General features: G+C 35.0%; 4 protein-coding genes across 5 annotated transcripts; 1 reads left to right on the top strand and 3 right to left on the bottom strand.

The window, feature by feature from the left end:
- Positions 1 to 43: 43 nt before the first annotated feature.
- LOC135839404 (endothelin-converting enzyme homolog) lies at positions 44 to 10544 on the bottom strand. The gene is made up of 19 exons (XM_065355417.1): positions 10400 to 10544; positions 10139 to 10247; positions 9060 to 9143; positions 8359 to 8517; positions 8175 to 8258; positions 7812 to 8070; positions 7462 to 7651; positions 4445 to 4564; positions 4200 to 4359; positions 4031 to 4127; positions 3757 to 3859; positions 3256 to 3432; positions 2696 to 2802; positions 2559 to 2617; positions 2404 to 2452; positions 2254 to 2321; positions 2019 to 2155; positions 1775 to 1939; positions 44 to 1672 (listed from the first exon to the last, which is right to left on the bottom strand). Exons 2-19 carry the CDS (start codon positions 10215 to 10217, stop codon positions 1496 to 1498), a joined length of 2274 nt encoding a protein of 757 aa, XP_065211489.1. The 5' UTR covers positions 10218 to 10247; positions 10400 to 10544; the 3' UTR covers positions 44 to 1495.
- Positions 10545 to 15489: 4945 nt separating this feature from the next.
- On the bottom strand, positions 15490 to 18838 carry LOC135839405 (uncharacterized). The gene is made up of 2 exons (XM_065355418.1): positions 16647 to 18838; positions 15490 to 16493 (listed from the first exon to the last, which is right to left on the bottom strand). The coding sequence occupies exons 1-2, from the start codon at positions 18623 to 18625 to the stop codon at positions 16451 to 16453; spliced, it is 2022 nt and encodes a 673-aa protein (XP_065211490.1). The 5' UTR covers positions 18626 to 18838; the 3' UTR covers positions 15490 to 16450.
- A 12095-nt stretch (positions 18839 to 30933) lies between these two features.
- LOC135839419 (neprilysin-2-like) lies at positions 30934 to 43878 on the bottom strand. Its single transcript, XM_065355433.1, has 19 exons — positions 43677 to 43878; positions 43482 to 43551; positions 42066 to 42143; positions 37482 to 37640; positions 37277 to 37360; positions 36919 to 37177; positions 36671 to 36854; positions 36442 to 36558; positions 36192 to 36351; positions 35982 to 36087; positions 35768 to 35864; positions 32410 to 32586; positions 32231 to 32337; positions 32089 to 32147; positions 31972 to 32020; positions 31805 to 31872; positions 31601 to 31737; positions 31346 to 31510; positions 30934 to 31227 (listed from the first exon to the last, which is right to left on the bottom strand). Exons 2-19 carry the CDS (start codon positions 43516 to 43518, stop codon positions 31051 to 31053), a joined length of 2220 nt encoding a protein of 739 aa, XP_065211505.1. The 5' UTR covers positions 43519 to 43551; positions 43677 to 43878; the 3' UTR covers positions 30934 to 31050.
- Positions 43879 to 45244: 1366 nt separating this feature from the next.
- Positions 45245 to 52896, top strand: LOC135839424 (uncharacterized). Of its 2 annotated transcripts, none has more exons than XM_065355440.1 (2): positions 45245 to 45513; positions 50322 to 52896. In XM_065355440.1, the coding sequence occupies exon 2, from the start codon at positions 50357 to 50359 to the stop codon at positions 52190 to 52192; it is 1836 nt and encodes a 611-aa protein (XP_065211512.1). In that variant the 5' UTR covers positions 45245 to 45513; positions 50322 to 50356; the 3' UTR covers positions 52193 to 52896. The 2 variants fall into 2 exon arrangements, with proteins under 2 accessions (XP_065211512.1, XP_065211513.1); XM_065355441.1 differs by lacking the exon at positions 45245 to 45513 and adding an exon at positions 47999 to 48689.
- The last annotated feature ends 8324 nt before the right edge of the window (positions 52897 to 61220 follow it).

A 61220-nucleotide genomic window follows, 5' to 3' on the forward strand; every position in this document is an offset into this window, starting at 1 on the left:
CTGTCTTCCTTAAGAGACTAAATTTTAAAAAAACATTCGAAGAAACATTTATATAAACATTTACTTTCTATTACTGATAGGTAGTCTATGAGTGAACAAAAATAGGTGAGTAGGTACCCTAAGTACATACACAAGTATGAACCGAATATTGTGAAAATTGTGACGTAACGTAGTCGCTCCGGTAATCGGATACTGCAAAAAGTGTACCCAATGATCGGCATACTTCTAATTTGGAAAATAAAATTTGTTGCATCAGCCACAGCATTGTGAGGAATATTGTAACTGAATCTACAACCTTTTTTTCATCAAATAAAACAAGCATGGATGATCCAGGATATGGGCAAGTCTTTCAAAATTACACTTTTTAATGGCTAGTGATGAAATATGATTTTGCTATGTGATTTCATGAGATTAGAAAATTTGATGCCCGCGCATTTTGAAGTTTTTAATTGGAAGTAAATTCATTTTCTAGCTGGAACTATGTTTTTACCTAATTATCATACCTTTCTCGACATATTTTACACTTGACGTATCATCATTAACACTTCATTTATTATTAATAATCGAAAAATGAAAAGCCGATTACTAGTACTTGAAACGAAATGCTTGGCCCAATGATCGGAATACTGCCGATTATTGGAGCATTGTTTTCATAATAGAAATTCATTTAATCGGAGTTAATTAAATGTTTTTCCAATGCTGTAAATTTAAAATGATTTGTATTTATGAGATGAAATAGTATACCAGTGATCGGCACAAATTTACTCAACACTTACAATAATAAAGTTGATTAAATTTTTGCCGATGACTGGTACGCCGATTACTGGAACAGTAGTTTACATTGAAATTTGAAAAAAATGAAAAAAAAACTGCCTTCACAAGCCACTTCCAAAGAGTGGATTTTGTACAATAAAAAAAAAGAAGAATCAAAATTTTAAAAGCTCAAGAAATTGAAAACAATAACAGGACAGAATTGAGGCTAAAAAAAAAACACGGAAATAAAAAAAAAGATTAAAAAAAAAGGTGCTAATAAGCTGGAAGCAAAGAAGAAAAAATTAGAGGAAAACCTCAAATCGAAAGAAAATGTTGAACAAACAAAAAAAGCTAAAAAGGACACTCAGCTAATATCCCCCAGAAGTCTCAAAAGTTGCTCAAAAACTTCTTGAACATAAAATTCCCATGTCCGATTACTGGAGCAATTTTGCCGATCATAGGAACATTTTTGTCGATTATAGGTACAAGCACAATTTTTAGAAATGGAAAATAAAAATTCAATTATTCAATAGTTATTATCACAAAAACGTATTGGAATTTTTTTTTAGGAAACAGAAATGGTTACTCTACACAAAAAAAAATTCAAATTGTTAAAATATATTGTTCATTCTACATAATCTGCTGCCAAAGTCTGATTTTTACATTTCAAAGATTGCACTATGCCGATTATTGGGGCGACTACGTTATTACTGCTGCCTTTATTCTCGATCAATTCGGAAAATCACCAAAGAGAACATTTTTCGGCTGTTGGGTTCATTCTACTACCGTTTGAGCATTTCCAAATCTCGGCGAACTCTTTGGAATTTTTTAGAACTCCGTTTACGCGAACTCCTTTAGGGCTATGTTCATTCAATAGACTCAACTTCGCAGACGATTCCGTTGGATTTTCACACCACAACTGTTGAATAAGTTCACAAAGTTTAGTGCATTAATTAAGTAAGTACATATTAGACGCACAGGGTATTATGAATTTTTAAAAACTATGGTCATTATTACGTACATTGGCGAATGAAAGTGTGAAGAGTTGTTCGTGACTAAAACTTTCAAACTGAGGAAGCTTCAATTCTTCTCCAAATTCAGATACAGTTTTTCTGTAAGCGAAGAGTGATTGTTTGAATCCGCCACTATCCGAGATATCTTCTCCTACTGTTACTTTACTGTCACCCTGGTGAAAATTTATATTAAATTAGTTGGATACGTACTTTCATTACCTAATGTAAGAATTTTTTAATCCGGCTTCTTACCCGCTGTACAATTCTTTCAAAGTCCATACTGTAATTGGCATAAGCATTTACGAAGCATTCAGCTTTCTTTTCAAATGAATTCAATGTGTCGGCTTGCCACCAGTCTTCTAGATTTCCTATCTCGTTGAAACGTCTTCCTGAAGTTATCAAATGTTATAGTTATTACGTATGGATTTAGAAATAAAGTATTGGTACGATTTGCATTTTTCAAAAAGAAATTTCGTCTTGATCTAACCTTTATTGTCAAACGCATGAGTCAATTCGTGACCTACAATTGTACCTATTCCTCCATAATCCAAGGCTCTAGATAAAATTCACAAAAATTATTGTACAACCGTGATTTCGAAAGGTTCTCTCGCCTATTCGCATAATTGTTTTTACTCACCGTAAACTCTGAGTGTAAATTGACGATCCTAGTATACCAGCTGGGATAGCTGAGGAACAAATTGATCGTATATTATTTTTAATTTTTTAATATGAGACATTGTATGTACCTTACCTAATTTTATAGCTACTTTGTGCATTCGCATAGGTACTTACTAATGGCGTTGTCTTGAGGATTGTATGCAGCGTTAACAATGGTGGGTTTCATAATCCAACTATAAAAATTTGAAATTGTCGAATCAATATTTTTAGTTGACAAAAATGCTAGATGTGTGATAAAATTTCGTATTTACTCGTCTTCGTTTATGTCATTAATTCGATTCAATTTGCTCAACGTTTTGTTGACTTGGGCTTGAATTTTTCCAATCATCGTATCGTAGAAATTTTCGGATATGTTCACCTAGAATTTAATGTAAAATTGTACGATTTTCTGCTTATCACGTGCTGGGAAAAAAGAAGGTTTCGTTCGATGAGGAGATCAAATGCGATTTTACGACTTGATTCGTGATTTAAAACTCGTAGAAAATATTTAAGACAAAATCAACTGAAGGCTTATATTTTTTTGGAATCTGATGAAATCCAGTAGGGAAGATCTTCATTCAATTATTAGATTTTTACTAGGATTAATATTCACGAATGATAAGATACGAGTATCTACTACAATCTGTTTCCTTTGGGAGGAAAAGTGAGCCCTTAGACCTCGAGAATGAGGAGCCGATAGGTCTTCAAATGATGGAACCTCAGCTCATTTGTTTCTAGGTGTTATGCCCCAGATTACGATTCAGTTGTAAAATCGCTTCAACTTCCTGATCAGGCAAAAAGTTTTCTATTATGAGACTGTATTTATACCTACATTTTTGTATAAATCATCCAGTTTGTTTTTTCCCTTGATTTCACTAGGATATACAATATAAGACTTCATCGACTGTAATTTCTTCAATGCCTTTTGCCTTGTTGTTTCATCCAACCAAGATGCTTCCTGTATAATTTGTTGTAAACTGTCTCGAATATGATTGTGCATTCGGAGAATCTGTAAACATCGAAATACATTCAATTTCAGCATTTTTAGACGTCCCAAAAAGGTTTGGAATCGAATAGTGTGGCGACTGTGTTTGAAAATTCAGTTTTGATTTTTTTCAAAATCTTCTCGTCAGCTTTCTTTGCTTAAGCGTTCAAAATTTCAATTCCATCTCTTTTCGATGCTGAAAAATTTTTTGAAAATGGGTTTACATTTGCCAAATTTGAAAGAAGTGCGGATTTGATCATAACTTGGCATTATTAGAGACTCTTTTATGAAACTGTACCTACATTTTAAATGTTTTGAAATATGTACATAGGTATGTCAAGTTCTTACGTTTGTCTTGGCTTTAGTGTATCTTTCGTTTGTGGCATATGCGTAACTAACAGCCATACCAAATGACAACCGGGTTATCTCAGCACAACGTTTTTCGATGTTTCTAAAGAATAAAATGCAAATGTCAATATAGATATTAGTTACGTAGATACGTATCTAATTAGGTTAATATACTGTCAATTATTTCGTTATCGAGTTGAGAAAGTTTACCTCTAAAAGGTGAATACTGAATACCTAAAGGTTTTGTTTTCGACCAAAAAATCCAATTACTTACCCTTCTTCAAGATGATGTAATCGAACTTTTTTATCAAAAATATTGTAGTCAACATAGGGTAAAAGGTTGTAGACAACTTCCCACCAGATTCCAAGCTCTGTAAAATTTTTTTTTAAAGAAAATGACGTAACTGCGCGTAATTCTTAATCACTATAGCTTTTGAACATACCAAGTAATTTCAAATTTTTAGTTTCGTGTATAAATCTTATTATTTCTTTGATGGAATCGAAACTGGCGATGGCAATTTGAACTCTGGTCGGGTCACTGAGATCCAATGTTACGTTATCTAAGCCAGTATAAGTTTCCTCTATGTATCTTGTCCAATTTAACTGCAATGGTGAAAATATTTTTCTCGAGGTCAGGTTCGCAGTTTTTTTTGTTGTTGATTGTCAATAAATATGGCGATCGAATTACCTTATTGGGAATCGTTGTACGCACTTCAGTTGCAATGCTGTCAGTTAGGTCCTGCAGTTGTTTCAAGGAGTATATGACTATCGGCGTGGAATTTTGTGCAGGAGTCGGTTTCTTGGTGATCTGAAAATTTTAATCGTTTTTCAAAGGTCAATAAAAATGTCTGTTTAAAAATTCCTCTTTGTAAAAAACAGTTTTCGTTCTTGAAAAAATTAAAAATCATTTAAAAACGACTAGGTGTAAATGTAAAATCGTATCAACTTTTTTCAAAAATTGTCCGAAAGTCTTGTTTGTTTGCCAAAAATGCTACCTCTTTTGCAATTGAAAGTCTTACTTTTTAACCTTAGGTTGCCAAAAATTGCGAAGAAAACATCTCAGTTTTCGAAAAAAAATGTGAAAAAATGAAATTGTAAAGTTGAAATTTTTTTTCAAATTATCCAAAAGTCTCGCTTGGGTAAGTATTTGCCCAAAATTTCCAAAAAGTCATTTGATGAAATTGTGAAATTGCTTTTTGGTAAAAAATTGTGAAAACTTCTTGTTTTTGAACACAATTTCCAATAGTAAGTACTTACAAGGGAACCTCTTGAGGTGTCACACTCCGATTTGAACGGAACCGCGATTTTTGGAAAGAGCACAGTCTAAAACCCCTAAAATCAAATTTTCAGCTGCCCAAGTTCGTTTTTAGATTTTTGGCGAATTTTGAAAAATTCAAAATTGACCATGTTTTTGGCGATTTATGTGTGAGGTAGCATATGCCTTGCAACACCTTAGGCGTTGCCACATATCATATATCTGTCCGCGTCTATGTGTATAATTACTCCCTACTCGTAAGCCCTACTCATGATGGGAGTGACTCGATCATCCGAGCTTAGCATCAAGCATCGGAGATCGAGCAGCTCTCATCACTTCTTAGGGAATCGTAGGTGCCGAAACACCTACCTCTATTTAGTCACTCTCGTTAAGGTGCAATTCAGCGCATATACTGTATTGCCGACCAAACTTAGCTAATTCGCGGAAAGCCTCAACGATTCTGATATTCTTGTGCGTATTATTTAGAATTTGATCAGTAATTCCTTCATAAAGGGAATTATGCAGTATTTCTATTTATCGGTTTAATTAAAATAATACAACCCACGGGCTTTACAATAAAGATTCGTCGCGAACGCGTCAACTTTATCATCATTGTGTCGTAAGTACAATTACCAATTATTGTTAACTTACGAATAATATGTACAGTCTCGTATTTATACTTTAAGGTACGATTAATTAAATGTATCGTTAATTGTGCGTAAATGTAAGGTGTGTGTTTTAATTATATCAAAATACACGGAGTCTAGTCATAGGTGTTGTTGTCGTCTTAATTTATTTATTCATCTCCGAGCGCCATAAATAAGTTAATTCTGGTATCTGCGTCTATAGCTAGCTTTGGTACCCATTTGGCCCTTATGGTCAAATGGGCCTAATTCTGTAAGTGTTATAGGTAATTAATAGTCCGAAAGCTATCCAGGTATAACAGGAGAGGTTGGATTAAAGCCCCAATCTTACAATAGGTCTATTCTTTTACATTGGCACCTTCAAGTCGAATTTATTCCCTTAAGGTGTTGATGTATTTTATTTATACCTATACCTATTTATTACGATATAACCCTTTACATATGCTTTTTTTTATAAAAAAGTACGTACTTGGTCAATAAAAATGGTCAAAATAAGTCACAAAACTAATAGGTAATTATTAATTACCCTAATACAAATTTCACCATTTCTGCAGCCTCCAGCGCAATTTTTCAATTTCTCCAGAATTTTGGGTTTGCTCCAGAACGGCAGGAAATTGTGAAATTTTGATTTGGGAGAGTTAATTACGGACAAAATACAGCGATTCGCGCAAATTTCAAAAATTTCCTCACAAACGGTTATCTTTTGATTTTTTGGATTTTTTAAATTTGAAAAAAGCTGGTCAAAAATCCACCTTGAGGTGTCACTCTGAAAATCGTCTCAAATGTAAATGAACTCGTTAAACAGGTCGAGTATTATACAAAACTCGATTTTTAGCTGTCCAACTGCATATTCACGCCTTCTGGAGCAAATTCAAAATTCTGGAGAAATTGAAAAATCGCGCTGGAGGCTCCAGAATGGCTGGAAATTGTGAAATTTGGAATTAGGGGGTTAGTTTTGGACAAAATACAGCGATTCGCGTGAATTTCAAAAATTTCCACACAAACGGGAAACTTTTGATTTTTTAATTTTGAAGAAAGCTGGTCAAAAAGCCACTTTTGAGGTGTCACTCCGAAAATCGGCTCAAATGTAGATAAACTCGTTGAACATGTCGAGTATACAACTCGATTTTTAGCTGCCTAACTGCATATTCACGCTGTCAAGAGCAAATTCAAAATTCTGGAGAAATTGAAAAATAGCGCTGGATGCTCCAGAATGGCTGGAAATGGTGAAATTTGGATTTGGGTAATTAATATTAGTTTTGGGACTTATTTTGACCATTTTTATTGATCAAGTACGTACTTTTTAAAAAAGCATAAATCGCCAAAAACAGTCAATTTTGAATTTTTCAAAATTCGCCAAAAATCTAAAAATGAACTTGGGCAGCTGAAAATTTGGTTTTAGGGGTTTTAGACTATTCTCTTTCCAAAAATTGCGGCCCCGTTCAAATCGGAGTGTGACACCTCAAGAGGTTCCCTTGTTAGGTTTTTTTTTTGCAAAAAATTCCAAAATCTTCCCTTTTTATCAAAAATTATCCTGAAGTCTCGCTCGCTTGCCAGAAAACCATTCCTTTTTTTTTTGGTCTTAAATTGTTAAAATCCTTACTTTGTTGCCAAAAGTTGTCAAACATTTTCAAAATACTTTTAAACCTCTACTTTTTCATGTTTAAAACCGAAACATGCAATTGGATACTTCTTCAGGCTTTTTTGACTTCTGAAGTTCCTTATTTTGGGAAACATTGAATACAAGCCTCGACGACATCTTCATACTTATTATTGAATTTTTATTATTCAGTTTAAATTAGGTACCTGATAGATTCCATTTATTTGCGTTAGCATATTTTCAATCGTTTTATTCCTTTCATTTTCCTTTGTAACTGAAGTCCATTCATTGCAAGAAGTTGAATTGATGCCTTCGCACATTCTACCTATCACTTCAATCATGAATTGGCGTTGATCTGATTGTGCTGAAACTTCTCGTTTCGATCTACCTGATGTTCTGGAATTAATAAGTGAACTCGTTATCATAATTATGTTGATGCTTCGTTTCGAATACCGAGACTTATTACGTATAAGATCAGATATCTAATCTACTAGATATATATGTACATATTATTTGCTTGGATACTTATGAGCTATAGCTAATAATACAAACTTACCTTATCAGAGGCATCATAGTAGGATCAAGTTCCGCTGTCTGTGCTTTTTTCCTCAATGCAATCATATTCAGTGATCGATTATAAGGATTTAGGTCTGTTGTAAGGTCAAAATACACTTTGATTCCGGCCAATTTGGATGCTCTGGCTAATGCTGTCGCGTAATAAAAGTTTTTATTCTCATTAACCGGGGAAGGAAGTAAGGGTAACCCAATCTTCTGTAGAATTGCTCTGATTGGCTCTAGACTTTTACTGTAAGCATCTAGAAATAACACGGCGAATTTTGTTATTATTTACTATCTTATTTACCTATTCAGCGATGTGATACCTATCTATTTTAATGATCTTTGCTATTCAAATACATACTTGGGTTTAAACATAAGGCATACAACTCCCTTGCTTTGTGAACGGCTTCAGGTTCGTCTTCAGTATTATTCTTTTTGAGAAAATCTAGAAATCACGTTTCAAAACACGATGAAAAAGCATATTACTGAAAAATTCTCTTTTAAAACACGTTTAATAAAGATATGGCCTGAATGGTGATACATACCGTGAAGTTCTGCTTCATTTTCAGTCATTCGCAACGTGAAGGTACTTCCGGGGTTATCGTCTGAATTATTATGATTTTTTGGCCAGTTTCCGCAAGCGTATTGGTAGAAATCATCGCAAGGATTTGCTTCGAAGTCGATCGATTTCATCAAATTCTGTGCTGTAGTTATGTAAAAAAAAAATTGTTAGGTACTTTTTATAGGTAAGCAAGGTAAAAATCAATGCTTTTTGGGCGTTTTGGCAAAAGAGTACAAATTTAGCCATTTCGGTGAAAATTACGGTCATTTGACGTTTTATCAAAAAACTACTGCTTTGGAATTTTGACGAAAATACATTACAACTTTTCGTCAATTCGACAAAAACTGACACTCTGATAATTTTCTCAAAAAAAAAAAAAAAAACTAGAATTTTTTGATAATTCTCCCAAAAATGGACATTTCTGACAACGGTGGCAAAAATAGACAATTCTTGATTATTTGGCTAAAAATTAGCGCTTTTTAACCTCTCTCTCCCCAAAAAATTAACACTCTTTGACTTGGGAAAATTCAGCAACAAAAAAATGATATCCTTATTTGCAAATTTTTGCAAAAACAATCTCTAAAATTGAAGGAGCTATCAGAATGAGAGTATGGTGTAGGTCCTCTGAGAAGAAGAAAAACGAAAAATGATGCAACAAAGTAAATACTCGTAAAAGATTATTACCAGCGGATAAACATTCCTTCGTTTCGCAAATTTTTTTGACGGCATTCTGAGGTTGAGATCGTGCTATCAAGTACCAGCATAAAACTGAAATAAAGAGTACGTACATATGTAAAATTATAATTCTCGTAATTATTGCTGTCTCCTCATTTATAGTCCGGCATATCATATGGCGTGGGGCATATCTGCACTAGCACATCTCCCCTTTGATCTTTTGGGCCACTTGTGTGGAGAATAATGGAGAACATTTTAAAGCAAACTCTCCAAAAATAGTTGTCCTTACCAATAGAATGGCGGCCATTTTGATCAATAGGTCAGCCGAAATCATAGATTTTACTTTTCAACATGGGACTCCCACAAACATTTTAGAAGCAAATAAAGCTTAATCAAAAGAGCATGTGAAAATGTATCACTAGCCAAAATTTAGATGCTAAAGTAGATACATTTTTATATTTTTGATGAATTTTTAAAAATCACATTTGGGTCAAAAATGAGGAAAAAGTCAAAATTTCGCCAAATTGACCTATAAAGCTGAAATTTGAGGTAATCCCAATTTTCGACCTGTCAAATCGATTGGAAAGGGTTTGAAACTTGACACTTTCACAAAATTTCACCAAATGATGTTGAAAAGCTAGAAATCAATCTGCCCTCTAATTTTAACAAACAAGCTATATCAAGTCGATTGCTAGTGGTTTCAAAATGTTATCGATTTTCTGACATTCAGAAGGGAGGGGAGCGATCAGTGCATTATTATAAAATTTATAACTATGTAGTTCTCGTATGTACCTATCGAACTTTCAAAAATGACTTTCTGATATTATGTTGCCAGATTTTTTCAGATTTGGAATTTTAAACATCAAGTCAACTTGAACAAAAAACTTATTCGTGATTGAAAACTTTCCTTGTAGAGGAGACTTTACTCGCATTTTTTTCTCATTTTTGGCTAAAAATTTGATTTTTTAAAATTCACGAAAAATTTAAAAAATGCAGATATTTCCCTTGTCAAAATTATACCTTGCCGGACTAATAAAGATACTTAAGTAGGTAGCAATTATCTAGGTACTATGTTTAGGTTCACTTACGGGAAACAGATATGATTACAAAAAATATAATTGCCCAGCAAAAGGCGCGTCGGAAACGAGTTGAAGATAATCTGTCCATATTTTGATGAAAATCAATTAGTAGGTAATCCTATATGAATGAATACATCAACATTTTAATATTTTCATTAGATGAGTAGGTAGGTAGTAGGTACTATCATGTTTTTAAAAAATGCCTATCCTGTCAGTCTGTCTAATTATGTATAGTTTTAACATGCGTAAAAGATATTATTAAGTACTTACTAAAGAATGAAAAAAATTGAGAAATTATTACTGAATTCACTAAAACATCACTTTTAATGTTACGTTGAATATCAATACTATTTAGATAAACACGAATACCTACTATTGCGGCGTTGAAGAAAGTAATACTTTTAATTTCATTCACATGTATGAATCCTATATTTATAGCGAGGTTTTATCAATTTCTCTGTGAAAAAATTGTGAGTAATAAGATAACAATTATCGAAGTACATACGTAATACGTATACTTACATTATACAATATACATTAGTAAAATCGATGACGATGAACGATGTTTCCGGGTAAAATAGGTAAAATGCCCATGTCCTCGGGATTTTTTAAATTCTGATGAAACATTGTTGGGTATCTTTGAAAAAAATATTAGAGCAAAAAAAATTTCCCATACGTCATTCCACTTGCTCACAACGGCGAAAAAACTTTTTTTTTCAGGAAAAAATCACACTTTAAAGAGTTTTTATGAAAAATTTTGAATTCTCTCAAAATATATGGAGGAGATATGAGTCTGTAGCAAGTGAATTTCCAACTTTTTTGGCCCCTCGAGAGAGGGGGGTGAGGGGGAGATATTAACAAAAAAAAATTGAGTCGCCAAACCTCCGAACCTAATTTAAGAATACAATATTTTTTTCTTTCAAAAATTTATCTGCATGAGACTGAGTACTGTAATTGGTACTTTTTAAACGTTTTTCCTCTCTTCAAAAACTCAAAAAACACTCAAAATTGTGTTTTTTGTGTCACGGCACCTTCTCCAAAAAAAAGCGATGCTACCAGTGATACCTATAACTGTAATTTTGCATTCGGACCTCCAAAAACAATAAAAAACCAGCCAACTTCTTGAAACCACAATTTTTGGTGCCATAGGCACCCCCTCCCCCAATTTTGGGACGAAAGAAGATTGACAATATGGGTATCGTTATCATTTGAATCGAACTCGCTGAACACGAATATGAAGTTAGATTTGCAGTTGGGCCCTCCTAATGATTACATTAGGGGAGGGGGTTTCCCAAAAATGAAGATTTTTCGTGAAAAACGCTTCATTGTAGCCCTATTTACGCCATGTAACTTTTTTATTACGGTTTTTTTTTGAATTACTCTTCAACTATCAACTAAAAACTTCATTTGACAAAATTTCCAAAAGTGACTTGTGAGATTTTGACCTAATTTTAACAATTTATAAATCATTTCCAAGTTCTCAAAAATCAGACTTGCCCCCCGGGGAGTTTTTGTCAGTATAACTCAAAATGTTGGAAATTGGTAGGTAATTGAATATGTCAAAAAATTCCCCCTTCCCCCAATTTGTCAACGAATTGACGAGAAATGCCATTTTTCGTGCTATAATTTTATTTTAAGAGTGAAATATATTGAAAAAATTTCGCCGCTGTTGTCAAATTGGGAGGAGGGGGAATTTTTTCATATATTCGTCTACACATTGGTAAAATATTTCAAAAATGCAAAAATTTTGATTTTTTAGGTTTTTGATAGTACTTTTGCAATAAAAATAAAACTTGTAATTTTTTTTTCTCGAAAATGAAAAAAAATGCCTCTCCAATTTTTTGATATGTTATTCTACATAAAAAGGACTAAAACTGAGAATTTTTTCAGAATTTTTACTGTGGGACATCGTGGTTATATTTAAATTATAAGTTTTTAAATCGATTTTTTTTAGGTTTTAGAAAGTGGCAACACTGATTTTGACATCATTCGTTGATTACCATCTCAAAGTACTACAATTTGAAAAAAATTCAAAATTCTATACCACGTACAACCGGATCAATTTGCAACTGAAATTTTCCATTTTCAACCATTTTGGAGAACTTTAAAGTGCCACAGCTCCGTAAAAATAATCGAAAAAATGTCCGGTTTGCGTCATTCGTCATCGTTTGATGACCTCTACACATGATCTGATTTGAAAAAAATCGAAGAACCCTCTTGCAAAAATCCGCCGATTTGGCATGGAATGACCCAAATGCTTATTTTACCTCTATACGTCTGCGCTTACATACCTAATTACCTACTTATCCCTCGAAAAACAATCTCCGGGAAGTTTTCTGAAACACATTGAGCGAGTTTATTTGTCATAAATGAATTTCAAAAGTATTACGTAAAATTAATTTCCGAATTACTCATTATTTCTCCGCATTTATAGGTAAATGATAGATGTATTGTTTTTATCAACATTCTATGAACATTTTGCGTTCGTAAAATTAACATTTACATCATACTTGTATTTGAAATTTCAAGGTGTGACTAAGCGATCTATGTACCATTGTATCTGATAATTGATAGAAATACCTACTTCGTACTTACCTAGAAATCAATTCTAACTAAATTCAAGAGACCAGACCTACTCTGAATCTCGCAATGATGAGTCGTAATGGAAAGACTCGTTATTACCCATACACAGATATGTACTCACAAAATAAGAAAACGAAAGGAGAATGGCAATTGTACGTATATTTAGCTACTGTAATTTGCTATTAAGTATGAAACTCTGCTTTCAAAAGTTTTTCTTTCCTGATGAACTCTTCTGTCGAGGGAATTAGGAACCTCATGAGCTATCCGCCTCCGAATTGAACAGCGAACCACGAATTTTGAAATGTGTGTAACCAAAATTTCCGTTACTCGAATTGATTTTTCAATTTTTGACGAATTTTTGAAAACTGAAAATTTGATTATTTTTTGGCGATTTTAATACGTACACTTTTTTTTGAAATGAAAAAATCCATGTTCGTTTATTAAAAATGATAAAATAGCAATTATCTGGTCCCATGAACTAATATCATCTGTCTCTGTCTCGAACCGAGTATCACCTTATTCGGAAATTCTGGAGCCTCCAGCGAGAATTTTCGATTTCTCCAGAAGATCTAGAAATTGATTTGAGCAGCTAAAAACCGATTTCCACGCTTTCGATAGAAATTTTGAAACGCTGGAGAAATCAGAAATCGCGCTGGAGACTCCAAAATAACCAGAAATAGCAAAATTCATTTCGGAGGGATTAGTTTCAGGATTATAACTTCCATCACTTTTACTGAATAAGTATACATTTAAAGGAAGAAGAAAACTTTTCTATTTATTATCCTTTTATTAATTTAGGCGACGTTTTCAACATCCTGAGGAAAGTTCAACACTTTGCAAAAGGTTCTTGTACTAAAAAAGCAGATCACGATATTTGAATAGAAAAAAAAAACTTGAAATTGAATAAGCATTTAGATACATTGAAAATCAAGGAGTACCTCAGAGTGTTACCAGATATCATAAAAAATCCTCAGATAAACACGTTGCCTGAGCAAATTTCGCTTGAAAAACAAAATGATTTTTAAAACACGGATGTAAAGATCGAGTGTTTTAAAAAGTGAGCGAAACTTTTGCGAATAAGTTTTTGTTCAACTTATTGAATGAACCATAATAATCTGAGTTCGAATTTGCAAAAAAAAAAGCAACGGAGGCTTCAGATCGTCTCGAAAATGATCGCAATCGATTCGGGGAGTCAATTTTAGTAGTCCGGCATATGACAATAGGAGTAATTGCACCCCCCCCCCGCCGATCCTCCGGAACAACTTTTTTCTTAAAGGGGACATCCTAAGTAACATTTTAAAGCAAACTTGCCCAAAAAAAATGTGGCCTTACTTACAAAATGGCGGCCATTTTGATTGACAGGTCAGCCGAAATCGCAAATTCTGCGTTTCAACATAGGACTTTCACGAACTTTTTCAAAATTTACAAAGGTAGGTCGAAAGATCATGCAAAAATTTATCACCTGTCAAAATTTCAAGAGCTATAGTGCGTTTTTCGATTTTTGGTGAATTTTTGAAAATCGAATTCAGGCCAAAAATAAGGGAAAAAATCAAAATTTTACCAAATTGACCAAGAAAGCTGAAATTTGGGATATACCCTATTTTCGACGTGCCAAATCGATTGGAAACGGTTTCAACCCGTTTAGAGCAGTTCTGGAGCCTCCAGCAGATTTTTGAAGCTCGAAATTCTCACAAAATTCCATCAAATTGGAGTTGTAAAGCTGAAATTTATTCTCAAACGGAATTTCAATATGCTACAAAATACAGCAGGTGAATTTCAAATCGTTTTAGAGCCTCCAGCGACTTTTCGAAAATTCCTGAAGCCTCCAACAGATTTTTGAAACTTTAAATTTTCACAAAATTTCATCAAATGGAGATGGAAATCTGGAATTTACTCTTCACTCCAATTTTAACACCCTCTGAAGACGACTTCAGGTGGGCACAAGTAATTTTTGGGCCTCCGGCGAATTTTTTTGAAAATTACTAGAGCCTCCAGTAGATTTTTGAATTTTTGAAAACTCAAAATTGATCATTTTTGGCGATTCAAGTATACTTACCTACCTAGGTACATTTTTTTTGAAATAAAAAAGTCCATTTGAGTGAAATCGAAGGATATGACCCAAAAACGTTGGTTGAGTTGACATGGAATGACCCAAGTAGCATCTTGAATGGCCCCAGCGAAGCGAGGGCAAAAAATTGAAGAAGTATCCGAATCCGCAAAAAAACGCATATCGATTTTTGGTGTCAAAAGTGAGTTTTGATTCCAAGCTCCTCATTTGTAGTTCAAAAAGTAGAACAATATCAATTTTAATTTTTAATGAGAGAATTCGCCATTCTGTTTTTATGATTTCAACTTTTTCTAAATTTCATTTTCATCAATGTTTTTTTTGGAAAGAAAAGATTCAAATTGGCCCGAGCGAAGTGAGGGCAAAAATTTTTGAAAAAAATAAGAATTTTGAGAATAGATTGATGATTTTGTCGACAAAATTCAGTGAATGGCAAAACTTTTACATTTCAGTTCAAGTTTTTAGTTTTTAGTTTCAGTTTCATTTTTTTCAGTTCAAGTTTTCAGTTTTTAGTTTCAGTTTTATTTTTTTCAGTTCAAGTTTTCAGTTTCCAGTTTAAGTTTTTCTCATTTCAGTTCTAGTTTCAGTTTTAGTTTCAGTTTCTCCATTTCAGTTCAAGTTTTTAACCAGTTTCAGTTTTAGTTTCAGTTTCAGTTTTCCATCACTGGGTAGCAGTACTTCCTCTGCTAGAAAAGAAAAAGAAATACAATGGTTAAAATAAGTGAATTATGTATTTACAGATCAAATCGGATACCACAAGGTCTTTTTACATAAAACGATGCAGAATTGAATGCCATGCACTCTAATGTAAACATTTTTTTTTTTGAGGCGGGCACCACTAGTACCAAGTTTTGTATAGCGGGCACCACTATGACTAAAAACCCAAACTGCACCAAAATTTTTCAAATGCAATCATTATGTTTCCTGAAATTGTAATTTCGTAGAAGAGAACCAAATTGGCCCGAATGAAGCGAGCGCAAAAGCTTGAAAAATTTGTTGTTGAAAAAATACATATTATAATGTAGAACATCAACATAAATTTTAATCCAAGACTTCGATTTTTATGATCTCAACTTTTTTTTAAATTTTTCTATGTGTTCTCGAAATTTTAAGCGTGAAGACGAGAACGAAATTGGCTCGAGCGAAGTGAGGACAAACGCTTTTAAAAATTTTGTAGTTTCAAAAAGAAAAGCAGTAGTAGGTACATAGTTTTGATGTGACAAGTCAGTTTTATAATACTGACATTTTTAAAAGTTTGAATAAAAATAGGTACTTTCCAAGCACAATTATTACTATTAGCTCTGTTCTATTCGCTGCTCAGAGCAACTCCAAGCAAAAATTTGACTTTATATAGGTATCTCGTTTTTTTTTTCAGCTCTCACTTTGAATAAAGGAGAAAAATTGTGATTTTTTTTATTAGGGAACGACAAAGTTACTCTTTTTACACTTCCTCTTCAGGTAGTTTAAAAAGAGCAGAAAAAATTAGTAAAAAATTTTTGCTCGGAGCTGCTCTGAGCAGCGAATAGAACGCTATTAATAAGTTGAGAAATAGAAAATAACAATTAGGTATCCAATGATTTTATTCGGATGATCAGGGTCAGGTCTACTATACAAATATTTAGGTCTGGTCTGATCTCTTCATACATGGTCATATTCAATCAGGTTTCCCCTCCCTAATTCTGTACTCCAATGCAAAAAGGATGGAAGTCCAATGACCTGGCATAAGGAAAGGAGGTTAGTGTGTTCAGTGCAGTTATTATGTATTGTATATAATCTGATCAGACGTAAAAATCGTATGATTTTATTTTAAAATTACACCGATGTGATTATCCACGACGATGTACCAAAGTAATAAACAATCAAAATTACCTGGAATCGTCTACCAATGTGTATGTGGACTTCTTCTCGCGTGCATTGAAGAAAATTTGTTGATCGCTCGATGAACTAAACTGCATATCCTCAATCTGCAATTTTCCGTCGTAATACGGTAAATAAATCCAGTCCTTCAATATCAAGTCTGGGTCATTCTTATCGCCCACTATCACATAATGCAGGCCAAGGAAGCTAATTTCTTCCGGATTTCCTAATGCTTGCATGAAAGGCGTTCGATGATTTTCGTAATAACCAATAAGTTGGTTGATTGCCGCTACTGATGTCTTTTCTTGTGTGCATTTGATCTCTGCGGCAACATTTATTTTAAGATTAGTTGTAAGCAGGTCAATGTCTCCTGCAGGGCCGGACAAATCTTCTTTGAAAAATTTAACGTCTCGTTCAGTTGTAATTTCGTAATGTTTAAATACTCGTTGCAACCTTCTTGGCATTTCATCGGTATTAAGAGTGCCATCACGTCCCTCGTAGTAATTATACGACTCAAATTCGAAAACGTTTAGTAGTCTCATAGCATATTTTATGTTCACCCGACGATTGAAACAGTCTTGTAAATCCGTTCCCTCAGCGGGAAGTTCGCTAATAAAATCTTGCGTTCCTAAATCAAAATCCGCTAAATGCGTTTCAATTGCGTCTTTTATCTCGTTATTAGCAAACTCGAGAAATACTTCGTTATTTAATTTAGTTTTGTCGAATTCTTTAATTGCCATGTATCCATATGACAAAAGCATCTTGTTCGTGGGTAACTTTGTCATTTTAGGACTGACGCGTTTCACAACGTCACCTTTACTCATTCGTTTGCCTTTTTCGTAATCCTTTAAGGATCGGTGATGCTGATAGAACTGTTTAATTATTGGTAGCATAGATCCCGTTTCGCTCCAGTGGTTTCCTATAACCTTCGTTTCCAGGGCGGTAATAGTAGAAACAACGTTTAATACGGTCTCTGACTCGCAATATATGTCGAATTGATATCCATCGTACCAATTAATTAGTTCATCATAAATAAGCGTTATGTCTTCGGGGTTGGGTTCACGTTCTTTTTTCGGTCCTTGAACACGCTGGCTCGCCCGCCATTTAGCAAATTCATAAATGTGGTAACCAAAATTACTCTCGATTTCGGTTCTAGTAAGTCCGAATGCTGTGGCCATCTCCTTTGAATATGTGTAGTCATTGAAGCTGTTTGGGCCAGAATGTAATGACTGAATTGCCAAACATGATACTCCTGTTACAAGAGCGAATGCGAGTTTACCAACATTACTTTTTATTTCAGTGTAAAATCCTTCATAATCACTAATCACGTTGTCAGCTAACTGTTCGTTCTCTAAACGAAATTTGGCTCGGTGATACGGTGAGTCGTATTCGTCTATCAATAATATGACAGGCAATTCGAATTTCATTTCTAGCCTTTCGATTAAATCAGTAAGAGTTATTTCCTCCGGGTTATAATAAACATTGTACCTTTCTGCTTCGCGACGCAACATCTTATGCACACCTTCTAAGTATTTCTCAAATGTGGTAAATCTCATATTTTGTGAAAAGTCTAAGTGAATTACTGGAAACTCTAACCATTTATCTTTGATGAATTGTTTATCGTTACGGAGTCTATGACGAATCCATTCAACATTTCCGTATTGATAAACGTATAAGTCTTCAAACAATGTTCGATTATCTTGGTATAAATTTTTAACCATTTGGAGGAAGGTAGTCTTGCCAAATCGTCTTGGTCGAGTTAAAAACGTTAGCTTGCTCTTTCCCAAATACTGTACGAACCTCGACTTGTCCACATACAAAGTCTTATTTAAAGGACCACGCATTGCTTCCCAGTTGAGTTCCAAGCCTGGCAGTGGTAATGTTTGATGAGGTGTCCATTCAGAAATCTCGATTTTATTCTGAGTAGATGTAGACTTCGAGAAGCTGGGTATAACGAAACACAGAAACACAAGATTCTCGAAAAAAAACATTTTTTTATCCAAACCGATTTTTAAAGAACAATTACTTGATAGTTAAAGGGTATCGGTCATTCGTATTTGAAAAATTAAACACAACTTTTGTCACGATATTTTTTTATAGTCGAGAGTAAGTATGACTAATATGAAATGTTTCACTACTGTGATTTTGTTCTTGTGGTCTTAAACGTACCTATACTGCAGAATTTATGAAATTTTTAAATGATCAAGTATAATATAGGTAGGTATTGATTTGAACTTTTCAAAGGTACTTCTTCATTAAGCTCGAGATTATAATCAGAGATTATTGAATTTATGAATTTGATTAAACCTAACTATATCTAATCAAGTTTTTCCAATTTCCCTAATGCGTTACGAGGAAAGTATATGAATTGAATTTTTAGCGGAGAGTATACGCAGAGTAGATATGCTTAATCATCTAATAAAATTATAAATCTACATTCAGCGCATTCATAACATTTTAGATATCTATTTCATTGCCGAATTAAGGAGAAACTTGATTAGGTAGGTAGGTATAGTCAGGGTTGGGCAAAGAGTTTTTTTTTCAACTCTAACTGAGTTTACTCAGAGTCTTTTATTGCGTGTATAAAATCTCAATTGGTTTAAGCCCAATCGGAATCATCTAGTTAGTCATCTATCATTGACAGCAAGAGCTACTTTGTTGTGAAAAAGGTAAATCATCGTTTGCACTTCTGAATGTTATCCACCAGAATCGCAAACGATTGAAAAAAATACATCCTTTGGCCTTTCGACTAAAATTTCATCAGTGTAGCAGGGGTTCCCAAAACTGCATTAAAATGTTAAACACTTGATTATTTTATTTATTAGTGAATAAGTAGGTACTTTTTTTTTATGCGCGAAAAACATGAAAATATGCACATAAAACATGCATTTATTGTAGCTGAAATATGCTGTAAAATTGTATGTAAATATTTAAATTCATTTTCAAAAAATGCAAACGTATGCAAAATCAGCATGGAATGGATGTCTAAAGAAAGCATTTTCCGTGCAGAATAACATGAAAGCCCGTTTTTTTTCGGCAATTCACTCCTAATTTTTCGAGGATTATTTTCTGAATGTTTTAGATAAAATTTCAGAAATCTTACCAAAATTTTGAAAAAATTCTGAAAAACGAAGGAACTTGCTTAAAAATGCGAAAATATGCCCTAAAAATATTGAAAGTATGACGTTTTATGCATTTATGACCAAATTATGCAAAACATGCAACAACAATAACAAATGCGGCTATATAAAACGACCTGGATCAAAAAAAATTTTCGTGGGCTCTGGTAGCACTTCAGGCGATTTTTAGTCCCAAAGGGTACCCCCGGATAAGATAGGTAAAATGCCCTTAACCTCGGATTTCGATGAAACTCACAGGGTATGTTTAGTACCCCCAAAAAATAATTTTGGGCTCATAGCCCGCTCCCCACCCCATCCCCCTCAGCCAGGGGGCCAAAAAACGCGTTTTTCAGGGGAAAAATTCTGTATCAGCGCGTAATTAAGATAATACGAAGTTTGATTTGCAGTTGGACCCGCCTAACGGTCACATTTGGGAAAGGGGTTGCCCAAAAATTAGAGTTTTTGTGAAAAATGTTCCATTATAGCGCTATTTACGCCATGCAACTTCTTAATCAAGGTTTCCTTGAATTACAAGTACTTTTCAAGTAGTATCTAACTCAAAACTATCGGAAAAGTTTCTTTTTGGGGCCGATGATTAAATTTTTATGTGAGTTACCATACATTGAAAACATCATAGGTATACCTACGTACTGTGTAGTAGATTGGGTAGATCATGAAAAAAAAACTGTGGATTTTTACCAATTTTAGTAAAAACCGTCATTTTAAGTCTAAAGTTGTACAGAAAAATTCTAGCTCCAGAAGTGCCCCTAAAGGGAAAACATGTGCCCTCAAAGTTGAGGTATTTTCGAAAAAACCGTGTTTTTTTTTCACTGCATTTAGCCCCTGTACTAGGGTGGTCCTTATTTATATGGTCAGAAAATGTTTTTAGGATTTTTTTGATTCCTCCCCCCAAAGTTGTTCCCTTGTATGAGAAAATAAATCCCTGAAAATTTTAGCGGGATCGGATAATATTAACCCGTGCCGCAGAGCATCTGAAGTTTTAGAACTGGTAGAGCGCGTAGCCGTTGATTTTCCCACGAGAGCTGCGTGGCGTTGTTCGTGTTTTCCCCCAACACGCATATTCCATAGTTTTATGTTCGGCTGGATGTAGTGAAATTTTTTTTTGACAAGAAGGTCTCCTTTGGCCCTCAAATAAAGATCCTAGAGTATAATTGGCATCAGAAAATATTTTGAGGTGATTGAGATACAATTTCTGAAAAATGTTCAAAATCAACATAGAAAATTCTAACAATTTTTTGATTTTGAAAATGTAATACCAAAAAATGATACCAAACGATGTTAAAAGAAACTCTAAACTAATGTTACCAATTTTAGATTGCTCCCTGATAGCTCGCAGGGGTGACATTTGTCAAAATCATGCCAAAAGGCTATGTCCCTCAAAATTTTTTATAATGAACAAATATTGCTGCAATGATGTAATCGCTGTAACAGGCGGCCAATCCAAAATTGGTAACACTGGTTTGGAGTTTCTTTTGACATCTTTGGTATCCTTTTTTTGGCATTACATTTTCAAAATTGAAAATTGTTGAAATTTTCTTATGTTGATTTTGAACATTTTTCAGAAATTGTATCTCAATCACCTCAAAATATTTTCTGATGCCGATTATACTCTAGGATCGTTATTTGAGGGCCAAAGGAGACCTTCTTATCAAAAAAAAATTTTTCACTGCATCCAGCCGAACATAAAACTATGGACTATGCGTGTTAGGGGAAAACACGAACAACGCCGCGCAGCTCTCGTGGGAAAATCAACGGCTACGCGGTCTACCAGTTCTAAAATTTCAGATGCTCTGCGGCACGGGTTAATATTATCCGATCCCGCTAAAATTTTCAGGGATTTATTTTCTCATACAAGGGAACAACTTTGGGGGGAGGAATCAAAAAAATTCGAAAATTCAAAAATAAGGACCACCCTACCCTGTACCCAATTTGTTTTGAGAAAAATGACGACCCAGTCCTAAATGAATATATGTATTTGAAATTCTGCGTCCATTCTATGCTATTATTTTTAATTGTTATTGCCAATTTTGAAAAATCACGAAAAATTTAGGAATTTTTGCCATTATTTCTCGATTCTTTGAAACCTAAAATATTGGCATCACTGCGTTACAAAATATTTCCTCAGTTTCAGAAATATATCATCTCTCAATATTTTTTACCCCCCCCCCCCCAAAAAAAAAGATTAAGGGTAAGGACGCCCAATTCCGACCAGTGCCTAATCCCGACCACCCTTTATATCTCGTCTGTTATCAGTGCTACCTGTTGAAAAATGATAAAAGTGTGTTCCTCTATCACAGACAATTAATTTAAGACCAACCCGACAACTGTAAAGCCAAAACTCGCGAAATAAATTGAATTTGAAGAAATTCCATGATCAAAAAATTGTTTTTCACCATTTTTTATTGCTAAAAATTTTCAACTTGTTATAACTAATTTTGTGGTGTTAAATATGATTTGTGATCATGATTAAAGTGAGATTTTGATGGTATTGCCGTTTTTGTAATCAATCGCAGGTATGTGTAGAAAATTTTTACAGAAGTGTAAAACAATATGGGTCTCCTAATCCCGACCACCCATAAGATCATGTAAATTCAGGGTGGTCGGGATTAGGGTACCAAATTCATTATTCAAACAGTAATTTTTGAGGTGCCTCGGGAGAAAATTCTAAAAAGCCATAAAGAATTATTCTATAACCCTAAAATTTTAATATGAGTTGGGGGAAGGTTCAATCTATCTTTTAAACCATTTACTGTATTTTCATGTGAAATAGTATTTTATTGGTTGCTGCACTTTCAAATGTGGTCGGAATTAGGATACCCAACTTTTTGGAGGTGGTCGGGATTAGGGCACCAAAATTTGAAAAATCATTTTTGAGACGTTGCGGGAAAACATTCAAAAAAAATATAAAGAATTATTCGTTTACGCCAAAATTTTGGTATGAGTTAGGGGAAGGTTCAACCTATCTTTTAAGCCATTTCCCATGATCTGAAGTGAAATAGTCTTCGATCGGTGGCAGTTTTACTAAAAGTGGTCGGATTTGGGGCTCCTTACCCTTAACAAATTTTCAATCGCTCAGTAGAACCCTAAAAAAGTGGCCTTGGATTTTGACAGTAATAGCATAGATCGACGCAGAATCTCAAATACTTGTGTACTTTCACTATACAGTCTCCTCCATATACATATTTTGAGTGAATAGGTACAGATTTTTTTTTCAAAACTCGTTGAAGCATGATTTTTTTCTCCTGAAAAGGGCGTTTTTTCGCTATTGTGAGCAAGGTAGGTGGGGTGGGGGGGTGGGGATTTTTGGCTCCGACATTTTTTTTGATGGTACCCAACAATGTTTCATCAAAATTTCAGAAACCCGAGTACAGGGGCATTTCATCTATTTTACCCAGGAATACCCTTTCAAGCTATCTTGACGATATCAGCACCAATACTTCTGCACGTGTAGTTTTACGATCACGCGGTATAAATGAATTTTCAATTACACAATTCTGAGGTAAAATTTCACGCTGAACAACTTGGTTCTCTTCGATTTCCGCCATTTGTCCATATTTTTGGAGAAAAACGTAAAAAACGTGGTTTTTTGAGAGTTTTTTGAGCTTTTGAGCTTGACCCACCACTCCAAATGGCCGGGTGATGACTTCTATAGAAAGTAGACCTAAAGATACATATTTGACGAAAAAATCGTTTTGGTATGTTTTTTCGTTCCGGAGTAATGTCGATTTAAAGTTTTCTTTTGTCCGCCCTTCTCCCCCCCCCCATGCGATGAAAAATTCAGGAAGGTACCCCCATGTATCCTCTAACTATATTCGTTTACAGAATAAATTTATCTTAATTACGCGCTGATACAGATTTTTTCCCCTGAAAAACGCGTTTTTTGGCCCTCCTAGCTGAGGGGGGTGGAGTGAGGAGCGGGCTATGGGCCTAAAATTATTTTTTGGGGGTACTAAACATACCCTGTGAGTTTCATCGAAATCCGAGGTTATAAGGGCATTTTGCCTATCTTATCCGGGGGTACCCTTCAGTTGAAATACATCAACCACCGATTTCTTGGCGAACATCTCTGATTTTCAAAATCGAGTGTTGTTTGTAAAATGTTGATCTTGATAGTGTCACTAATTTTCAAAAAACCACGTGATTTAATCAGCGAATAGTTCATCAGAAGTTGGTGCGGGTGCTGAACTATGATACTTTTGCAGGAAATTATAAGCACCTTTTTGTTGTCTGTTCTTTTATTCATCAATATCGGGACCATCGTTCTATCAACTTTTCTTGTCTACGTAATAGGTACTCGTCATGTAGATAACTTTTGCATTTTGCACCTTTTCAGTAGGTACGAAATATTCAATAATTCTGAGAACCATGTTAGTTAATATACATACTACCTTAAGTATGATAATCTCGATCCATCATTATCTAGTGGAGTGGCAAATGAAAAAAAAACTGCATTTGATGAAAGAAGCGTGAATTTTGGTATGATGAATTTTTGAACCAAAATGAAGTTTTTAAGACCGGGAGCCACTCGAGCTCTCCCCTCCTTCGAAGGGGGTGGGGCTTACAATTTTGAAAAATTTCCTGTGTATAGAGTTTTAATCAGAAATCCAATATTATGGTGTCTGCTGTTAGATATTGATCAGCACTTTCTATTTTCACCATTGAAACCATCGTCCCCCCTCTCCCCCTTGCGTGGGGCTCAGCCCCCTAAATTGTGGATCTGGAAGACGTTGAGACTCGGAAATGTTATTTTGTGAAAATATACTAAATAAAGTGTACAAACAATTTTGGTGGTTCATTTTTTGGTTCCTTCCCCCCTCTGCCCCCTGTGGCACCTTAAAACTTGAAAAACTCGCAAAATTGCCGTTTTTAATAACAAAACATGGTGGAAACGGTGAGCTAAACGCTAATTCTTCTTGAAAATGGTAAGAAACATTTATTGAAAGCATTACGTAACGCGAAAAATGATTACTCCCCCCTTTACGCGCCCCCATCAACCCCTAATTGTAAAAAAAAATATACTGGTCAAAATTCCATCAGAATTGAAATATTAGGCCAGTTACTATTCAATATTGATCGATATGTTCCGCTAAAAGTGTCAGAATCATCGCATACCTCCCAACCCCTCATGGGGGCAGACCCCTAAAATGTGGAGTCGATGAAAAACCCACTTCTGAACCTGAAATTCTGTAAATATGTACTTCTCTAGTCATGGGAATATATTTAATGGTCCATTTCATCGATTACATTCCTCACCCCGCCCCCACCCCTCCCCCTTGATATACCATTATACAGAATTTGATCAAAAAGTAACCCCTCCTGCTTTGTTGCACGCTCCATAGAAAAGTTACAGAAGTCGTTGTACACTTGATGGATAGAGAATTTCATAAGATTTCCAACGGTATGTTTGTGATCATTGTGAGATGAAAAAAAGCGATCCTGTGTCCAATGAAGTGAATGAAGGTTTGGGTTGTTGGTCCATGCCAAACCAATTTTTGAATTTTTCTATCTCCTACATTGTGTCGCGCTTCAGAGGAACGTTACATTACAGAAGTTGTTTTATACTCGATCGATAGAGAATTTTATCAGCTTTCCAATGGTATGTTTGTTAGATGAAAACAAGCAAACCTGTGCCCAATAAAGTGACTGAAGGTTGATGAAATTCTCTATCAATCGAGTATAAAACAACTTCTGTAATGTAACGGTCCTCTGAAGCTCGACAAAAAGTAGGAGATAGAAAATTCAAAAATTGCTTTACCATGGATCGAGCACCCAAGCCATCGATCGAGTATAAAACAACTTCTGTAATGTAACGTTCTTCTAAAGCACGACACACAGTAGGAGACAGAAAATTCAATAATTGCTTTCAAATGAACCGAGCGCCCCAACCTTTAGTCACTTTATTGGGCACAGGTTTGCTTGTTTTCATCTAACAAACATACCGTTGGAAAGCTGATAAAATTCTCTATCGATCGAGTATAAAACAACTTCTGTAATGTAACGTTCCTCTGAAGCGCGACACAATGTAGGAGATAGAAAAATTCAAAAATTGGTTTGGCATGGACCAACAACCCAAACCTTCATTCACTTCATTGGACACAGGATCGCTTTTTTTCATCTCACAATGATCACAAACATACCGTTGGAAATCTTATGAAATTCTCTATCCATCAAGTGTACAACGACTTCTGTAACTTTTCTATGGAGCGTGCAACAAAGCAGGAGGGGTTACTTTTTGATCAAATTCTGTATAATGGTATATCAAGGGGGAGGGGTGGGGGCGGGGTGAGGAATGTAATCGATGAAATGGACCATTAAATATATTCCCATGACTAGAGAAGTACATATTTACAGAATTTCAGGTTCAGAAGTGGGTTTTTCATCGACTCCACATTTTAGGGGTCTGCCCCCATGAGGGGTTGGGAGGTATGCGATGATTCTGACACTTTTAGCGGAACATATCGATCAATATTGAATAGTAACTGGCCTAATATTTCAATTCTGATGGAATTTTGACCAGTATATTTTTTTTACAATTAGGGGTTGATGGGGGCGCGTAAAGGGGGGAGTAATCATTTTTCGCGTTACGTAATGCTTTCAATAAATGTTTCTTACCATTTTCAAGAAGAATTAGCGTTTAGCTCACCGTTTCCACCATGTTTTGTTATTAAAAACGGCAATTTTGCGAGTTTTTCAAGTTTTAAGGTGCCACAGGGGGCAGAGGGGGGAAGGAACCAAAAAATGAACCACCAAAATTGTTTGTACACTTTATTTAGTATATTTTCACAAAATAACATTTCCGAGTCTCAACGTCTTCCAGATCCACAATTTAGGGGGCTGAGCCCCACGCAAGGGGGAGAGGGGGGACGATGGTTTCAATGGTGAAAATAGAAAGTGCTGATCAATATCTAACAGCAGACACTATAATATTGGATTTCTGATTAAAACTCTATCCACAGGAAAATTTTCAAAATTGTAAGCCCCACCCCCCTCGAAGGAGGGGAGAGCTCGAGTGGCTCCCGGTCTTAAAAACTTCATTTTGGTTCAAAAATTCATCATACCAAAATTCACGCTTCTTTCATCAAATGCAGTTTTCTCCTGTATTTCAGCTGTTTGCCACTCCACTAATCTAGGTATTGATTAATCAACGATAATTCAGAAGCTTCAATTTATTTATTTTTTAAATTCAAATTTTAATTGCCGTATCTGATGAATTCAGCAATGGATGAAGTATTTTTTACTAAAATTTTTCCGATTGCCATTTTAAGCGCTTTGACCTTCAAGACTAGGAATTTCAGATGATATTTCATCATAATTTCATATTATCAGAACATTTATGGATTATCTATTTAATCATTCAAATTGAAAAACATTCAATTGAATTTTTAATTAGGAGTAGCTAAGTGATTTTTGATTTACAGTAAAGAAATAAAGTCTTATTATGAAGAAAAAAAATTAGATTCATTGCACCCACTGCGATTTTAGGAACTGAAAAACGCAGAGTACCTACATAATATGTAAAATACTTATTTCAGGAAAGAGAAGTTCCATTACGGACGGTATTTATCTCGAAATAAATAAATAAGGTTCGATGGTAAAGTTCTCACGAATGATCTATTTTTCTACGTGGTTAGTGTACGATTGAAGACAACATTGCCTCGAGAACAGCGACTGTGACCATGCAGCGTTCATAACTGATGACATTTATAATTATGTACTCGTAGCTGGTTATCTAATATCCTTATCCGACGACAAAAAATAAAAAACCGTCCAGAAGTTCAGGATTGGATCATTCTATATCAAATCGTCGAGCTTTTTGCATGTGAGCCGCAGTTCACAAAGTGCATTTGTGGGAGAGATAGGGACGCTCAAAGTTTTGAGGAGAATAAGAACATTGTATACATTTGAAATTTTTGCCTGTTCCTTTTTAAGCACTAAATAATGTGTGGAAAAGTTGGGAAATAGCATTTCTACATCGCGACCATGATCAAAAATTCCTTAAAAAAATTACTTCAAGGGTCATTCCATGTCAACTCAACCAACGTTTTTGGGTCATTTCCTTCGATTTTGCTCAAATTTTTTTTACGATATCTACCCACCCAGTAAGTAAGAAAGCCGCAATCAGTTTGGTCCCAGCCCCCTCAGGGGGTGGGTGGGGGGGCTTCCATTATTTTCACATTGTCTCGAGGTATTCAACTTCAGCAGCCCATTTCTCCAAAACTATGATACTTTGATCAAAACTGATTTCACAGTTTGAAAGGACATTGAATTTTGAACTTTTCAAGTATTTTGAAATTTTCAAAAGTTGAAAGTTGAATTTCAAAATGGCGCTGTAAGTGGGAGCTACCATTTAAAATTTTGAAAAAACTTCCATACTCTCTAAATTTGAAACAGTGAAATTTCACTGCTTAGCAGTCACGACATTTTGCCTTCTTAAAAACAGTAGTTTTTTTACTGCAAATCAGTAGAAAATCTGCTGAATTAGTCAGTCAAAATTATTTTTACTGAACAATTCAGTAGATTTTTCACTGTTTTGCAGTAAAAAACTACTGCTTTTAAGAAGGCAAAATGTCGTGACTGCTAAGCAGTGAAATTTCACTGTTTCAAATTTAGAGAGTAGATGTACATTTTGATACTTTTTCGAAATATTCAGGTTTCGAGATGGGATTCTTTGACGGAGGGGGAACACCCCCACCACCAATTTTTGGTGAAATTTTTGAAAGAAAATCTGGGGCATGTGATACTTACATCGAATTCCATGTTTTTGGTGACGCTGAACAAGAATATGACGTCAGATTTTTGATAGGACCCCATCCACGGCCCCCAGCACCTCCCCAAAGGGGGTAAAAGTTGAAAAAAGCGTTTTGTTCGTGTGACACATGGAATAGTATGTTTTTGGTGACGCTGAACACGAATATGACGTCAGATTTGTGATTGGATCCCATCCACGGCCCCCAACAATTTTTTTGGACTTTTACCTATTAGTGGAGGTTCTGGGGGCCATGGGTGAAGTCGATTCGAAAAACTAAGGCAATATTCGTGTTCAGTGTTATCGAAAACATACTATTTCATGTGTCACACGAATGTGACCATTTGGGGGGGGGTCATCCCCTTTGGGGAGGTGCTGGGGGCCGTGGATGGGTCAAATCCAAAATCAGACGTCATATTCGTGTTCAGCGTCACCAAAAACATACTATTCCATGTGTCACACGAACAAAACGCTTTTTTCAACTTTTACCCCCTTTGGGGAGGTGCTGCGGGCCGTGGATGGGGTCCTATCAAAAATTTGACGTCATATTCGTGTTCAGCGTCACCAAAAACATGGAATTCAATGTATCACATGCCCCAGATTTTCTTTCAAAAATTTCACCCAAAATTGGGGGTGGCGGTGTTCCCCCTCCGTCAAAGAGTCCCATCTCGAAACCTGAATATTTCGAAAAAGTATCAAAATGTACATCTATTGAAGTTTTTTCAAAATTTTAAATGGTAGCTCCCACTTACAGCGCCATTTTGAAATTTGAACTTTCAAATTGAAAGTTCAACTTTCAACTTTTGAAAATTTCAAAATACTTGAAAAGTTCAAAATTCAATGTCCTTTCAAACTGTGAAATCAGTTTTGATCAAAGTATCATAGTTTTGGAGAAATGGGCTGCTGAAGTTGAATACCTCGAGACAATGTGAAAATAATGGAAGCCCCCCCCACCCACCCCCTGAAGGCGCTGGGACCAAACTGATTGCGGCTTTCTTACTTGCTGGGTGGGTACATACTTATTATAAAAAAAAATTGAGTGAAATCGAAAGACATGACTTTCAAAATTGCCTTTTTTTGGTTGAGTTGACATGGAATGACCCTCAAGTGAAACTTTTTATGCTGATGAACAAGTCAAAAATACCTATTGAATTGACATTTTTTCACTTTCTCCATTTTTAAAAAAAAAATCCAAAGATTGAGAAAAAAATGCGTTTTTTGTTTTCTGTTTTGTTTTTTTTAGTAGTCGAAATAAGTTGATAAAATTATAGTAGGTAGGTACTAGGTAGGTAGGTAGGTAGGTAGGTAGGTAGGTAGGTAGGTAGGTAGTTAGTAGATACATATTGAAAAATAAATCAATGTGCACATTTTTGACGTTTGAACCCTTCAAGTCTCGAGAGAAGTTCAACCGATGAATTTCAAGAATTTTCATGAAAGAAGTTATTTGAAAAAAAAATGAATTTGAGTGATCTGATCACTCATTTCCTCCAAAAGATTATGTTGATTTCCAGAGCCAAATTTCCAGATATAGACGAAAACATAAGGCCTAGTTGACACGAGTCTTGGAATCTTATGAAATGAAAATTCTTTCTGTAGAAATACATATTTTGATGCTGCACAGACACAGCATAGTTTTTTATATACTTCAACCAAATTTACTTAAATTCCAAAATTACATTCGATCAATTAACACCGAAAATTTCCGCGCTATTTTACCCTACATTTTATTCTAACTTTGTTGAGAATTAAATCGCACAAGTTAATCGCGTTACTGTCCAATCCTCTCGCGTATACTATTTTAATTTTGTATGAGAGGAAAATACATAAATGCTGAGATTTTAAAAAATTGTTAATTTCGAATTTGTATAAACATGTGCGGGAAACAGTAATAGGAAAGTATTAAAAAAAAAAAAAATAAAAAAATAACTACATTCCGCGCTTGTTTAGATAGAGGGGGTAGGGAGGTGTTTATCATGTCTATAGCTTTAATGTCTATGTACCCGCGCAGTGTTGACATTTCCGCCAAAGAAAAACAGGCCAATAATCCCCCATGAAGCAATAACGCCTACCCATACATGATACAATCACACGTTGATCGTGTAAAAGTTTCTCCTCGCTAATCAGCGGAAAATTGGTTGTTGGACCCCTGTAGCAATAGTTCTGCTTGATAATTTGCCTGATCTGTCTTTAAAATTTTGTTAAAATTGATTTTTTCATCTTCGATTTTTTTTTGAGAATTTCACTTCATCGCAAAAACGATTTTTTCTTTCGTTCAATAAGCCAAGGTACTGAGAGCGCGGTGGCTGTAACCAACCATAAGAGGGTAAAATTGATGTTATTGGCTACCCAGAGACACCGCCACCTCCGCGATATCTACATTTTTCAGGGAGATTTTCAATTTTAGAATCGTCTGTTTCCTGTAAAACACCCTGTATTTATTTCCCATTACATTAATTTATAGTGAAAAATGTTACAAAAAATAATGCTGAATTGTAATCTAGTTACTTTCATTCTCAACTAACTTGAAAAATCACCAAACAGAACATTTATCACTATCTGGGTTCATATTACTGCCTTTAGGACATTTCCAAATCTCAGAAAACTCTTCGGAATTTTTAAGTACTCCATTCACACGAACTGGATCCGGGCTGTGATCGCTGAATTTGTTTAACAACGTAGATGCTATGGTTGGATTTTCACACCACACCTGTTGAATAAAAATGATCAAGCGTTTTGAAGTACATTGATGCCTATTATGAATTATTTATCACCCTCTTCCCCACGAAATTAGTGCATTTTATAAAAATTATAATAATAATTATTACATTGGCAAATCCTATTGTGAGGAGTTGTTCGTGGGTGAAGTTTTCAAACTGTGGAAGAATCGGTTCATCTCCAAATTCAGATTTGAATCTTCTGTAAGCGAAAAGTGATTCCTTGAATCCGCCATTATCTGAGATATCCTCTCCTAGTGTTACTTTACTGTCAACCTGGTGAAAATTTATAACGTAAAAATTACTCCATTTGGCTTATATGTAATTTGTACGTTTGGAAAGGTTAATGAGGCTTTTTATAAGTACCTTTTGTCGGATACCTCCAAAGTTTGTGCTGTAATTGCCGTAAGCTTTAACGAAACATTTGGCCTTTTCTTTGTACGAATTTAAAGTTTCAGGTTGCCACCAGTCTTCAATATTTCCTATCTCATTGAAACGTCGTCCTGAAATGATCAAAAATTACCTACTTGAAGAAGTATAATTCGTGGTTTTTTAAAGGAAATGTCTAACCTTCGTTGTCGAACGCGTGAGTTAATTCGTGACCCACGATTGAACCTAATCCGCCATAATCCAAGGCCCTAAATTGAAATTTACGAAAATTAAAGTAGGCAGGCTCGTACATATATTTTGAAGGTACCTTATTCAAAATTCATTATCAGTATGTAGCTTTTTCTTACCGCAAACTGTGATTATAAATTGATAATCCAAGTATACCAGCAGGGATAACTGAAAAAAAGTTATACAAACGTTAAATTCATGAGTTTTTCATGAGCTAGATAAACGTATTCGCGTACTTATGGCATTTTTTTGAGGATCGTACATGGCGTTGACAATATTGGGAGTTATAATCCAACTGTTGAAAATTATAAATTTCTAAAATTGAAAGTTTTTAAATGGAAAAGATGACTCTTTTGTATGGAAAATTCTCACACTTACTCGTCTTCATTTAGATCATTGATTTGATTCAATTTGCTTAGAGTCTTTTTCACTCGACTCTGAACTGTTGTAATCATCGTATCGTAAAAATTGTCCGATATTTTCACCTGTAATTTATTAGGTATGGAATGTCATGAATTACAATGTTACAAGTTTATTATAAAAATTTGGGTACATACGTCTTTATAGAAGTCATTCAGTATGTTTGTTGTCTTGATTACACTGGGATAAACAATATAGGATTTCACCGCGTGTAATTTTTTCAATGCTCTTTGCCTGGTTATGTCATCCATCCAGGGCACTGTTTGTATAATTTGTTCGAAACTGTCTCGAATATGACCGTACATTTGACGAATCTGTAGCAACATCAAGACACACCGATATTAAAGCACTTTGTCAACATCACACAATGGCTTAAAATTTAAAAAAAATTGACTACTAAAATTAAATAAGTTTGAAAAATCAATTTCGTCTCATCACATTTGAAATGACCGTTTCAGTATAGCTAATCAATTTTTATGGTACCTATTTTGAGCTTAAGGTTGTTTTTTGTTTACAAAATAGTCCGGCATATGACAATAGGAGTAATTGCACCCCCCCCCCCCGCCGATCCTCCTGGACAACTTTTTTCTTGAAGGGGACATCCTAAGGAACATTCGAAAGCAAACTTGCCCCCCAAAAAAAATTGGCCTTACTTACAAAATGGCGGCCATTTTGATTGACAGGTCAGCCGAAATCGCAGATTGTGTGTTTCAACATAGGACTTGCACGAAATTTTTCAAACCTTACAATGGCAGATCGAAAGATCATGCAAAAAGAAGGAGGGTCATTTTGGCCATTTTCGTGCCCCTCGCTACTTCGAGACTTGGATGGCCTTTTCTTATAGGGGATGGTCCCTATTATTAATATCAGGTGATATTTTCCCAGGGGAATCCATAGGGGGGCTGTGGGGTGGCCCCAAAGTCGAAAATTTCAAAAATTTTTAGAACCACTGCTCGAAAATGTAAAAAATTAAAAGTAGCGAATATATGTTGCTTTAAGGGTAAGCAATGCGGCACGTAACGCTTTTTTCATTTTTGACCTTTTTGGGGGTTGTGGTGGGGGTATTTCTATTTTTGAAAATTTTGGAACCCCCTTTTTTGACCCTTCCCGTCGAGCCACCCTAATGCCCTTTTCAAGGTTTATTGCTACTAGTAGTAAGTTCAATTGATATCAGTGAATTTTTTCAAACTTTGAGCTGAAATGGTCTTAAATACATGTGTTTAACCAATATAATATGCGAATGCGATATTTTAATACAATTTAGTCATTTTGGCTAATTTTATCAAAAGTGTTATTGAAGATTCAGAACTTTTGCCGGAAATGCTATGCCTGTTGTTAAAATACTACTTTTTTTGATAAAATTAGCCAAAATGACTAAATTGTATTAAAATATCGCATTCGCATATTATATTGGTTAAACACATGTATTTAAGACCATTTCAGCTCAAAGTTTGAAAAAATTCACTTTAGAACTTTTTTCAGGGGTTCTCAAAGTTCGCCACCCCCAAAAGTAATCTGCAACAATGAGGTCAAAAGTTGACTTGAAATAAAAATTCAAGCATGCCAGTCGATTAAGAAGTAAAATGCAACTTATTTGCCGCAAACCGGACCTCGATAGCTTTTCATGGTTTCCCAAAATATGGACCTCAAAAAAAAGTCAAAAATTGAATTTTTCGATATGAGCCAAGTTGATGAGGGGGTTGCAAATGATATCAATTGAACTTACTACTAGTAGCAATAAACCTTGAAAAAGGCATTAGGGTGGCTCGACGGGAAGGGTCAAAAAAGGGGGTTCCAAAATTTTCAAAAATAGAAATACCCCCACCACAACCCCCAAAAAGGTCAAAAATGAAAAAAGCGTTACGTGCCGCATTGCTTACCCTTAAAGCAACATATATTCGCTACTTTTAATTTTTTACATTTTCGAGCAGTGGTTCTAAAAATTTTTGAAATTTTCGACTTTGGGGCCACCCCACAGCCCCCCTATGGATTCCCCTGGGAAAATATCACCTGATATTAATAATAGGGACCATCCCCTATAAGAAAAGGCCATCCAAGTCTCGAAGTAGCGAGGGGCACGAAAATGGCCAAAATGACCCTCCTTCTTTATCACCTGTCAAAATTTCAAGTGCTAAATAAAGTGCGTTTTTCGATTTTTGGTGAATTTTTGAAAATACAATTTAGGCCAAAAATGAGGGAAAAAATCAAAATTTTACCAAATTGACCAAGAAAGCTGAAATTTGGGATATACCCTATTTTCAACATGCCAAATCGATTGGAAACGGTTTCAACCCGTTTTGAGCAGTTCTGGAGCCTCCAGCAGATTTTTGAAATTCGAAATTCTCACAAAATTCCATAAACTTGGAGTTGTAAAGCTGAAATTTATTCTCAAAAGTAATTTCAATACGCTGCGAGATACTGAAGGAGAATTTCAAGTCTTTTTGGACCCTCCAGCGAGTTTTTGAAAATTCCTGAAGCCTCCAGCAGATTTTTGAAACTTTACATTTTTACAAAATTTCATCAAATGGAGATGGAAATCTGAAATTTACTCTACACTCCAATTTTAACACCCTCTGAAGACGACTTCAGGTGGATTCAAGTCATTTTAGAGCCTCCAGCGACTTTTTTGAAAATTACTGGAGCCTCTAGTAGATTTTTGAAACTTGAAATTTCATCAAACCAAGATGGAGAGTCGAAATTTATTCTGCAAACTAATTTCAATACGCTACAAAGTTGAATGCTGGTGGATTTAAAGTCGTTTTGGAGCCTCCAGCGACTTTTTGAAAGGTTATAATATGGCGTTTTTTTTGTTGGAAAATTGAGATTTCCTGAAAGTAGCTGGAAGCTTCAAAACCATTTGAAACCACCATGTAGTCTGCGAAGTAAATTTCAGCTTGCCACCATTTGATAAATTAATGTTATGGGAATTTCAAGTTTCAAAAATCTACTGGAGGCTCCAGTAATTTTCAAAAAGTCGCTGGAGGCTCTAAAATGACTTGAACTCACCTGAAGTCGTCTTCAGAGGGTGTTAAAATTGAAGTGTCGATTAAATTTCAGATTTCCATCTCCATTTGATGAAATTTTGTGAAAATTTAAAGTTTCAAAAATCTGCTGGAGGCTTCAGGAATTTTCAAAAAGTTGCTGATTTTATTTTATCGGGTTTTTACATCCTCCTGAGGGCTATTTTTCATTTGCCATATTTTGAGAATCATTTCAAGAAAATCGTGGAAAGTTAGAAAGCCTTAGTTTCTCAGCACAGACTCCCCTCTCCATTTCCCCTTCCTCATCCTCTCCTACTCACTAAAGAAATCATTTCGGTGTATATCCATTGAAAAAAACTAGAAAATTGGTACCCTGATGGTTATTTTTTAAATAAAAATTGATTTTTCAAAATCCTAAATTCTTAAGTAGGTACATAATTAAAGATCGTCAAGTTTTCATATCTGTAGAAAATTACTGCGAGTTGCTTATCTTAGAATGAATCAATTTTTTTACCTCCGTCTTGGCGTTGATATATTTTTCCTTCGTCGCATATACGTAACTAACTGCCATACCAAATGATAATTTCGTTATTTCAGCGCAAGTTTGTTCTCTGTTTTGAAAGGGAAACAAAATATACCCGTGTAAATAATTGAGTGAAAAACTGAGCACATGAAGATTTTATTCGTGCGTCAAATTTCTGACTGAAAATGATCCATGCTGTACTCACCTAACTGAAGAGTCTTCCTTATTATCGATATCATGTTTAGCTTCGAAAGTTTTCAAATCAACGTAGGGTAAAAGATTGGAAACAACTTCCAACCAAAGTCCTAGCTCTGTGTAGAATTTTTTCGAAAATAAATGAATTGTAGCAGGGTACTGTGCTGATTAAAATGATTGGTGTTATTGAGTATAAATTTACACATGTTTGAGCATTTACCTATCATTTTCACATTTCCAATTTTGTAAATAAATCGTGTTATTGCTTTGATGAATTCCAAACCTTGAATGGCGATTTGAACTTTTGTCGGATCACTGAGATCCAATGTTACGTTATCCAAATCTTTGAAAGTTTCTTCTATGTACTTGGTCCAGTTGAGCTAGGTGATAATCGAACCATTTTTGTCTTGGGTAGTTTCAATGTAGGTATTTGTAGTTTACTAATATGAAATGATATTCGATCGAATTACCTTGGGAATTACTGTATTTACTTCCGTTGCAATGCTGTCAGTTAAATTTTGCAGTTGTTTCAAGGAGTATATGGCTATGGGCGTAGAATTCAGTGCCGGAATAGGTTTATGTTTGATCTGAAAAGTTGAATTTGTCAATGCATAATCGTACAGTATGGAAATTTTTTTGTTTATAGTCAATCATTATTCAATGTACTAATTATAGTAGTTCAGGAGGAATTATACTGACTTGTGTAAGGTCATCTCTTTGCGATATAACTTTTTGAATCGTTATTTCTCGTGCCCAGAGAGTATTTGCATCCCATTGTACGCAAGGAGTCGAGTGACTCCCTTCGCACATTTTACGAACCACTCGATCCATAAATTCTTCTTCGGAAATTTTTCTTGCTGCTCGTTCTGACGGACTTGATTTGCTAGAATTGATGCTCTTATAAATATCATGTACATATCTACTATCTACGTATTTGTTTTACTCACCTAATCAGAGGCATCATTGTTGGATCAAGTTCAGCTGTCGGTGCTATTTTCCCTAATGCGATCATATTCGTTGTTCGATTATACGGATTTGCGCTGATTCCTAGGTCGAAATACATCTTGATTCCAGCCAATTTAGCAGCTCTGGCTAATACTGTCGTGTAATCGTAGTTTTTATCCACATCATACATGGAAGGAACTACTGGTAGACCAATTTTTTGTAGAATGGTTTTAATCGGTTCTGTCTGATTGCTGTATGCGGCTTGAAATACACAAAATTGCGAATTTTACTGACTGAAATGATTTTATTGTTCACTTTTGATATTGTTTATGGTGATTTTTGTGCCTTGTAGGTACCTACTTTTGTTTAAACATAACGCATATAATTTCCTAGCTTTATGGACAGCTTCAGGTTCATCTTCGGTGTTATTCTTTTTGAGAAAATCTATAATTATAGTGTCATGCATGAACATAATATGGAAAGGCAATTAGAAAGCCAAGTACTTATGTAGGTATACGTAATAATATGTACATATGTACAAGAGTGTTGGTATGAATTTTCATACCGTAAAGTTCTGCTGTATTTTCGTCATTTCTCAATCTGATAGTACTTCCAGGGATCAAACTTGGATTTTCATGAACTTTTGGCCAATTTCCACAAGCATACTTGTAGAAATCATCACAAGGATCCGCTTCAAAGTTGATCGATTCTTTTAAATTTTGCGCTGAATTTGCAAAAAAAAAAAAAAATACCGTAGGTGTAAAATTTTCTCAAAGTACGATTAAATGTAACTCAACTACAGCTCAGATCGTTTTTGCTTTTTGAAAAGTCGTAGAATTTGGTTCAATGCATGTTTAGGAGTAAGTTTTCAATTTCGCTGACGAAACAAACATTTGAATTGAAGTTGAATGAATCTTTTCGCGAAAACATTTAGTTCGGCATATGACAATAGGAGTAATTGCACCCCCCCCCCCCGCCGATCCTCCGGGACAACTTTTTTCTTAAAGGGGACATCCTAAGGAACATTTTAAAGCAAAGTTGCCAAAAAAAAAGTTGGCCTTACTTACAAATGGCGGCCATTTTGATTGACAGGTCAGCCGAAATCGCAGATTTTGCGTTTTAACATAGGACTTGCACGAACTTTTTCAAATTTTACAAAGGTAGATCGAAAGATCATGCAAAAATTTATCACCTGTCAAAATTTCAAGTGCTAAAGTGCGTTTTTCGATTTTTGGTGAATTTTTGAAAATCGAATTCAGGCCAAAAATGAGGGGAAAAATCAAAATTTTACCAAATTGACCAAGAAAGCTGAAATTTGGGATATACCCTATTTTCGACATGCCAAATCGATTGGTAACGGTTTCAACCCGTTTTGAGCAGTTCTGGAGCCTCCAGCAGATTTTTGAAACTCGAAATTCCCACAAAATTCCATCAAATTGGAGTTGTAAAGCTAAAATTTATTCTAAAAGCTAATTTCAATACGCTACGAAATACTGCAGGTGAATTTCAAGTCGTTTTGGAGCCTCCAGCAACTTTTTAAAAATTCCTGAAGCCTCCAGCAGATTTTTGAAACTTTAAATTTTCACAAAATTTCATCAAATGGAGATGGAAATCTGAAATTTACTCTACACTCCAATTTTAACACCCTCTGAAGACGACTTCAGGTGGGCACAAGTAATTTTAGGGCCTACAGCGACTTTTGCTTGAAAACTACTGAAGCCTCCAGTAGATTTTTGAAACTTTAAATTTTTACATAATTTCATCTAATGGAGATGGAAATCTGAAATTTACTCTACACTCCAATTTTAACACCCTCTGAAGACGACTTCAGGTGGGTTCAAGTCATTTTAGGGCCTCCAGCGACTTTTTTGAAAATTACTGGAGCCTCCAGTAGATTTTTGAAACTTGAAATTTCCCCAACATTAAAAAATTTAAAGTTTCAAAAATCTGCTGGAGGCTTCAGGAATTTTCAAAAAGTTTCTGGAGGCTCCAAAACGACTTGAAATTCACCTGCAGTACTTCGTAGCATATTGAAATTAGCTTTTAGAATAAATTTTAGCTTTACAACTCCAATTTGATGGAATTTTGTGCACTGAAAGAAATAAACAGTAATAGTTACATTAAAACGATGCACTCAGTGCATTAAAACGCGGTAATTTTGGTATAGGAATGAAACGCATTAATCAGTACACATTTAGAGAAGTAACTATTACACAGAAGTGCAGTAACCATTCCATCGTTTTTATTCAACAGTATTTAAATTTTAAAAAATGGGGTTAGGTATGTGAGGAGCAGGAATGCCTTAACCACGTATCGTGGGTATTCTTATACCCACTATACTCGCGGGTATTAATGTATCTTTTCGTTATACTGGTTTTTCTATGAAAAACCAGTACATGATATTTTCATGTATTGTTCTACCATGGTGTGTGTGTGTGTGTGTAAGTCTTGACATCAGTCAAGGACTTTTCCGAATTCGCATAGGGCTCGTCTCTAGGCGATTCGCGCTCGATTCTCACTTGATCTTTTACGTCTGGCCAGGGTAGAACTTCTTGTCACCAAAACGATTGTTCATATCGTTCATAATGGGTATTATAGTATCCTTCTTGCAATTTATTCTAAGTATTACCCGCTTGTTCGGTGTGAATTTGTATGTCTATTAACGTAATGTAAATCGTGAGATACATTGTCTCGTTATATCGTTTTTATGGTATTTTTGGATCACGTCCCATAATCCGGACTTGGGGCTGTGATCTAGTTTCAAAATGTATTCCTCAGACTTTGAGAATTATCGATTGGACCTAGTATTGGTGAGTCCACAGGAGAGATAATTTAACGTGAATAGTTCTGGGTAAGTAATGAAAAAAGCTTACTCGTGGAGTCTGGTACTCCGCTGCGGTTAACTCCTTTTAATAATTTAATCATAATTATTATTACGACTAACTAATAGTGAGTAGGTATAATTATTCCGTACCTATGTTCATAACGAAGATAGTGCTTTAATTGATAACTAAGTATTTACGTGTTATCAAATGTTATGTGTTTTGCTGCATAATCGAATATTTGTTCATTCGATATGTATTTTCTATGTAAATCTGCTTTTGGTCTATTTGATTTACGTAACTTTCATGTATGGATGTATCAATGAATATAGGCTATCTGTACATATTCTTTCGAGTTTTATTTAATGGTACGTAAAGCTCAACTTTTATAAAATGTTAGAGGGTCGTTAATAGAAAGAGCCTGCCTCCAGAGCTAGTTAGGTATCAGGTAATTATTCCCCTCCAAGGGAATAATTATTTGATTCCCTTTTTATGAGCCGCTAGACAAAACTTCTTACCGTCAAAAGTAATTAGTTACTTTCTACCACTGCCATCTATTACAATCCCCACTATATCAGGTATTTTTTTTTTTTTTTTTTTTTTAATCAATTTCAAGTTTCTCCGCACATCTAAATGTTTTTCACTGCACCGAATTTTTCAAGACCTAATATCCCTACGAAAATTTTCCTACCTAACCGGGATTCGAACCTGCGACCTCTCGTTCTAACTGCCTGCACTTAACGACATGGCCGCGAGTAGAATGTTTAATTCAGGCCCTCGAAGTATTTATAAGTTTTTCACTGTTTGGGAATGTTTACCACTGACGATGTACTCAGTACATCGTTTACTGTATTCAGTAAATCACTACATGGTTCTCAGCCATGTTTAAGGAATGTAACCATTGCTTACTATACGATGTAACTATTTCCCACCAAATGATATTCTGAATACCATATCTGCAGGACTGAGTCCCCAAAGAAATGTAATGAGAACATAGAAATGAATTTTGGAAGGTGATGCAATAAATCCATCCTGGCGATGTACTCATTCCATTATTTGATGCATTCTCTGATTTGAACTATGTAATCATTACATCAAAATGAGGTAATTTGAAAATTACTGTACTGTGCAGTAACCATTGCATCAATTTCGGGACTGAATACAGCGTTTTGAAAATCATTTCTTTCAGTGTGGGAATTTCGAGTTTCAAAAATCTGCTGGAGGCTCCAGAACTGCTCAAAACGGGTTGAAACCGTTACCAATCGATTTGGCATGTCGAAAATAGGGTATATCCCAAATTTCAGCTTTCTTGGTCAATTTGGTAAAATTTTGATTTTTTCCCTCATTTTTGGCCTGAATTCGATTTTCAAAAATTCACCAAAAATCGAAAAACGCACTTTAGCACTTGAAATTTTGACAGGTGATAAATTTTTGCATGATCTTTCGATCTACCTTTGTAAAATTTGAAAAAGTTCGTGCAAGTCCTATGTTAAAACGCAAAATCTGCGATTTCGGCTGACCTGTCAATCAAAATGGCCGCCATTTTGTAAGTAAGGCCAACTTTTTTTTTGGCAACTTTGCTTTAAAATGTTCCTTAGGATGTCCCCTTTAAGAAAAAAGTTGTCCCGGAGGATCGGTTGGGGGGGGGGGTGCAATTAGTCCTATTGTCATATGCCGGACTAATTAAATCCAGAAAATTTTCAGAATTGATATTATCTCATTTTTGTACTAATGAGCGAGATAACCAACTGGCTGAACAAATTTTGAACCGGGTCAAGCTAAATTGAAAGAGTAAGTATGTCAAAACTTCAGGTACGCAAAATGCATTTTTCAATTTTTGATAAATTTTTTTATGATTGAATTTGCGGCAAAGATAGGAATCAAAAAATCAAAATTTCATCAAGTCGACTTGAAAAACTAAAATTTGGTATTTATCTCATTTTTTCTTATTTTTGGTCCAAATTTAATTTTCAAAAAATCGAAAAATACTCTTTGATTGGTCAAGGTTTTTTTCATGCTGTTCTTTCAATTCAAATTTTTCTACCAGTATGGGATCCCTATCTGATGAAAAGGGGAAAGAAAAGTGTTGCTCTTTTCATACTTTTGTGAAAATAAAGTGATTTTTGTAGCATAGAACGAATAATTAAACATCGAGCAGAGAATATGAATCAATTTCTACATTTTTTTTTTTTTTTTGATTTAAGTATATTGATTTTTCCACAACATTTTCACTTCATGCCAGGATTTATTTTTCAGCTTTCCCTACCTGTAAGCAACTTTCCAAAATAGCAAAAACTTACTCGTCTCAGAAATTGAACCGTTATTACCTGCCGATAAACATTCTTTCGTTTCGCAAATTTTTTTTGTCGAGTTCTGAGTTGATACTAATGAAAGTATGCTTAAAACTGAAATAAATGAGTAAATAAATAAATACTTTCTCACGGATAAGTCAAATTAAAATTATTTGTAGGTACGTATCATTCATGAACAGAGGCTTGACAAAGTGATAAGTCGTTTGGAGGGGGGAGGGTGAGACTGAAATATCATCTGTACTTCCCCCCTCCCAGTTTTTCCCAACTTTTTACCTCACATCCGCCCCCTTTCCCCATCCAATTAGCCAGATGTGTTCGAACAAATTTTGGAAGGGAAGTTTTTTTTTTTTTTTTTTTTTTTTTTTTGGGTGTTTGTAATTACTTGATTATTACACCCGTCGTATGAGATTTAAATCGAGTTGGTAAGGTCAAGTTTTTTAATTAGGTCTAAGAATTTTTTAATTTCGGAAGGGTCGTCTGGTATGAATAAGGATCTTTCATCTATTTGTAGGGACAGTCTGTGCTGATGTAAGGAGGGGCATTGAAATAGTAAGTGTTGGACAGATGGAAACAAAAATGTTGAATAATAATTTTACATTTTCAAAATTGATGAAGTAGGTACCGATTTTTTTCAAAAAATTTGAATTTTTACATTGGTTTGGTTGTCTATTCGAAATTCTCCAAATCAAGTGCAAACTAACGTTCATTATGGATACAAAAAGTTGATTTTCATGGCTTCAACATTTTTATAGTTTTCAGAAAATGGTAGATAACATTTTTAAAAATCTGAATAAGGTCCGAGCAAAGCGAGGTCAAAACCTCTCAAAAATTCACAATTCTCCATTTTTTCTGAACAAAATTTTATATTTTCAAAAAGAACCAATTCTGGCAAAAATTAGAAATGGTTTACTACGAATTTTTGACGAAAAATAGGACCTTTTTTGATATTTTAACATATTTTAACAAAATTTGGGACTCTCTGGCAGTTAACTGAAACGAAGAGATCTTTTGGGAGATTTCAAGTGTAAACAATATTATTTTTAATGTGAGAAGTCAATTTTTCTACTCTCCAACTTATGGTCAAAGAACTGAGAAAGAGAATGATCTGACCCGAGCGAAACGAGGACGAATGCTTTTGAAAATTTAGATATATGTAATATATGTATGTAATTCAAGGAGCAAAAATCCATGGTGGTTGATCATTCTTTGATTTTTTCCACTTTTCATCAACATTTTCTGTTGGAGGGAGGGTCTATTCCCTCCTCCCTTTACATACAAACCCCAATTTGGCACGCCTCTGTTCTTGAATTATTCATTTCTATTATTAAATTTGTAGTACCTACTTATATTTACCGTACCTACCTACCTACCTACCTACCTACCTACCTACTACCTAGTTATTTTCATCTACATACGTGAAAAAAATATTACCTAATGCCGAAGAAGGGATTGAAAATAGTCTTCTCATTTTGAAATAGGCACAGTCAATTGAAATACCTACCTATTAACATTTTATTAATATTATTATTATTTTTCTAAATTCAGGCTTGAGGCAGTATCTGAATAATTATGATTATAAACCTGCATAAATATAAAGAATAGAGAACATATTTTATCAATACTTACTCGAGTTTTAAAAATTTGAAAACATAAATAGAGAGTGGAAGAGCGAATGAATCGAAATTGAAAAAAATAATGTAAAAAATATCGAGCAAAAGTACTTATAACTTGACTATTTTGACATGAGATCGTTGAACGAATGGTGTGGACATTTCGATAGCCCACGATGCACTTCTACAGGTCAACTGGTAGCAACTAAACTAAATAGGGATACAAACTGGTATAGGATATAAAACTAATCACATTCAACAATCTCGTGTATTCGTATATTCCTGGTCAGTAAATTAATTATAACGCCTTATTGTTGTTCAATTATAATGAATCATCATCGCTTAGAAATTGAATCTATGTAGTACCTATACTATAGCCTATCAATTTTATTTATAAACTCGACCATATAGGGGATGTGTGTGTGAACTGGAAGAAATCAAATACCTAGATGGTATAACTTTCGAAAAATTGAATATCGTTAATCAGCCCGACCAAATTGATACAAAATTTGCCAGTAAAATTGATCTTTAATGTACTTATATTCAGTGATAAAATCTAATTTTTTCCATTCGCGTTTTAACTTATTACTTTTATTTAATTTTTGGTAAAGTTGCATCCGGATTGCTATCTATGTAAGTAACTGTTTAGAGAATTTTTTTTCGTATTTGGGGTGAATAAACTGGACGCAAACATACGAAAAGCAGCCAAACAAGATTTTTATGTAAATACCTATTTATGTAGTTTGATTCGTCTTTGCTACTTACGAGATCTTTGAAAAAATTGTTTTTTCAGTAATGAATAAATATTATGGAATTTTTTTCAAACGAAATAAGTGAAGACAGTTGGTCATCTCACTCGCGAGGGAACCTTTACAAGCCGTCGCGTCGTCCGCTTCAATCGAGCTATTTGTATGCATAATTGAAATTGAAATTTATTTAGGTAATCAGCCCATGATATACGCTCTTTGTAGCTTTGTAGATAACGACTCCCCCCCTATGCCTGGGGGCGAGGCGGAGAGCCGGATTACTATTATTAATACATACCTATAAAATATTTTCGCATAAAAACAGATGAACAATTAAATAAATAAATAAATAATAGATAATAATAATAATCAAAAAAGACATTTTAAAAAATATACATTTGAATACCCCCTCCCCTCCAACTTTATGACATCTCCAAAGTAGTTGGCAAAGTTCGAAGTTGTAAAACTAAGGTACGTAAAACCTGAGTGAAGTGATCTGAGAGTGCGTTCATAGTAACGATTTCAGATGCGGCCGAAGATGTAAGATGTAATAAAATACTCCAACCTGATTGACAAGTGATGATAAAACAGTCAATCACGTTAAAGATCTGAAGATGGAGGTTAAAATTATCACTCTGAAGTGAGAAAAGTCTCATGAAATGCTTTCTTCTAATTGCCTAATTTTACCTCCACAGATTACCAAGACCGAAGACGTAGTACGTCTACGTTACGTACGTAATACGTATGTAGTGTGTTGTCATAGGTTGCTACGTCATGCTATGCTATGTACATCGCATAGCATCGCGTCATTCGTATCTCCGTAGTGCGTTATCGGGCACTACCGCTACCTACCTATCTTATACGTAGGTACAAAACAGTTTTTCTGTGTTATCTGTGCTACCTGTAGGGCTACCTACCTGTGCTACTGAGGATTCAGTGATAAACCAATATTTATGTTTTGTTTTTGTACATGCTTATGTATTCTTAACTTTCCATCATCTATATAATGTTGTCATATTTTTGTGAAGATTATTTAATTTTTTTCATTGATACGAGTTAATTATTTGCCTTGGATCGATCCACGTTGCATCGAAACTCTATTTTCTTGTGAGTACAAATATCTACCTAATTGCTTTCGTATTTAATATCCATGTTTATATAATGTAAGTACTCGTATTATAGTAGAGTAGCGGAGCACAAAAATTAAAAAATTATTTGATCTGGTAGTGAGCGAATTTATAATTTTTGTACTTAATGACTTCAATATCATAGAGTTCAACTGAATTAAACTGTTTGAAGTGCAAAATATGTGCTTGTAGAAGTAAAATGTAAATGTACTTGTATGATAAGAGATTGTTTTCAATACTCTTTGCTGCTGAATTCCTAAGTGGTTCTCAAAATGGTGTTTTTATGTGTATTTTTAGTGTTTTTTTTTTCTCGTTCGAATAGTTGTTGAAAATGTTCATTTTACTCCTCGTATATAGAATGATAGATGATAGATGATGCTGCCATAGTGAAGTAGCATTGATTTTTACTCCAGCAATATTATGACATCATAAATTTTGCTTTGGTGGGCGAAAAAAAAAATGATAATGAAGGCACTTACAAGTAATTTCCCCTTTCGCCAATCCCAGTAGAAATGCGAGCTTAAGTAATTCTTAATTTTGTTTTTATTTTGAAAAATTTTTCAATTTCAGTTGTCAAGTTTTATGTTTATGTTAGGTACTCGTGAGTATGTTCTCGAGTTTTTAAATCTCCACATAAGTCATAATTAATTACATTTGAGTATTCTTTAATTTTAAGAACGTTTCAGTATTCATGAAAAAGCTCCTTGTCTACAAGACCCTTATTGTGACCTTCGCTAAATATTTTCTTTTAAATAGGTAGATTCATTTTTGCTAAAAAAAAAAACAATGATGAAATTTTATTATCCAAAATTTTAAAAATCAGCGAACACACCCCTAATTGTGAAATTTGTTGCTGAAAATTGAAGTAAATACTTACTTATTATGTTCAGGAGTTCAGGGTATGAGAATTTTAAAACTAGTGGTGGGGGGGGGGGGGTAGAACGTCCAAAAATTCTATACCCGAACAACTGAGCGGGAAATTTCAGGATCTCTGATTCATAAATTGAAATGAGTACTCAAGTTTTGGGTTAGGCACGAAAGACTTGGAATGGGCCATGGAATGAGGGTTGTACAATGGTGTGGGGAGGAGAGGAGGTGGGTCAATTATATCTGAGATGTAAGAGCGTTGCAAAACATTATGGTCAAAAAAGACCTCAACATGACGTGCCTGAGAAATTAAAATTTTTTTGATCGATGCTCAGCTATTCGCCCCTCCTGAATTTTTTTAATTTTTTATGTTTCGAAATAAAAGTGTTTCAATCTGTTTATTCATTTTTTTTTTGTATGGGAGGGGCGTCCAATTACTATTATTTTGAAGGAAAGTCGTTATCCATCCATCCCTCTCCCGCTCAACTTTACGTGAGTGATGAACATCTCTTTATTATCCAATTTTGGTCCGTGTAAATCTGCTGGAATGGCCTTCCAGAAGCCAGAACTATACATACATATAAACAATGCCTCAAAGTCAAACATAGCAAAAATTCAAAAAAAAAAAAAGAAGAAGAAGAAGAAGAAGAATCGACTTATGAAACATTCTGTAGGTATTGAATTTTCAAGGGTGCTGAGTTCGAATATTCACTGATTTTTTGGATACGTTTCTGAAAAATTCAAAAATTTTTAGCTTGTTAACAATTGAAAAGTCTCGCTTTTTTAATTTCCAAAAGGCAAAAATTATCAAGAAATCTCACTTTTGAAAGAATTTGCAAAAAAAATGTAGGTAGGTACTAGGTACCTACTATTTTTGCCAATAATTCCTAAAGTTTTCTGATCTTTGGTTAAAATGGTCGAATTTTTGTTTTTTAAATAAATTCTTGACTTTTAGAAAAATGGCTAACGGTTTTCACTTTTTTTTTTCAAAAGCTACCCAAAAGCCCTGCTTTTTTGCGAGATCTATTTTTTGCTAATGTCAAAGTCTTGTTTTTTGCGAAAAATTGTAAACAATTTTCGTTCATTAACAAAATTGCTAAAAATAAGCAGATGTTATAAAAAAAATCTAAAAAGTTTTACTTTCAAAAAAAAATAATTGTCCAGAAGTTTCGCTATTTTTATTTTCAGAATGAATTGCCAAAAAGCTGTCGTTTTATTTTGCCAAAAATTGTCTTTTTTTTCTCAGCTAGACAATGAACAATGGAAAACTATCTCCTTGTTGCCAAAAATTTCCAAAAAGTCTTCATTTTTATCATAAAATTTCAAAACAGTCCAACGTTATTTTATACTTAATTAAGTTTTCAATTTTTTTGGTTACTAAAGTTTTTTTTTTTTTTTTTTTTTTTGATGTGTGAAAATTGAGTATGTGGCCTGAACTTATTTTCTTGGGTGGTTTGGGTGACCTTTGCTTTAAAAGCGGGTAATTTTTCTAATGCAGAAATTTGAATTTTTCAAAATGTTGTAATTGACTTTTCTGTGATTTCTTTAATTTTTTTTCTATTTTGGAGAGATCTGTACACGAGTGTTGACTTTCGACATATGGTGAAAAAAATAGGGAAAATTGATTTATGGAAAATTTTTACGCGATGGAAAAAAGTAGCTTCATTTTTGAAATCAGAAAACAGCATTTCAGAAGCTACAAAGTTCGATCTCTATAGGTAAAAGATGGTTCATTTGAAAAGCCATTAATCATTGACAGTTTGCTCAATAAGATTGAGCAAATACACCAACAGGCCATAGGTTGAAAATCACCAAAACTGTCAATGTTTGTTTTACGGTATCTGTCCCGTGTGAGATCTCGGAATTCCGATAGTTCATTTTCAAAACCTTAAGTTGCGCTTTTGTTCTACTAATATCTGACGTCTTTTGGTTTCTCTTCCATTGTACTGTATGTCACGTTAGGGGATTCTGTTATCGTTTTTCTTTCTATTTGTACTTTGGTCATGTGATGGGGAGAGATAGATGTATCTTATAGCTATGATTCGAGGGTAGTTCTTTACCGAAACCGAAGTCAATCTTGCTATGCGACTAGATGAAAGTTGTCTTTTTTTCTGAAGTTGAATCGACTTTTTTCTTCCGTTTGTGAGTGTACAAGTTAATGAATCACTGTTCACGTTGCACGGAATGTATATTTTTTATTTTATTATTTTATTTATGTAATTTAGTTTATAATTGAACGAATACATAATAATCGAAGGCCACGTGAAGCATCAGTGAAAACGAAGCAAAGTAAGAAATCAGTAATTTCTAAGTTACGTATAATATGACTGTGTAAGATAATTTTGTTGAATCGGTCTGAGTCAATTTTTTTTTACTGTTATGCTAAGCACCCTATGTATTTGTAATGGTAAAAGATAAATTAGGTATTTAAGATCTCATCGCATCATCCTAGTCTTACCACCGCGCCGTCCAACGATATACCATGAAATTGCTGAAAATTCTGGAGCTTCTAGCAATTTTCAGTACTTTTCAGAAATTTCAAATTACTTAATGTAGAAAAATAAAAAATGTAGCAATTTTGAAACTCATAGCTTTGATTCACTTTTGAACTGACAGTCCTCCAGTGACTTTTTGAAAAGTTTCATCCCGTTTTTAGGAGAATTGAAATTTCTAAAAAGTAGCTGGAAGTTTCAAAACCACTTGAAACCACCATGCAGTCGACTTCATATTGTATTGAAATAAGTTTGCAGAGTAAATTTCGGCTTGCTAACCCAATTTGAAGTTTCAAAAATCTACTGGAGGCTCCAGTAATTTTCAAAAAATCGCTGGAGGCTCCAAAACGATTTGAAAATTACCTGCAGTCGACTTCATTGCGTATTGAAATTAGTTTGCAGAATGAATTTCGGCTTTCCAACTCCATTTGATGAAATTTTGTGAGAATTTGAAGTTTCAAAAATCTGCTGGAGGCTCCAAAACTGCTCAAAACGAGTTGAAACAGTTTCCAATCGATTTGGCAGGTCGAAAATAGGATATATCCTACATTTCAGCTTTCTAGGTCAATTTGGTAAAATTTTGATTTTTTTCTCACATTTTGGTCAGAATTTGATTTTTGTAAATTCACCAAAAATCGAAAAAGGCACTTTAGCACTTGAAATTTTGACAGGTGATGAATTTTTGCCTGCTCTTTTGATCTACTTTTGTACGGTTTGAAAAATTCCGTGAAAGTCCTATATTGGAACGCAAAACCTGCATTTTTGGTTAACCTGTCAATCAAAATGGCCGCCATTTTGTAAGTAGGGTCACTCTTTTTTTATGACAAGGGCTAGAAATGTTCCTTAGGACTACCCCTTTAAGCAAAAAGTTGTCACGGAGAATCGGTAGGGGGTGCAGGTGATCCTTATGCGGGCCCCCCGACTGAGAGTGAGTAGTTGCAAATTTGCAAATAGCTTATTTTTGGATAAATTCTTGTTTTGAAATTTTCTTCTCAGACATTTCACATTGATTGTGCCAAAACATCGAAAAATATCGTTTCTGAAATTGGGAAAATTGAAGGGAATTATTTTGGAACACGGCGGTGACAATTTTTTTCATCTCCATACCAAATTTTAAGAAAATGATGAAAAATGGCACGAAATGCAAGTAGGCAACCATGTTAAGAAAAAACAATTTTCATTTTGTTTGAGAAAATCGAAAACTTACCTATAAAATTTTTTCTTTTTTTAAAGATTTGCAACAAAATAAATTGGCACAACTGTGTTTCAATATATTCTTAGACGAATATCTTACTTTCAGAAATCATAATCCCAACCCCCTCGCCGTGCTACCGCCCGGCCCGATATTTTTTGATGTTTTGGCATAATTAATGCGAAACAAGGAAATCTACCCATTTCACATTATTAATTTTTATCGTAATGATTTTAGGTTGGAATTGAAGTCAAATCGAGTCAAGGATTAAAATGGTTGAAATCACACGCAATGTGTATGATATTTTTCACCCGACTCCAGTATCACTGAAAGAGCTATCAGCAATCACCGTCAGTCTAAAAATATGGCTCAGTCAAGTGATACAATTTCGTTCAAGTGGTACATCGGAAGACTTTGATATTTTTCTGCCTGACTTACCATCCACAATTCGTAATATTATTTACAAATTTAGTACAAGATTTAGCGTTTCAATGAATCACTGGCAACAAAGTCATTATCAGAGAATATTTCAATTTCATCGTCCCTATCAGAACTCTGTTTTGGAAGACTTCGACGATTTCGTTGTCGATTTTGATGGCAGCATTCAGTATGTTAGAACAGCCGAACGTATGATGCGTTCTGATAGACTCGGTGAGGCTGAGAAGTTTAAAATAGCTTGTACGTATTTTTTTGAAGACGATATTATGCGAATTTGGCCTTCGGTATGCGAGAGCTTAGACTTGAACGATGTTAACTTTGATACATCACCGCAAGTTTATTACTGGGTTTGTTACCTTAGAAATCAGTTGGATAAGTTACAAATTCGAAGTGATGAACGAATGTTTGATTACTGCATGCCTTATAACAGACGATCTGTGGAATACTTATGGGCTAGAGTACCTTTGGAATGCCAACTGCGAATAGCTTCTGTTATGTACTGGCGCGAGGTGGTATCATTTGTTAGGTTCATCTTACCAAAGCTGGACGATCAACAGCTTGGTGAATTTGTCAATACCAAAGCTCGCCAACTGATGAGATGCCTGTGGGAAAGTGGTTTTGCATACGAATGGCTCTGGCTACCAACTTGGATGCACATTAAGAACAAAATGAACCAAAATACTGTAAGCAATGTAGTCCTAGAAATGCTAAAATTTGAAAACGGAGCCTTTACAGATCATTCCAAGAGCGAACCCAAGAATTGGTTAGATTTTTGTTCCGCAGTTTGGCACAGTATTCCATCGGATTGGAAGCGATCGATGATGAAAGATATTTTATCTGACATCAGGTTTTTCAAAGACATGTCTCGTTGGTGCAATGCAAGTACAAGTTGTATCAATTGTGGCCTTTCGTGTACAAGATTCGTAAATTTCCTTTTGATCATTCTTTCGAGTGCCAATTCTGAACTGAAAAGCGATTTTTGGCATAAATGTTGGCCTCATTTGATCAAACGCACACGATGCGAAGATTTACAGCAAATGATGAAACTCTGCCTCGATAACGAAGATGAGATTGCCAAATTCATAGATAACATCATGGCGAACAGTGATTGTGTACGTAAATTGTGTGTCAAACTACTAAAAGAAGGCTTATTCAACTCGTTGAACGACTTGGTTGATTTTTGTTACCCTGAAACGCAAAAAGGTATGAATTTCAAACAACAACTGCTGCGGACAACTCTTCATCTTAAAGATTCATCTTATGGAGTTGCCTTTTTGGGTATTATAAAAAAAGATTTGAGTGGATTCAAAGAATTAACCACTTTTATCGACAGTGCTTTCGAAAACATTGATCTGTCAGCCGCTTTTAAAAACGAACTAATGTCCTCACATTTAATTCGAGAAAATCTACCATGCAGCGCTTGCTGGTCATCTGTTATCATAGATACGTTCATAGAACTAATTGAAACTTTTGTTACGTCGAAACAAAATCTAAAGGATATCAAGGCCCTTACAATTCGTCGTTTGATTACTGACCTACGTTGTGCAAGACCTTCTCTCGACCATCTTTTGATATGGTGTTTAGAAAGTGAGAAAGAAGTTGCAGATTTCAAACAGCGTTATCTAACTTCAAATCAAATCAAATCAAATCAACTTTATTTTTTGCAATAGGCAGCACTGCTGCATTTACAAAGTCGACTTATTTACTAACATTATAGGAAATGATAAGAGATATATAAAAAAAACGCAATGAAATGAAATAATATGAAATAAAATGAAATGAATGCGCCATGCCATGTACAGCATTATAGAGGTATAGGATTAGCTTTAGCTCAGATATTTAAATAGACGCCTTCAATAAAAATAATAGAAACTAAAAAAAACAACATTATATTCAACATGACGAGGTGCTACACGTTCACCTGCTCCAGACAGGTTCATCAACATGTTATGCATATTTTTACAAAGTTGAAATTTACCTTCATAATTCAGATGTCCATATCTCACATAATGATAAGTTGGAGGTTTGTAACAACGATAATGTACTCTAGTAAGTATGATTCATTACCTGGATAATGGAGCACATGTGCAGGTTGACTTTGCCAATTTTATCATCAAGGGATCATTCGTTGTAAGTGAATGATATTTCATATTGTATGACGTTTGTCCTTCCAGCTACATTTTTAACCATCTGCATATGCCTATTAATTTCATCAGTAGTTGGTTAATTGGAACCTATATATATTACGACAGCATCATTTTTAATATCTTGTGTAGAAGAAATTCTTTTCATGATTACATAAGTGCCTACTTTACTCGAATATAGTTTTTTTTAAAAATAATTTGTAAACAAATTTAATAAATTCTTAATCTTACGGAAATTCGTGGTTTTTTCAAATTTAAATTGTACGAGTAGTAAGGTAAGTTTGTTATAAATAATAATCCTGTGGGTACATCATTTTATTAGGGTGATCAAAAGTTCAATTTTTGCTACTTTGAATACTTGAACCAATAATTCATTTTCCTCAAATAAATAATATCATACAAAATTTAAATTTTAAGCTTGAAAGATTGATTTAAAGCCCGTTCCTCAAGTCCCTTTTATTTTCTTATAGGAATCAACTTACAAATAGAGTATGCCAACCCAGAGGCGTAAGGATTTAAGGAAGCGATGTGTTGTTAGGAGGGGTGAGGGGGTGAAACTGAAATTTGGTCAACTTTTCGGTCCCCTGGCCCTCCCCTTGAGTGTTTTTCGTGTTAATTAGCCAGATGTAGTTCAACCACATTTTGGAAGGGAAAGTTGGAAACAAATATATTGAATAAATTTTAAATGTTAAAAAACGACGCTATGGGGTGCTTAATACCTCGCCTAGGATATTGTCTTCTCCAGTATTTTTCCCGCTTCATCGATGAGGATGGTCCACCTTTTCTCGCTATGTTGCCTGGATTTGTCCACGACCTTATGTGACATTTTTGCGAGTCGTGTGTTCTTAGTGACGGTTTGGTGCGACTTTAAGGCTCATAGGGTGACCAAAATTTTTGTGTCCCACTTTTTCTTAGAGGATTGCTGAACAGTATTGACTTGCAATATTATTCGATGTTTCTTCAGAGTTATGCTACATACATTACTCAATGCTCACCAGTGTCCTTTGTGACTGACTTATGCTTTTGGGGCAACTGGTGCTTTGATTCAAGAACCCTGGAAAGAAGTCAATTTTTGACTGGAGGTTCCAGATGAGCCCCTCAAAATTACTGAAATACACCCTGAAAATCAATTTCAAGAAATGACGAAAATGATGTGTGATCTCGAGGGATTGACTTCAGAACCTGATTTACAGATTGTCATCTTTTTTCAAAAATTTATCTAATTTGGTTCTGTGGTGTGAACGACACACACTTTCAATGAACCTATGAGTCGATAACACTAGGCAACAATTTTTGACCTTTAGTTTCCCTAATCATTATTATCAGCCAATAAGTCAGTAACATCCGGCAATATGTAGGTATATAGATCTCTATCGTCTTTATTACAATTTGTTCGTGACAAACTACCTTTCAAAAAAAAAAAAAAAAAGTTCACTCAGTAAGTATGTCACACGAACGTCAACATTTTTAAGTTGTGTCGAACTGTACTGACTGAGCACGTACTGAAGTCGGTGCTATTTTTTAACCCACTAGAATATGATTGCTTCTTGATAAATTTTGGTTCTGTTCGACGTGTATATAGGTACTTTTCATGTTCATAGCATAATGTACCTGTTGCCTGCATTTTTCCCAAAGGTTCGTTTATGGGCATGGAACTTTGGAGTGAAATCTTACTTTTAGACTGAAATGAATCTTGAGAAGGGGAAGAAAGGTACAGTATTTTGGGAGGTTCCAAGAAAAAACGCTCGTTTTACGCCTACGAGTGCATTTCGTCTTTTCTGTGTTGTCTTTTAATGCCTACGTAATTTGTTGAGATAGAATCTTTAGTTCCTCCTATACTTCCATTCTTGTTTATGATGATATAATTATTATACTGAATTTGATGCAACTGACCTGTATGTAGGTATATTCATAACGTATGATTTTGTTTGATTGCAGGTGTGGTAGGAAGTTCCCGTGAAATGTGCGAAGGTGCGTAAATGTATACGTTTCCCATGAGAAACGCATAGGGTATGCGTAAAAAGAGACTTTTGTGGCGTTAGTGCGTGGGTTTCTGCATGGCCACGCCTAAGCGTTTACTCTGTGCGTATGCAACCAGGCATTTCCGTCAGCATTACAGCATGCGTGAACCTATGCGTTTCTACTGACTGTACACGCGTGCGTTTTAACAAGTAGTTTACTCCTGCGTTAAGGCATACACTTTTCTCTGTATATACGCAATGCGCATCTGCCAAAACACTTTGATAGAGGGGAGATATGCCGGACCTGTAAGGGTTATATAGGATTAAGTATATGTGTTGGTAACACTGATCACGCGTCGCGACACAGGGCTACAAGCCCACGGAGCGGCGCTGCGGCCGATTGTTATATTGTTGAGGTACGTAGTGATCGGACGTGTCGACGCGATATAATCTCGGTGGTGTATTATAGCCATAATTGGCAAGAAAGCGTATTATATTAGTTTTAATTGTGTTTAATTATAAGTAATTAGTGTTAAGTGTAAAGTATCGTGTTGATACTAAAAACCTTCTTAAAAGGTATTTAATTGTGTTTATTCTTTTACGTCTAATACAAAGTGTCTTACACGTGACTACATTTTACTTATTGTGTGATATAATTGGTATAGCCTTTGGCCGGGGTAAGTAATATTCTCAGAGTATTCAGCTTATGCAAGTATCACCAAGTGGTACTTAATATCATTATATTTACATTGGCGCCTAACGTCAAGTACTTTTTCATTTTTTGCTTATTGTCTACAGACAAATAGAGAGCCGCTAGAGCTCGTACACGCTTGCTATTTTTCTTTTTGGTGGTAAATCCGCAAATAAAAGATTTAAAAAGTGGCTTTATTAATAATCTAGACATAAGTAGGAGCTTTTTATTTGCATTTTCGCGTAGGTTAATTTGAGAAAATTAGCCAAGAAGAGGCGAAGCAAAAGCACTCGAATCAACGTGGTACGTGCTGCCACCGCCGCCCCGTCCAGCCGCCGAATTCAGAAAACGGAGCCGTTGTCGCTGCCGCAACCTCGGACGATTTTACTGTCGCAGCTGCCGCTGCACCTAACGTATTTTTTACAACACGAGGTGTTTTCGCGCGTTTTTAAACAGCGTGATCTACCACGTTGCGTATATATACGCATTTAATTGTACATATTATTATTTGTAACTTGTATTACTTGTAATAAAATTTATAACTACACAGTAGTGAATTTATTTTGGCGCGTATGTCAAACTTGAGACGTAGTGAGAGAAGTATAAGCCGTGTAGATTACAACGAGATAACTCTACAAGGGGGAACTCATAGGCGCAGTCGAACACAAAGTGTTCCGAAACCGATTTCTGAAAAGCAAAATCAGAAAACTTTGGAAAAATCCGATATCGTATCAAACGAAAACATGAACGACAAATACACATTCACTCCTCGTAGCACGAATATTCCCGCCCACCCTCCCGGTGAGGACGATGATATAAAACACCTACGTAATTTATTACAAGAGTCATGGAAATATGACAATACACAAATGCAAACAATTTTTGATAATCAACGCAAATTAGCATCGCATATCGAAACAACAAAATCGGTAGCAACTGAAGCGAGAAACATCGCTCAAACCGCAGCTGAAAGTGCGTCGACATCGGCGTCACACGCACTCGAAGCATGTAATCAAGCGCAAGACGCAGCTACAAACGTACAATACGTACGCCAAAAATTAGATGAACTGAACGATTGGGCAGTTAATTATTCCAACAAATATACGACATTAGATGAAAGCGCTAAAAAGAAATTTATAGAAAACGACAACAGAATGCAAAGCATCGAACAAAATGTAGCTGAACAAGTACAATTAGTGAACAATTGCACTATCAACCAAATGGCACTTACAAATACAGTATTAAAAATTCACGATTCGCTACAAGCAAATCCACACCAACGTGCGATCACAGGCGCAGACACGCGACCAACGAAGATCGACTACACAGCTATGCGTAACGCTGGCGTGTTCTTTAACGAACAGCGACGTTATTTCCCATACGAATACATTAATGCGTTTGAAGAATACATTCTTGGATTTAATGTGACTGAATTTATGAAGGCCGCAGCCTTCCGTGCGAACATAGACACGAAAGACCAATGGGCTTTCAAAAGTATTAACTTACAAGTTCATGTATATAACGATTTACGCACGAATTTTTTAAATTTCTACTGGAATGCAAAAGCACAGCAAGATGCTGAAAACTTTTGCGATGACGCAAAATACTGCCGTTCGTTACCAGAAATCATTGGATTTATGATACGATGGTTGGAAAATTTCAAAAATTCCACTATTAGAGATGAAAAATTCATCGTTGACATGATGAGAGATAAGACACCAAAAATGTACGCATTATATGTCCAAAAACCGGACCTAACGATCGACGAATTTATTGAAATCTTAAGACAAATCTCGAAAAAAGAACATAATCCCAAACACAAGGAACTAAAATATACACCCGAAAAATTTACGACACAAAATACTAACATACCTGATTTACGCACAGCACAAAATAATCTATTGATGCAGCAACAGCAAATGCTACAACAGTTCCAATCTAGATTTACACCGGAGCAATATGCTCAATTCTACAATCAACAAATGAATCAAAGATTCAACAGACCTCAAAATCAAAATAATTGGAATCAAAATGGTCAAAGATTTCAAAGACAACAAAACAACAACCAATCAAATGGCGGCCAACGCCAACAACACAATAGATTTCAACAAGGTACACAGAGACCACCCCTACCAATACAAGGTAGGCAACAACAACCTAATACAGATACGACAGTAGCTATCTACAAACCTCCACAAGGAGGAAATCAACAACAAACATTACCAGTGAAACAAATGGAAATGGATGGCGTAATGCCAGACTACGGTCAAGAATACACCCCCGATTACGGGTATGATAACTACGGCAATTATGTCGATTTCAACAACACAAATTATGACAACAATTTGGATGATAGCTACCCAGACACAGCTTCTAATTCATCGCAGAATTATTTCGATACATCGATGACCCAAACACAAGCACCTATGACATATCCATATCCACCGGTATTTCAAGCACCCACATATTATCCCTACCCGCTAATGCAAATGCAAATGCCGACTTTCATGCCACAGGCAGATCCAAATGCGCTCGCAGCTCAACAAGCAGCACTACAAGCACTAAATGAACAACAAGCTGCGCAGCAGCAATCATCGAATGTAAATCAAGGTACACTCACAGCGCCGGTAAACGCGCTAAACCAAACGAATGCGCAAACACAAGCGCAAATTACGATTTTACCTCCTCCGAAGAAGGAGACTGAAGAGGAGAAGAAGAAACGTTTAGAAAAAGAAAAAGCTGACAAACTTACGGGAAACAAGTAGAGCTAGGCGACGTGGAGGCTTCGTCTAGCAAAATGCTTCCTCCACCGATTATGCAAAAAAATGCATTCACAGAAGACTATATATGGATAGGCGACGGCATCGTACACTTTATAAGACGAGGAACGGTACGCAGAGCCGAACAACTACCAGAATATATAAGGGACCAGATCGACATTAGAACATTACTAAAACTAGTTTGCAAAACCAACTTTCCAAAAAATGCCAAATACATATTGTCCCCAGGACAAATTGAATTTAATCACTTTAATGCGCCTACTGAAATGGTAAAAGACAAATTACGTTTAATCGTAAACGCACTGCTAGAAAAAGGAGCGGAACGAATAATACTACTAATGCCAATAGCAAAACCACCGAAGAAAGGTGAACAAGGCACGAGCCTACATCGATACAAAGAGTATCGCAAGATGTTCCAAGAAATAGCAGACGACCACCCTAGAGTGACATTTCATAAGCAAATAGCTTACGAATTTTTACGCACTGAAACAGTCGAAAGTAACAAAAAAGGATGGTTCATTCAACCCGAAGAATCACCAAAAAATGAGGTTATGCCGATTGAGGCTACTTTTCACTATTGTCAAGCATACGACAGGTATTATCCTGACATGGCGATGTACCCCATAGTAATGGACTTATTATGCAAAATATTGCTAGATGTAGACGATTCAGGCGAAGAAATGCCCAAAACAGGTAGTCTATTGAAAGAACCAATAAGCTACGTACGAGAAAATAAATTCAGCGAATGCTGTACACAAAAAACTCAAGACAAAATACAATTTAATCGCAACATGATGAAAACTTTGGTAGCTGTTTTAGCCCAAAAAGTAGACATAGATCCAGCTACTGGAGAATACATGCGAAGAGAATTTCGATCACAAGAAAACGGAAAAGCCGAATTCGTAAGAATAACTTACGATCCACCTACAAAAAGTGCACAGCTTTCAAAACCCTACAACGCAGAAACGGCAATGAAGCCGAAATCAAAGAAACATATCTTAGAAGAACAAAAACAAATCGAAGGTGAAGATAAAACCGACATAGAAAATGAGATAAAAACATTTGAGGTAAAATCCTTGAACATGAATGGTACTATACCACCGGACAAAATTTTACACTATGACTATTACGAATATGATTCGATACTTGGAATGAAAAAAATTAAAATAGACAACCTCGGAAATCGAGAAATTTACGAAGACAAAGCATCACAAATGAGACCAAATGATCGTCTAAACGAGGCAATATTAATGATGCCTGACATAATGGACTTAAATGATGTACAACTATCATTTGTAGACAATTTAAAAGACGATCCATGGATCAAAATATCCAAATACGATCCAGACGAGGATGAAGAACATCCAAATCAAATCAAAAAGATTGAATTGACATTAGAGCAAAAAGCTTTAGACATTTTAGAATTTATGAAAACAAATGAGAGTGAAGCTCGTCACGAAACAAATTTACAACGACCAACAATAAACACAGAAGATTACTACTGCGCAATCCCCATATTTATAGACAATGTACCTATACCAGCTCAGCTGGACACGGGGGCATTGCCCAATGCAATGACAAAACCGGTAGTAGATTACCTAACAAGAGAGCATCCTCAATGGATCAAATACATAAAACTGGACCACCCAGTAAACTTAAAATTAGCTGATAATAAAATCATACGAGCAATGACACATATTGTAGAGGTATGTGTACGCATAGGCAACCACATGCTAACAATGCCATTTTTTATACTAGACACTGACGGATACAGCGTCATAATTGGTAGACTATCACTAAGATACTTAGGTATAAAAATTGACTGTGAAAATGGTCAAGAACGAGCTATCTGCAACCCAAAGAATGGTATACCGTTCACAATACCCTTCCTCACAGAAGATGAACGTTTTGAACTAACACCTAGATTTGGTTATGGTAGCTTACCATTGAAAAACATGATGGTATGTCCACAAAATGTACATAGTACAGTACGAATGATAAAAAATCATACACAGTACCTAGATGAAGACTGGGCTCACGAACAAGAAAAAGCCAGAGAGCTTTACAAGAAAAATATGAAAATAGACTTAAACAATCTCGTAGTTAAGGGATGGATTACTCTTGAAGAAGCAAACAATGCTTGGAAGGAACTAGAAGAATATTGTGACATTTTCAGCTTTAATGCTGGTAAATACAAGGGCGAACAAGTCCGATTCAAATTTATAAATGACATGAAAGAACCTGACTTGAAAAAATGGAGAGGAGAAAAATTCCGACCCTCACAAAAGATAATTGAATCTTTACGACGAGCAATATCAAAAATGCTGAAATTAGGCATAATTAGACCTTCAAGGTCAAACTACATAAACACCACAGCTCCAGTAATTAAAAAATCTGGAGATATACGTTTATGCTTAGACGCTGACGAATTAAACGCAGTTTTACAGAAAGTACTCACTGAACCAAGTCCGATAGAATGGATAATTTACGAGAACACAAGTGACAAATATTTTTGTACTCTTGACTTTACGTCAGGATTTTGGCAACTTGTTCTACATGAAGCTTCACGAAAATTCACAGCGTTCCAAGTATGCGGACAAGTATATGAGTTCTGTAGACTCCCTTACGGTTTGAAAATCTCAAGTGGAGAATTCGTCCACATGATGAACCAAGTTATTCCTGACCAGAAAGGAATCACAAAATTCGTCGATGACGTGAAGGTATCTGGAGCTACATTCCAAGAAACACTAAAAAGACTAATACACGTATTCGAACGTATTCGTGAAAATGGATTAAAATTAAATCCTACAAAAACACAATTTTTTCGCGAATATGCGGAACACTTAGGATTTGTAATATCCAAAGACGAAATTTCCAAACAAAAGGATAAAGTTACCAAATTTATGGAATTTGTGGATAAACATACAAACAAAAAAGGTAAATTTAATATCACGACAGTAAAACAATTACTACAACTAATTGGACTGACAGGTCTTTACAGGAATTTTATTCCTAATTACATGCAATTATTACGACCAATTTATAACTTGACTGTAGGTAAAAGTGCTAAAGATGGCAAAATACTGTGGGGCCCAGCCCAAGAAGAAGCTTTTGAAAAGCTG

The sequence above is a fragment of the Planococcus citri genome, chromosome 3 (genome assembly GCF_950023065.1).
Source record: "Planococcus citri chromosome 3, ihPlaCitr1.1, whole genome shotgun sequence".
In the NCBI taxonomy this organism is placed as follows: domain Eukaryota; kingdom Metazoa; phylum Arthropoda; class Insecta; order Hemiptera; family Pseudococcidae; genus Planococcus; species Planococcus citri.

Bases quoted from the DNA above. Each gene is read 5' to 3' on its own strand.
- LOC135839405 (XM_065355418.1), bottom strand. From the start codon at position 18,625: ATGTTTTTTTTCGAGAATCTTGTGTTTCTGTGTTTCGTTATACCCAGC. The intron at 16,494-16,646 runs GTAATTTTGATT...TCCTTATGCCAG, and splicing joins ACATTGGTAGACGATTCCAG to GTCATTGGACTTCCATCCTT.
- LOC135839419 (XM_065355433.1), bottom strand. From the start codon at position 43,518: ATGAGAAGACTATTTTCAATCCCTTCTTCGGCATTAG. The intron at 31,873-31,971 runs GTAAGAAAAAGC...ATTTCAATTTAG, and splicing joins ATTTATAATCACAGTTTGCG to GGCCTTGGATTATGGCGGAT. The intron at 31,511-31,600 runs GTACTTATAAAA...AATTTTCACCAG, and splicing joins TTGGAGGTATCCGACAAAAG to GTTGACAGTAAAGTAACACT.
- LOC135839424 (XM_065355440.1), top strand. From the start codon at position 50,357: ATGGTTGAAATCACACGCAATGTGTATGATATTTTTCACCCGACTCCA.
- LOC135839404 (XM_065355417.1), bottom strand. From the start codon at position 10,217: ATGGACAGATTATCTTCAACTCGTTTCCGACGCGCCTTTTGCTGGGCA. The intron at 2,156-2,253 runs GTTAGATCAAGA...TGATAACTTCAG, and splicing joins TCATGCGTTTGACAATAAAG to GAAGACGTTTCAACGAGATA. The intron at 1,940-2,018 runs GTAAGAAGCCGG...AATTTTCACCAG, and splicing joins TTGAAAGAATTGTACAGCGG to GGTGACAGTAAAGTAACAGT.